General features: G+C 40.9%; 1 protein-coding gene across 1 annotated transcript; it reads right to left on the bottom strand.

Annotated features, from left to right (window-relative positions):
- Positions 1–58,342: 58,342 nt before the first annotated feature.
- LOC138082281 (uncharacterized) lies at positions 58,343–69,241 on the bottom strand. Its single transcript, XM_068975573.1, is given in 6 exon segments — positions 58,343–58,655; positions 59,603–59,748; positions 60,805–61,001; positions 66,909–67,040; positions 68,231–69,088; positions 69,091–69,241. Coding segments are annotated over 6 exon segments (1,797 nt in total).
- Positions 69,242–72,089: the final 2,848 nt, after the last annotated feature.

The raw sequence follows: 72,089 nt of genomic DNA, 5'->3' as shown, positions 1-72,089 counted from the left end.
TAATGTTTCTTTTTTAAGCACTTCCATATTAGAGAATGTATCATTTCTATATTCCTCACAAATTGTTAACTATTTGGCTTGCTATTCAATTCTTAGATCTATCTTTTTTTTTTTTTTTCCTTGCCCTATGAAAACTTGATTTAGCTTAGATTATATTCTGGAATTTGGTTCTGTGAAGCAGAACTATTCAGCCACCATGTTTTTATTTTTTTCTGGTGATTTTTCTCTTCTGTCTGATCGTTTATTTATCCCCAAACTTAACAATTTTTGCTACGCTATGTCTAGGGTTATTGTTCAAAAGTAACTTAATTAAACTTATATTTTTAAGAGTAGCTTCATCAAGGCCCAGCAATGAAGAATAATCGGACAGTGGCATCTTTTTCTTAAATCATAAAACAAGAATTTTCAACATGCCCACAGTGCAGAACTGGCTCAAATAATAGCATTAAATGTGTGATGCTGGTAAACCTGCAGACTTATGTAGTGATATAAACTTATGAGACTTTGACAAGAATTAAAATACATAGTTTATTCAACTCTGCCCTAAGAGTTATTTGATCTTTTTAAACATTTCCTAGTTATACTTGTGTATAACTTAATCATTATAAGAATGTTCAGGCATATCATTCAGTTTGATTCCCAACATAACTATGAGAAGGAAGTTTGTTTATTGTTTCCCTACTTTATATATCAGCGAAAAGATGTTCACAGCACTTCAGTAACTTTCCTCAGTGTATTCAACTAACTAAATCTTGGAGTAAGACTTGTAGCCAAGTCATCTGTTTCCAAATAGATAGGTTTTTAAATCTACCATTTTTTTTACATAATTTATATAATCATAAGCCCAAGAAACAGAGGAACAATCTTTGTGGACTGGAATAGAGTAAGGACAATAAGGACTGGTGTTAGTCATGATATATGCTGGAAAGTTTCATTCTCACTACCTGGAATTTTACTACCCTGGCTTGATTAAAAGGTCCCCTAAAGGTTTTGTTTTTGTTTTTGAATCTTTTCAGAAAGCCCATTTAAAATATAAAGTTTCCAGGAAAAAATCAGCTATATTAGTCTTAAGGGGAAAAACTTGAGCATATATTATTACGTTTGGAAGAAAAGAATAACAACTACTGTGAGAAAGGTGATGATCAGGGGAGAAAGGAAAAAGGTACTCATCAAAAGAAATCAGGCTACCATACTTATCTATTTCATTGTATAACCAGGATCACATCTGCTTGAAAGTACTGTAATATTCTAAACTGTACAATGCACATCTTTTCAATGATCAACTAATGTGGAGTAGACCCTTCATCACTTAAATAAAACATTTCAAATTTGATATGCATTATAAAATAAATCCCTAAAATACACATTTTAGCAGATTTTTGCTTTAAATCTTCTGTAGCATTCCTAAGAATTAGAAACATACATATACATATACATGCATATATATAGTATACATACTTTCTGGAACTGTAAAGTTACTTAAAAAATTAGGACACATTATATTGTAACAAGTATGTACGTTTTATACCATATGAAACTATTACACCTGCTAGTGGATTACTGTAATGCACACACTATGATTAAGCAGTCTTGCAGTAAAGAGTTTCTGTACTTTCAAGGTACTTGCAATTTTCCCCTACTAACAGTCATTGCAAGGAACTCAAAAGGATTTCTCTTTGTAGGTAACAAACTAGCTTGCCATAATGTCATGAATGCTGTCCCAGACTCATGAGACTCTTGAGACAGAAATAAAGAATTTTGTTATTTACAGGGATAGCAATAGCCAGAGTATCAGGATTTTCTTGTGCTGGTTCCTCAAGCTTCATTTCCCACAGAGCAATGCATCCAATAGTTCGCATTACAGATCTCTGAACTTGGAGATCCTGAATCCCTTATGTGTAAATGCACAGGCATCATGTCTGCCCTCTGCTCTGGAGGAAGACGCTATCTCTACCTCCCAAGGATGTTTGCTATACAAAAATCTTTGAAAGGTAGTCTAGAACAAAGAGCAGTTAGTACCTTGCTCTCAAGATGCACAGAGATGCAAGACATCTTTGGAGAAATTGTTCCCCAACAATTATTTGCAATGTATTTAATACTTTGTGATAATTTCTGACCATATGAAATAAATATTGAATTACATATTCACATTAACCTTATTGGGATATATGACCTCCTGTCTCTCACAGCTTCAATATTTTATGTCTAGTGACTTTACCTGTGTATGTTTCAAGATTGTGAACCTCTTCTTCAGCTTCTCAAATACACAAAGTCTATAGGTATATAAAGTCTTTACCAGTTTTTGGCATTTTTAGAACAAACTTGTTTTTCATCTTGTCATAAAAAATAGTTCAATTTTTTAAAGAATATATTTCCAAATAAGCTTGTCAATCATATATCAAAACCAAAATACAAAAAAAAAGTTAGGATAAGATAATAACACTTGGTAGAATTAGTACTATATTTACAAAATGTACATATATTAAACTTTTTTGAAGTTTATATATTCCTATAATTATATAAAACATACACAAAATTATTTTATGTTACTTATGAAAATGATGGAGAATATTATTTGTTCAGTTCAGTTCAGTTCAGTTCAGTCGTTCAGTCGTGTTTGTTAGGCAGAATTAAAATTTATATGCAATAGAATATTTGCTACAGATACATATGCATACACAAACACGTTAGATATTATTTCAAATGTTTCATCTGCAGAAAAGAAAAATCCCACCACTATTCCACTGTAAAACAAATGTGGCCTATCAATATATTATATATATATGTACATACAATATACATAGTATTATATAGTATATATAATATATAGGTTATATGTAAATATTTCAATATGGACAACTTATTTTTAGTATCTTATATTCTCATATTTTGATAATACATATGATTAGATAGCATATGTTTAAAAATTTCTGCTTTTCATTCTGGTTTTAAAAGTCCTTAAATATATTCATGCTCATTCAAAATGAAAGCAACCGAGAGCAGGTTAGAGAAAGCTGAAGACAAAAGAGGCTAGACAATACTTCTTCAAAAGTAAATAGATCTATGCACTATTCAGGAATGATTCAAACATTCATTATCACTCAAATAACTGCCAAGCAATTGAAATCCCTCTAATTGCAAGGACCCTAACTGTAGCTTACTGCCTTCCTCTCCCACCTCCTGCCTTCTCTGGGTCATCTCATTCGCACCTCTCTTTCAAGCCATCTGGGATCCCTGGTGCAGCCGAGTTTTAATGCTGAACACCTGGCCTGACAGTGTTTGCTGCTCTCTTTCACCTGCCAGCCCTTTGTTCCTCCCCAAGATTGCACGAACACTGCAAGCCCTGTCAGGCATGCACGCACAGAGGCTTTCCTGCGTTCAATCTCTTCCTCTAGACCTTAAGTCTGGTAAATCCTTTCATTATTTTGCCTTACCCGTTTAGCTGTTCCATCTACTCTGTGATCTCTAGAAGCTAAAAATCCACATGAGAATTAAATCTAGATACATGTGATACCTCTAGAACAGTACGGTGGAAGAGAAGAGAAGGGTTAAGTGAAGAAAATCACATAAAGATGCCCCGATCTTATATGGAATGGTTATAAGTTATCTGGCTTTGCATTCAAATTTAAAAATTCAGCAGCTATGAGATTTGAAAATGTGTGTAATCAGTACTTAGAGAAATATCAGATTGCTCCTCCACAACGCAGATAAGCCCTACTAACCGCCTAAGACTTGGTTTTTCACTCTTTGTCTAGTACCTGCCAGGATTTGCCTCCCACCTCTTGAGCTCCACCCACACACAAAGCTCCTTTTACACTTCCAAAAATAATTTCTGATCTGACATTCCCAGTGATATTGAGTCTATACCTCAACTTCCATCTGTTTCCCACTCTCAATTTCTATAGACTATACAACTAAGAATATGGTACTTGGCTTAGCAGTCATTCTCCTTAATTATTCGGAAGTCTTTCCAAACTTTAGCCTTTTCCAAGTTTCTCCTTTCAGTCAATACAGACAACTTTCCCAGTTTAACTCAGACACAATTATACTTCTCAGAGGCTTCTGCGAAATGATATCATTCACTTCAGTGCTTGATAAAATAAATCTGACTTAAAATTTTAAAACTGTACAAGTGAGAGCGAGAAGGGCCAGGGGACTCATTTGGTACAGGACAAACTCCAAGATGTATAAAAATTCACGGCATCCTTCAAATGCGTAATGAGTAAAGACGTTAAAAAAAAAAATCCATAAAAATATTTGCCATTCTAAGCGTGGAAGAAGAAAAAAAAAGAAAAAATATAATAACAATAAAAAATTCCATGAACTTTACTGATTAAAACACAAAGAAGCAAGTAAACCAGAATGTCACAGAATCTTACCACAATCCTTTAGTCGAATTAGAATGTTTCCATGGAAAACTGTGAAGAGGCCAACTTTGGGAATGAGGTAAGCCGAGTAATTTTAAATTGTGTTACAGTCATGAAGTTAAGGCTCCTATTATACAGGGGCTCAAACCTGATTAGGCAAGGCTTAGTTTTTGATGACTTATACTTGATAAACCAGTTTCAGAGAGGCTTTTTTCAACAGTTTGTACAGAGGTCAGGAGAGCACCCAACTCAGGTGACTATGGAGAAATGTTAAACACGAGCTCCTCACTATAGACCTGCTGTCAAGCTCCTGCCTGTTGTCTCTCCTGCTCCATGTTCCACTGCCTGCAATAAATATAACTAATTATTTTAATAAGGCAAAAAATCAGATTAATCTACTAGTGGTAGAACTCTGAGAACTCAGATAATGTTTTTAAAAATTAAGAGACAGACACACAGAAGAGGGATAGTCAATCTAAGAAATCAGGAAGAGAGAGGAACATTTCCAAATAGAATCTCTGTATGTATAGTGGCCTTTGTTGGCTAAGACAGGATGACCACTAGATGTAAAAGTGATTTATAATTCACTGTAAAATATACTAGGGATGGAGTGAGAAGCAAAATTTGCAGTCTCATGTTTCTCTATTATATAAAGTCAACTTCGTTAACTTAAGATTTTAAACTAAGGAAATAAATGAGCTCTCTGAAGAGAACTGAACTTTTATAAGACAAGACCATATGTGGAAAGTGGAAGTAGAATGATTCTTGGTTTAAAAGAAAAAGATGGGTGGAGAGGGGAAGCAAAGTAACACAGAAAATACCTAGGATCTTTCTAACCGTGGAGAAATCTAAAGGAAGGAGTTGGGGAATTTAAGTGAAAAACAAAGGAAACATAAATATGAGTATACTACAGGTCACCCAGATGGACCCAGAAAATTTCTCAGAGCAAAAACGTTGTTGAAACAAGATACCTAAAGATATTTCAGTAATGTGAAACCTCTGGGCAGAGGACTTCAATGGTGTGTTTTGGAAGCCCTTTCTCCTCTGTTCTGATGGACATTTCTGTCAAGTCTCTAGATGAGGCCACGGATGATAAGTCGATATATCGGCAGCAAGAACGAAGTGGACAAATATCCCAATAACTGGCTTATCAACTTTCAGCTTCTTCAACTATTCCCACATTTTTTCTCTCACTACTAATTTTTGTCTCCCTATATTTATGCTTCCTTTTCCTTCCTATATAAACATTCCTAACATTTTATAGCCATGGCTGTGTTTCCCGAACAATATTCATGTCTCTGACCTTTGAAAATTACTATCCCAGCCATCCACCAGAACTATCCCTGCTAATTTACGGTGGTTTCCTAGTCATCAAATCCTGTGGACCTGTCTCAGATCTCATCAGTCTCTCTGGCATTTACCTCCTTTGATAAATTCATCCTTGTTACCGTCTCACTAGGGCTTCTCTCATAGCTCAGTTGGTAAAGAATCTGCCTGCAATGCAGGAGACGTGGCTTTGATTTCTGGGTCAGGAAGATCCTCTAGAGAAGGAAATGGCAACCCACTCCAGTATTCTTGCCTGGAGAATCCCATGGACAGAGGAACCTTGTGGGCTACAGTCCATGGGGTCACAAGAGTTGGACACGATTTAATGACTAAACCACCACTGTCTCACTTCCTTTTAGGTCTTCCTCCTCCAATCCCTTTAAAACACTGGAGCTCCTTGCAGTTCCACTGGTTTCTCACTTTCTGCTGCCTCATACAGCAATCTCACATAGCTCCTAACTTAAATATCTGCAGCAGTCATCCAACACTGAGTCCCAGACCAAGTGTCTCCCCCTGAATGTTCTAAAGGAAACCAGATTTAACAAAACTAATTATATCCTTCTACTCCTAACCTAACCTGCCCCAGAAGGCATGGGCCTAGAAAATAGAACCAGGAAACAGTCACTCACACAAGGTTATAAATTCCTTCTGAATCTCAGAAGAAATGATAGTATTACCATTCCTTGCTCAGCAACAGCACTATTAACCAGCCACAGTGTGTGCAGCATCAAGGAAAGCAATTTGATCTCAGGTTACTTGTATTCTTATAAAGTTATCACTAAAATATCGCTTCAAAGAAAAATACAAGTTTCAAGGTTCAGGTTCTTGGTGTTCATTTCCTTATTAAATTATTTCCCTTATATTGCATTATTCTTTCTTCCATTAGATCATAAAATTCACAAATTTAACTTTCCTCATTGCATCATTCTTATACCAAGGATAGAAAGTTGTGTTCTGTAAGAGACATGTTTCTACATTGGGAAACTGGTTATTTCTATATAAAAAATTACATGCTTAGTCTTTCAAGGAAAGCAATATAATTTAAAAATAGATCCTTTAAAAATTATCCATTTAATTTTTCTTTTTGACATATGGATGATATAAATATTCATGTATTATTATTTGGGTGTGGACCATAACGTCTTCATCTACAGCTAAACAGAACTTCTCTCTCCCTCTTCTACCCAACCTTTATAAAGTAGGGCAGAGAAGAAGCTGGTTTGCCAGAATCTAAACACATGAAAACCATTGCACCTAAATTTAGAATTTTTAAAATCTTTTTCCATATTCCAATTTGGCTTTGAGAAAATTTGAATTCTTTAGCTGCACTTTAAAAGTTACTCCTTTTTTCTCTTTCTAGGTTTGGGAGCATGGTAACACTGTTTGTTTATATAGCACTTTATGTCATTATATGTGTTAAGTCTGATCTTACAGAGGAAGTGGGCTGGTATAAAGTCAGCCAAGGTATGCTCATTGGATTTCATACAAGGAGTAGAATGGCGGAAAGAGAAGAATTACTTTTTCCCATTAATGAATAATATAGAGGAAATAGTCCCTCCTGCATGTTCTCTTGGTCTCTGGGCTTGGAAGCACAGGTATAAGAAGAGTGGGAATAACTTGTTGACCACAAATAGTGATCCTCAGTTCCAACATTCCAACCATAGTTTTTCCCACTCGAAGGACTATGCCTTTTAGTCCTTGGAAAGATTTTCATCTGTTTGAGAAGTTCTATGAAGTATTAATATGTCTGTTAATTTTCTGAGGTCTTAATGAAGCGTTAGATTGTCAGACCCTTTGTTGTTGTTCAGTCCCTCACTTTCGTCCAGCTCTTTGCGACCCCACAGACTGCAGCATGCCAGGCTTCCCCATCCTTCACTATCTCCCGGAATTTGCTCAAACTCATGTCATTGAGTCGGTGAGGCCATCCAACCATCTCATCTTCTGTTGCCCCCTTCTCCTCCTGCCCTCAATCTTTCCCAGCATCAGAGTCTTTTTCAAGAAGCTCCAACCCTAGTAGCTGAAACAGTGATGAGCCCATCTCTACTTCTTGATGAGACAGTGGCAAGACCACATTAAAGGACACATGATAGAGGAGATAATGTTGGAAAACACAACTTGCCACAAAAATGATACCAGGAGGCCATGAACTGAATGAGATATTGAAGAAATTAACTACCACAGCCCTCCTATACAGTTATTCATCCATTTTGGGACAAATATTCACAGAGTATCTTCTGTTTTAGGTACAGTTATGGGCACTAGGAATAAAACAATAAAATACAAACATTCTTTCCTCATAGTCCTTTGGAGTCTCATCAGGGGCTCATGCAATAAATAGTAAGCATAATACATAGCACATTAGATAGTGATAACACTATCTAATGATATTAGATGAAATATACACACAAATACATAAAGATAAAAAAAAAAAAGCACAGGAAGGAAGATAGAAAGTACACGTGGTAGATTACCAATTTAGATACGATTCATAGAGAAGGTCTCACTGAGATGATAATTTTGAGTAAAGACCCAAAGAAGATGAGAGGATGAGCCAGGGAGGAGTTGGGGGAAGAGGACTCCAGGTAGAAGGTACAGTAGGTGTGAAATTCCTAAAGCAGTAGTGGGCTTGGCATGTGTAGAAGAGAAAGAGGAAGCGGTGGAAAATGAGGTCACAGTGGGAATGAGAGTCATATTACGTAGAGACCCACTGGTCACTGTCAGTTTTAAGCACTGATTGTGAGAGAGATGGGAAGCAATCAATGAATATTTAGCTCATGAATGAAATGAACTAACTCCCCTTGAAACAGAATCACTCTAGCTCCTCTGTTGACCATAGACTGAAGGAGGCATAGGCAATGTAGGGAAACTGGTTCAGAAGCTGTCAAACCAATAGATAAACAGGCTAAAGTGGCAGCAGTGGGGGTGATGAGAAGTAGTCTGATTCCATACATATTTGAGGGTAGGAGCAGCAGGACCTGGTGACATAATGGATGTAGACTGTAAGACAAACGTGAAGGGTGATGCCAAAACCGTTGGCTTGAAGCACTGGGTAGATATACTGGGAAAATGAGGCTGGGGGTGGACAAAGAGAGAAGCAGAGCTAGATGGGTGAGTATTCTGCTGAAGCTTAAGAGGGGCCTCTGACTCATAAAGTTATTCTTTGTGAGACGAAGAAAATCTGTGGGTCGTTTGTTTAGCAAACAAGAGCATAGATAAATGAGTTGATCTTATGAGCAAAGGAGAAAGCTTTCACCCACCATTACTACATCAAACAAGACTGCTCAGGAATCATTCCAGCAGTTCCCATCTTTCCCACACTGCAAGGATCACCTTATGAATGGCTTCCACATAGTTAAAATTTCCCCCTAGGTTCCCATCTGTTTTTACCTTGAATACTTTCAGCTTCCAAATAACTATAGTTCTTAAGATGTCAAAAAGCTTTCTGGGTGAGCATAGAATTGTCATAAATGGGACACTTTGAGGCATAAATGCTGAAGGGACAACTCCTCTTTAATTGCATTGATTACTATCAGCTGCCAGTCAGGCAGTACTTACCCCACCTGCTGACTAGTCCCAAAGCACACTCATCCTAGACAAAAGCAAAAGTGAAAAGAAAAAGGTTGACAGTTTCAGCTGTTAACAGTAGTCATTAATTAACCATTTTGCAGAAGAGCTTCTATTCATTGAACCTTCATTGCTATTATGCATACATTTCTTGGGCACCTCAAAAGTGTTAAGGGTCCAAAAATGATATAAAATACAGTCCCTGCTGTTTTGAAGTTTACAATCCATTAAAACTCACATATTTTTCAGTTTTCTACATTTGTTCAGGGTCCTGGTCTGTAGTACTGTATTGTGTTAAGGAAAGAGATTACACCAAAGACAAGAGAAGACAAGAAGAAAAAGCGAGTTCACTATGTTTATGTGGCACATATACTTATCTAAAGGCTTCTAAGTGACTTTTTGTTGAAAGTGATTTATTATGACACCCAGTTCTATCAATGAGAACTTTTCTCCAGATTTGCTGCTGCTAATGTCTTTCTAAAAGGGCTACTCTTGACACACAGAAAATACATCGATGCATTTTCTAATGACAGAAACAAAAGCTTAGAGTGATGGGGAAGCAGTCTGAGGAAGAAGAATGAAAGCACTAGGAAGGTAAGGACTATGATTGCAAATTTCCAGGTCTCAGGAAGAAGATTGGCACATAGCAGGTACTGTATAGTAAATATTTCCTAAAGAATGGATGGAGTGATGGATGGATAATGGGTGGATAAGTGGAAGAATGAATGGAGACATGAATAAATTGAATAAAGATATTAAAATTGCAATTTTGAAATGTAGGCCAAAAATCTTCATTTGGAACTTGCAAGTGATAGAAATATGACTCCTGCTCTCCAGTTCACAATTTTCACATCTTGTAAAGAATATGATTGGATATTTAAGGTGATTTCTATATCTAAAATAACTATTTCGATAATAATAATGATTTTTAATTTTTTGAGCCTTATATTCATTCATGGTTCATCTCTGAACTGATACTTTGGGAATCTATTTTTAAGCATAACAATATTAATTCTAACTTACATATTAATTAGATACCTAACTTTGTAATCCTACAAGGTGAGATTCACTGTGTGTCTCATACAGAGGAGGAAACTGAGGTTTAGACAGTTTAATATTTTGCCCATGGTCATGGAGGAAGCATGGTAGAGCTGAGATTCTAAGTAAGATCTAATTCTGATTCCCACGATTTTATCCACTATTCTATACAGCTTATTTTGTAAGAGTGTTTTGTGTATGTGTGTGTGTGTACAAAGGGTCTGTTACTTGAGAATACGTGCAAATTTGCTTCCTTACAGCGAGGCTGGTCATCAGTGTTGCTAGGCTGGACACAGGATTAGGCCTGGGAAGTTCCACCGGGCATGAAAGGAAGCAGGGATAAATATCCTACATCAGTGTGTTCAGGAGTCAGCTATAAGGCAAGAGGACAGAAGATGGGGCACAAAGAACCAAGAACACTGGACATTTGGGAGGGACTGACGAGGAGGACAGTTTGAAATCCCGGACAAGTGGGCAGAAATTAGGGAATTTACCAGAATATAAAGGGTCAGAACAACAGCAAGCAGCGGAGCAGAGCACGAAGGTATGTCGGTAGCCCTTAATCACGGAAGCACATCCCTCCCGCGTGGGAGTTTTTACCATTGCAAACAGAGAGAACAAATTCTGGATTGCAGGGCTAGGCACAGCATGAAGAAGCAGAATTGGCAGATGTGGGCTAAGGGGATGGCTAAGTAGCAGCTGCTGGTGAGCAGCTCCTGACACCTTAGCATGCCGTCTTGGCTCTTGAGGGTTTTCGCTATCTGTTCAGTACCTTTTGCAAGGGGAAATTGGCTCGGCAGCCTATATCGTAGCCTCCCAGCTGGAAGAGTGCAATTATGGATTGCTGGAGTCCACCACGGCTGACAGGTTCTTTCTTTTTTTTTCCCCCGTCAGGAAAAAGTGACTCATAGCAATCGTATATTGGTGTCAAATATGACTCTCTCCGCCCTGTTCCTCTGACCCCTCCCCCACACACTTACTCACCACTGATGTAAATCTCCTTTTGTATTTCTACATTGCAAGTTGTTGGTATTTGCAAGACACTGTGGTAGGTGGAGGATATGAAAAGATGAATGAGATATTATTCCTGCCTTTCAGGCATTTGCAATCTATATAAAAGAGAACTGTATAAACCAATAATCACAGCTCACAGGTATGGAGTACTATAATGAGGTATGATTACTTATAACAGGCAGATGCTATTATATTTATTATATGTATTAACTTGTTTAATCCTCAAAGCCACCCCATGAAGTAGGAGTTGTCTTCTCACTTTGTAGCTAATGTACCTGAGGCATGGAGGCGCTAAATCAATCACTCAAGGTAACTCAACTATTAAGAGTCAGAAGCAGGATTTAAAACCACACAGTAAGGCTACAAAGCATGCTTTTTAAAGATAATGTTATTCTGTGTTCTCACACACACATACAGAAAAAACTGGATACAATTATGTTGTTGTTAAGTCCCTAAATTGTGTCCAACTCTTTCATGACCTCATGGACTGTAGTCTGCCAGGGTCCTCTGTCCATGGTATTTCCCAGGAAAGAATACTGGAGTGGGTTGCCATTTCCTTCTCCAGGGGATCTTCCTGACCGAGGGACTGGACTCACATCTTTTGCATTGTTAGGTGGATTCTATACCACTGAGCCACCAGGGAAGCCACTTACAGGGCAAGCATTGAGACATGCCAAAGAGGCAAGAGTATCACAGAAAATGTGCAGATTTTCAAGTGAGTAGGGCTCTATCAACTATCCTATGATTTTGGACAAATTCCTCAACATTTCTGGGCCTCCATTTATGCATGGAGAGAATAACACCTACCCTCAGATGTTTTTGTAGAGATAAGAAACCTACCATAGTGTTGGCACATATTAAGTACCTAATAAATGACGCTTACAATTGTGTTGTGACTGTGGTTGCTTTTTGTTATCAGTGTGATAACATATGTAAGTATTGTGGGTGCAAAAAAGAAATGACCAATTTTGTCTTAGTGAGCAGGAAGATGTTAAATGGAAGGTACTGTGAGGCTTCCCAAAGCAGGGTGGCATTTGAGCTGCATTTAGAAAGACTGGCAGAAGTTTTTTAGGCAGATAAAGGGAAGAAAAACATTCTAATCAGAGGGAACAACTTGTGCATACATGTCTGGGGAATATCCAGTTTTGGTGTGGGTGATTTTGAGGGAGGGGGTGGTGCTAGAAGAATGGCAGTAGTGGAAACAAATCATGAAAGGCTTTGCAAATCTTTGAATTCAGCCCTGAACACATAAAATACTGAAGGTTATATGGTAACTCAGTAATTTTCTGGATCCTTCTAAACTCGTTTTTTAATAGAGCATTGTCCTTCCTTCTTTGTAAATATTTTAGAACACATTTATACCACTCCAGAACACAGACACACACTGTTCTAGAGCTGATCCAACTGAACTCCATTTTACCCTAGAGTTAACAAGTCTTCCCAGTTCTGTCTATAGTGTCCAGGCAAATCAGCTAGAGTGAATGGGGGGATGATGAAGAATAAATGAGGCAGAAATATTCCCTTTAATTACTTGTTGGAACTGTTGCCTTTATTGACCACCTACTTTCGACCCACATATAAACTGTCAAAATTGCTCCCAAATTGGGTAAGAACCCATTTTTTGGTTGTTGTTAAAAATTATTTTCTAAGAAAAGTGAGTAACCTGTATGTAGAGGACTAGACACTTGTTCATATAACTATTGCACAGAATTGTTTGACATCATGTGATATCTGTATTTCTGAGATTAAACAAGACAAAACAAAAGCATATAACAAATAAATGCCAATAACATATTAGTTTTGAAACAGTTCCTGAGTAAAATAAGCATATGAGTTTTTATCAAATGAAGAAGTGGAAAAACAAGCTGGTATTGTTTGCTTTGGGCTCTAACAAAGGATCTTCTCAGTCACATAGACCTTGCAACCATGCCTAAAACCCAAGTGGGGAAACTCCATCTGCTCTCCTTGAGAAGATATTAATAGTATTGTCAAGACTGCCACTGGATAACTATTCGACTTTCAGGAGTTATTGCTCCTGTTACTGGTTCTTATTTTGTCACCTTTCTTTACTCAGATGGCCCTGGAGTACATGAAATGATTACATAGTAAATAGTTGCTTAACTTGCTACAACTGCTTATTTACCATTCTGTCAGAGATCACATCATAGTTGTTTTAATGAAATACCAGATAATCTGGGTTACACAAAGGAAGGCCAAGCCCTTTGAGTGAATGGGGTTTACCATATAATTCCTTAGTGAAGAAAGTTATTACATACTGTCCCATGTGTTTCCTTTTATTGGGTGTGCAGACTACAAGATTAATCTTTTCTTATAAGTTTAATAGCCTGAATTCTTAGTCATTTTTATTGCCCATTTCATTTCAGATGTGTTTAATCCCATTTTCCTAAATTTGGATGTGTTGACAAACACCCAATTCATTTCAATATTTAAATGTTAGTCTCATCAGAACTGTATAGAACAGTGTTTTCCTCTCATTGTAAAGTGAAAATTAAACATAGCTAGTCCTCAAATATTATATTAGTTTTCAAGTGTCTTACTTCATTACCAAAATCAAATCAGTAACATGTTACATTCTTTCTGAACATCATATATGACTTGCTTTTCCTTCATAGAATGACTCTTTAAAAAAATTATACCTATTATATTCACCCGATTTTTCAGTAAAAGGTCATTTTTGCTCCATTCTTTCAAAATTATTTATCTTGTCATTATGCATGCTAACAGCACTCTTCAATTTAGTATCATCTGCAAATTTCATTAACATATTGTTTACTCCCAGTTCCAGGTGATTAATGTAGACATTAAACATGACTATACCTTCGTGACTTGGTTGGATATTCCTTTGACATAAAATAGCATTATTCATCATTACTCCTCATTTGTAGTTCTTCTATCCATTTTCCTTCTGGTGGCATGAGAATGTTCAGTGCAACTTAATTTTAACTTTTAAAAGAATATCTAAGATTACTAAAATTAAATATGTTCTTTCTGCTGCATTTCTCACATTCACTAAAAATAATTCTGTAAAAATTACAGACAACCTCATTGACCTGTAAAATTAATCTATAAATGCAAGTGATCCTTGAAACATGATGCATTCATCTTGAAGGAGTTTAAAGGTCTACACAGTTTTTCTAGGACTTAATAAATATTGCCAGTCTTCTTATATATTTCAATTTTAAACTTTAATTCCTAGGCAACTTAAGGCATACTTGTGTTTTTTGGTGATATGATTATGAACATATCTCAACAGAATTCAGTTGGCTTTCCACTCCATTCTAATTTTACTTGCCTTCTAATTTGAATAATTGTGAGAAATATCTCTTCTAGTTGAGGCACATGGAAAGATGGATGTGTGTATTAGTTACTTTAAGAACATTTTTCCATAACAGAACAGATATTCACACAATAAATACTAGTATAATCTTTGCTGTTGTTTTTTATAAGTTGGCCTCCATTTTTAATGTTTGTACATGGAGTGGTAGTTGATTAGTGTTTTTTCTATATCCTCTGCAGTCCAGAAATTAAAATCATCTAGTCACAGGCCACATAAAAATAATTTGGGGCATAATTTAATTATATAAAATATATTATTTTAATGAAATAAATTATTTAATAGTAATTTAAATGGCAATGTCTCCAACATGGCAGCCACATAGTTCCTAACACATAATTCAAATCACATGATTTTGAAGTAATTTCCATAACAATAAAATTTATTTTATTAATCAAATATTCTCATTTCATCAGTTTTTAATCATTACATCAAAAAAAGTTTGGCATTGTAGCAGTTATTTTCCTATGTCTTATTCCCCCTCTCCTAGCAAATTAGGCTAACTAGTCATACTAATTTCACCCTTTTTAGGGACGGGGAAGACTTAGACATTGTGTGTCAATGACAGAGTAGAATTCAGCAGCTTTTCTTTTCACTCCCTGACCTCTCCCCATCACCCCCTACTATCCCCCATCTGAAGCCATGTGAATAGGCACAAAGTCCAGATTACCACTGGCAGTAAACCTGCCACATTGGGGGAACCTGAGAATGGAATCTGAAAGTGGGCAGCCAAGTAGACAGAAAGAATCTGGTCCATGTGGCCACTAAACCACTGGAAAAGCTCAGGACATATCCTGAAGAACAGCAAAGTGTGTGTGTGTGTTTTAATTTATTTTAATTGGAGGCTAATTACTTTACAATATTGTGATGGTTTCTGCCATACATTCACATGAATCAGCCATGGGTGTACATGTGTTCCCCATCCTGACGCTTCCTCCCACCTTCCTCCCCATCCCATCCCTCTGGGTCGTCCCAGTGCACCAGCCCTGAGCACCCTGTCTCATGCATCGAACCTGGACTGGCGATCTGATTCACATATGATAATATACATGTTTCAATGCTATTGTCTCAAATCATCCCACCCTCACCTTCTCCCAGAGTCAAAAGTCTGTGAAGAACAGCAAAGTTAGCTCTGGGCTTGCTCATTTACAAACACACACATGTCCTTTCTCTATAAGTCTACCCCAAGAGGATTTCTGTTACACAGAGCCAAAAGCATCCCAAAGTAAGTATACCCTTTGTAATTCTGAATTTAGGAGGTGTGAACATTTTGTATAGAATCTGGTTAGCATCTAGATCCTTGTTCAGATTAGACATGAAAACTAAACTTTTCAATTTTATTTTTTGCTATTCCCATTTTTATTGTACTGCGTGATTTTATGAAGACATATTTAGGGCTCAGGATTTTTAGCATTTTTTCTGGATTCTCTGTTAAATACATTTATATTAAATGACCACCCTGACCAGAGAGCTACCTACCTAAGGTAGTGGGTCTCCCATACCATGCTGGAGAATTTGGATTACTGAAAATTCCTAATTGTGTCCTTACCAGTAGATACATTTATGTGTTTGGGAAATAAAAACCTTAAGAGGCAAAAATGTTAATGCCCATTATCAAATTTCTACTGAGTTTTCTTCTCCCTGTAGGCAGGCTTTAGTCTTCACTAGTTCTTTAGCTTCCTGAGTGGCTCAGCTGTAAAGAATCTGTCTGCAATGCAGGAGATGCAGATTCTGTCCCTAGGTGGGGAAGATCCCCTGGAGAAGGCGCTGGCAACCCACTCCGGTATTCAGTTCAGTTCAGTCGCTCAGTCGTGTCTGACTCTTTGCGACCCCATGAATCGCAGCACGCCAGGCCTCCCTGTCCATCACAATCTCCCGGAGTTCACTCAGACTCACGTCCATCGAGTCCGTGATGCCATCCAGCCATCTCATCGTCTGTCGTCCCCTTCTCCTCCTGTCCCCAATCCCTCCCAGCATCACAGTCTTTTCCCATTGGAAAAGACTCTCTGCATGAAGTGGCCAAAATACTGGAGTTTCAGCTTTAGCATCATTCCTTCCAAAGAACACCCAGGGCTGATCTCCTCTAGAATGGACTGGTTGGATCTCAGGCCTGAATAATTCCATGGACAGAGGAGCTAGACAGACTACAGTCCATAGGGTCTCAGAGCCAGAAACGACTGAGAGCACACACACGTTTTCAATAGATTGTACGGCGATGAGCGTGCATCGGAATCACCTGGAGCGCTTGCTGAAACAAGGGCTGCAAGGTGCCACCCCCGACAGTTTCTGACTGATAGGATAGGGGCGGGGCTGAGACCACATTTCCTAACAGCTCCTGAGGTGATGCTGATACTGCTGCTCTGGGAAGCTCCTTTCGAGACTTGGGGCTTTACCAGCGTGTCTTGTGCCTCCTACTGTTTGCGGATTTTCACAGCTAGAGCCACTTAATTCATACATGTTGTATTGATTCTGCCCCCACGCAGGTAAGAAGGAATACAAGCCTTTCATTGGTTCAGTAGGACGTAACTTTACGACATAATTTAAGACGTACCTTTTCAGCGTATTCGATGTGAGTAACAGAGTTGAGTTTGTCAGCTCCAGCACTTCATCCGGTCCTGGGTTCTTTGTTGGACGTGCTGTTTCGTCTGGGACTAGGACACTGACTTCCTTGCTCAGTTCCTTCTGCAAACTGAAGATAAGCAGGTAAGTTCACTTCCCACATCTGAGAATTGACCTGGTTGCCTTCTGGACGTTTGTGACCCTACACTCACCTTTGGCGGTGTTGGTTTGCCTGTGCTGATTCTTTCACTGCTCGTTGTTTAGACTTTGAGTTTGCCTTTTCTATGCCAGTAAGTCTCGTGTCCTCGGCCTGGCGTTCCCAGGGCCTGGTCTGAAATACCCCAGGCTACCTTCTCTCTTTTCAAATGCAGATATTCAGTGGAACACCGCTGTTGCTGTTTCTATGACTGCTGCCCATCCTTTCCCCCTCTCGATTTCGGTATGGGGTTTCAGACCCCTCAACCTGAGGTTCCATCTCCCTCATACTCTGAGACTGAGCGCTGGGTTGGTCTTTTTTTCTCTATAAATGATTGCTTTTAGGGTAAGATCATGCACCTTGGCTGGAAGATTCTAGTGCCACCTACATGTGACTTCAATCTAAGTAAGTCAACTATGTTTGTTTGTTTTTTCCTTCTTATTAATAAACTTGTGTCAAGGAGGTCTATGGGCTTGCTATGCAAAGTGTGGTCTGAGAATCAGTGGCTATCAGCGTGTTAGGGAAGCTTTCAGAAATGCAGAGCCTCAGGCCCTACCTCAGATGTACTGACTTAGAATCTACAGTGTAACAAGAGCCACAGGTGATTTTCATGCACACTGTGACAAACTAATGTGTGGTGTCGCTAGTGCCTGTAGGATGAAATGCTCCCAGCTGTGACTATTTGTTACTCAGCCGTACAAACTGCTACTTTTTCTGACTTTCTTATCACCACTGATAGTTTTACAAACCTAGGTTGGGTGAATTTCCCACTGATAGTGTGAACTAGGACTGACAACTCAAGGTTCTTCAGGAATCCAGAGTATCTCTTTGTACATCTCACATTTGCTATTTCTTGGTATATATTTTACACAAATTCTTTTCAACTATGTCAACATATTTGGCCATGATCTGATGTGGACTTGGATGTCAGTCCCACATCCTGACAGTGTCAGGGTCCAGGGTGGATGTGTACCATTCAAGTTCAACAATAAATTTTCAGTTAAGTTCAGTTGTTCAGTCGTGTTCGACTCTTTGCAACCCCATGAGTCGCAGCACGCCAGGCCTCCCTGTCCATCACCAACTCCCGGAGTTCACTCAGACTCACATCCATCGAGTCAGTGATGCCATCCAGCCATCTCATCCTCTGTCATCCCCTTCTCCTCCTGCCCCCAATCCCTCCATGCATCCGAGTCTTTTCCAATGAGTCAACTCTTCACATGAGGTGGCCAAAGTACTGGAATTTCAGCTTTAGCATCATTCCTTCCAAAGAACACCCAGGGCTGATCTCCTTCAGAATGGATTGGTTGAATCTCCTTGCAGTCCAAGGGACTCTCAAGAGTCTTCTTCGACACCACAGTTCAAAAGCATCAATTCTTCAGTACTCAGCCTTCTTCACAGTCCAATTCTCACATCCATACATGACCACAGGAAAAACCATAGCCTTGACTAGATGGACCTTAGTCAGCAAAGTAAAGAGCTTAATGTAATGTTGGCCCATGGTAGATGACCATTCAAACATCTCTCATCAGCACTTATTCTGGAGAAGGCATTGAACATAGATCTACCTGGGTGAACTAGCTCCATCCCAGAACTTCTGTGGTGGTGATGGGGATAGTAATACTGGTCTGGACAGTGACCAGTGACCAATTAGCTTGTTGCCAGAAACTCATTCCTGAAGAAGCAGAACTTCGGCTAGTAACTGAGTCCACAAGTCAGGCCCAACCATTGCAGAGAGGGGGCTAATAAGACATACAGGGATGTCAGAGACTCAATCAAGACTGTCTATATTCCAAATAGGGTTACAGCATGAAAAGGAGGAAACAGACACTTTAACCTAGAGACCCAGGTTGAGAGGTCCCTGTTCATAAGCATTGACATAGAAAGAACATGGGTTCTAGCATCCAAGCTGGGTTTTTGTGATCTTGAGTAACTTTATCCTCAGGTGGTCCTCCTAGGCAAATGAAAATAAATGCATGTCCAGGGTCTAATAGAGGACTCAAAATGCTTAATTAAGTGGCAGTTACTGTAATGTTTAATATTGAAGGAACCATGTGAGTCTATGGACCTCAGAGCTGCTCCATGTTCTTTGAATTCTGACCCGATTGGTTGGAGGGTTGAGTAGCTATTATTGTACCTTGTTCAGGAACTGAGCAGAAGGAAGCATGCATCCTCAAAGTACAAGTGTTAAAGTAGGTACATTGGAGAACTATTTTGTTTTCCTTTTCTCTTTTGTTCTCATGATTTGATGACTGTATTTAGTGTTGTGTTTGGATTTGTTTTCCATTTTTGTGTGTATTATAGATTCTTGGTTTGCAGTTACCATGAGGTTTTGGTATAGCAATCTATATTTTATGTATAGTACATGATATAAAGTACATGGTGTATAGATATGACTGTTTAAAGTTGCTGATCTCTTAATTTCAAAGGTACTTTAAATATCCTGCATTCGTAATACCATGTTTGTGTGTAGATGATTTCCTACCTTTACTGTATGTTGCCCTTTACCATGACCTTTCCCATTTTGTAATTTGTCTTGTAGTTTTCCTGTGTCTTTGGACATGGACTACCTTTTTTAGTAGGTTGCAGTCTTTTTTATTGATGGTTATTCAGTGGTTATTTGTGATTTTGGTGTGCTCATGAGAATAGGTAAGTTCAAGGTCCTTCTACTCTGCCATGTTGCCCCTCCCCTCAAACTTTTCAATCTTAATGTATTGAGATTGAATAGATAATATATTAAGATCTTAATATTCTTAATATTCTGTACCACAAATGCCTAGTGAGGGGAGTTTTTGTAAGCAGTCCAAAGTCAGAGAGCTAGTAATGGCAAAATCAAGGTTCGTGTCCAGGTGGTTTGGCTCCAGAGCTTGTGCTTGCAACCACTATACTGCCCTGCCTCCCAGGAGAATGAGAGAGGACACTTTAGGAACTGGGACAAATGTATTTCAGATGGAGGAGGGCCAAAGGCAGGTTGTGTCTGAAAAAATGGGGGTAAAGAATTTCAAAAGGAATAGAGTCATCATCAATGTGAAGTAGAGCAGAAAAAATATGTAAAAAGAAACTAAAATTAAACTTTTATATGAACTGAATATTACTTATATGCTTTGAAAAGCCAGGTACTCTAGTATTTGCAGAAATAGCAGTCTTAGACAGTGACTTAAATAAAAGAGGAGAGAGGAAAAGCAAAAGTATCACATACTTAATTTCTAAGGTAACTAAAACTGCTATTATTTTACCTGCATCACAGTCCCAATATGGAATCTTCTTCATTCCTAAAACCTTCTCTGTGTGTTCTCCAAAATATGTTCTCTTCAACCTTCCTACATTTCTCAGTATCTTTATATATGTCTGGGCAGTAACTGTACATTGATACATGTTGAAAGGAATCTATCATTTTTTTCCTGAACTGGAATCCCAATTTCCCTCAACGAAATGTTTCAGCAGAACTTTTTTTTTTTTTAATTCAAATGTGATTGGCCTTATCAAGAAAGGTTCTTAACTAACCATGTATTCGTTATTGTATAGACAAAGAGTTATGTTAGGCAATCACATCAAGTGATAAGCAGTTGGTGACGAGGCATTCAGGACAACTATATACCCAGAATTCCACAGAAAAAAAAATTAAGATTAGTCTGAGATAGAGACTGTCTAGCAACAATAACTGTGTCCAAAGAGGTCTAGCTGATCTCGATGGAAATTCTGTTCTGTCACTTGTCAGCCACGTGACCTTGGATATTTCCTTAACTGACCTGAGATTCAGGTTTCTCTTCAATAAAATGAGGGAAACAATAGTTTGCAAATATCGTTATTGTGATCGGTCACACATTACAGGACCTGACACATAGTCTGTGTTTAGTAAATGGTAGTATTGTACATACTGTTGATCTTACTCTGACATAACTCTGAAGGTTAGAGAAGGTTTTCTCATGATGTACAAAAACACAGGTTAAGAAACCAAATAACAGAAGTGAGGTTTGAGGGAGAATAGTTATGTGTATATGTATGGCTGAGTCCCTTTGCTGCCTACCTGAAACTACCACAACATTGTTAATTGGCTATACCTCAAATTAAAAACAAAAAAGTTTCATATCGTAAATGAACATGTCTATTTAAGAGCTTAAATTTGTAATACTTTGTATTTTTAGATTCAGTTATAGATAGACTTCGTGGTAGGATAAAACAGCTTTTGTTCCTTTTATAAGGAGAATAAGAGGAATTTTATTTTCTTCATTCTTGGAGGGTAGTTACTGTTCTGAGTCCATCTGAGCTTGGTAAGTGACTTAGTGGTTTTTTTTTGTTCTGTTTAAATTTTAGAGCCTCTAAGTAGAAATTATCACATACTCAGACGGAAGTTTCCACATTTTTTCGTTGATTTGTTTTGGGTGGGTGTTTACCAATGAAAATAAAGTTTCATTGTTTAAAGAAAAAAAGAAACCAAATAAAGTGATTTCCTCAATACTAATGCATTGAAATAAGAAAGACAAAAAAGTGGGAAAGTGACTTCTCTGAAGAGAAACTGCAAGGTATGTCTTCTCACGCTCTAAAGACGTGACACACTGAAACACTCTCAGGGGCCAGGCAGACATTATACGTGATTAAAGCAGGCATGGGTCCAGGATCTAGGCTGGTTTGCTTTCAGATAGCTGTGCCTTCCCTTCCTTGCCCTGCTCTGTGTCAGAAGGATTCACCCCAAAGGGCGAATGTTTTCCTCAGGCCCCGAGTCAGCTGACTTCCTGCTGGGTGAGGTCACACTAGGAACCCAGAGGGCAAGGTGGCAGATGGTAAAGAATCCGCCAGAAATGTGGGAGACTGGGGTTCAATCCCTGGGTCAGGAAGATCCCCTGGAGAAAGAAATGGCAACTCACTCCAGTATTCTTGCCTGGAGAATCCCTGTGGACAGAGGAGCCTGGTGGGCTACAGTCCATGGGTTACAAAGAGTCTGACATGACTCAGGGATTAACACAGCAACAATGGCCTCTCCAGCAACAGGGGCATCTCCTTCAGGTTCCAGTACCTGGAGTAGTGCAGCCCCTGGGCTTCTACAACACTGTCTCCTTTTTCTCTCCAGCCATGTGGTAGAAGCACGTGGTAGAAGTAGCTTCTTGCTGTGTCAACCTCTGGTTTATTTCACAATCACTATGATTCTCTCCTCTCTTCCATCAGCTGTGTTATTAATACTAGTTCCCTGTGTTTGTTTTGGTTTCTGTATTCCTGGTTAGACTCTGACTGATGAAATCTGTAGGTTTCAGTTCAGTCGCACAGTTGTGTCCAGCTCTTTATGATCCCATGAATCACAGCACGCCAGGCCTCCCTGTCTATCACCAACTCCCGGAGTTCACTCAGATTCACATCCATCAAGTCAGTGATGCCATCCAGCCATCTCATCCTCTGTTGTCCCCTTCTCCTCCTGCCCCCAATCCCTCCCAGCATCAGAGTCTTTTCCCAATGGAAAAGACTCTTTGCATGAGGTGGCCAAAGTACTGGAATTTCAGCTTTAGCATCATTCCTTCCAAAGAAAATTCCAGGGTTGATCTCCTTCAGAATGGACTGGTTGGATCTCCTTGCAGTCCAAGGGACTCTCAAGAGTCTTCTCCAACACCACAGTTCAAAAGCATCAATTCTTCAGTGCTCAGCCTTCTTCACAGTGCAACTCTCATATCCATACATGACCACTGGAAAAGCCATAGCCTTGACTAGCTGGACCTTAGTCGGCAAAGTAATGTCTCTGCTTTTGAATATGCTATCTAGGTTGGTCATAACTTTTCTTCCAAGGAGTAAGCGTCTTTTAATTTCATGGCTGCAATCACCATCTGCAGTGATTTAGGAGCCCCCAAAAATAAAGTCTGACACTGTTTCCACTGTTTCCCCATCTATTTCCCATGAAGTGATGGGACCCAATGCCATGATCTTCATTTTCTGAACATTTAGACACAAGAATAGCTGACAAGATTTGAAGGAATGGAATGGGGGGAACCTACTGGTCACCAGCTCCTCACCTGTGGTCAATTCGTGCAGCCTAGGAATTCGAACAGTGTGGTCAAATTCTCCAAGTTTTCAAAAGAAGCTGAACATTCCAAGTTTTATGTAAAATCTGTTTAGAAAACATTGGCAACTAATTCCATGTTTTTAACAACTGAAGGCCAAATTAAACATCTCTGCAGATCCCATATAGCTTGAAGGTTTGAAATGTATAACTTTCACTTATATAATAATTATTAGTTTTTTCTTAGTACAACATCTTCTGCCAAGTTTATATACAGAGGACCCATAGCCGTTCTAAGAAAAACTATTTCTCTACCACATTTTAAACGTAATGTTAGGTACTCTAACAAATCAAACCCCTAGTTGTAGTGGCTCAACACAATAGAAATTTCTTTCTCTTGCATGAAATAGTTTGGTGCAGTTTTTCTCTTTTGGCCAGAGGCCTTTCCTTCCACAGTGACCCCGGATTACGGCTCTACCATCTCCTGGGGGCCAGAGTCCTCTGTATCCAACTGGCAGATGGGGAAGAGAGTAGAGAAGGTGTGCCCGCTGTTTACCACCTTGGCACACAGCCACACCTGAACGAATATTGCCTTGGCTGGGCAGCTGTTTCCCAGACCCGGGACTACACTGCAGGAACTGAGTGACTTTGTATTTGCCATGTTCACACTGCCTATCAACAAGGCTGTATGTGAGACTGTCTGAAGGGCAGCCTCACGTAAGAGGAAATCCACACTCATAAATATTTTGACCTTCTAAACAGAAAGAACTGGGATCATCAAGGCATCTTCAGCAGTGAACTCTAGGGATAAAAATAAAGAGCCAGGAAAAGGACTAGACAGACATATAAATCTCATTACAGGACAGTTTAGTGAGTATTATAGTTCCTATTAGACCCATGTGAAATCTGAGGCCTGGAAATGTTTTCAATAACTTGTCTAAAGAATCACAACCAATAATTATGCTCATTCCAGAACATGCTATTTTAGAATTCCCCCAGACATTGCTTTAAGATGGGGTTTATCCTATTGCAATAAAGTAACTTTTATTGCCTTACATGGAGATGAGCAAAACAGAATAGGAAAATATCTTGGAGAGGCAAGAGTGTAGTAGTTAGAGTTTCTTATCACATATGATTGAGCCCTGGGGTTAAACTAACCCACAGAGCAATTAGTCTGTTTGTTTAATGGACAGTCATAATTTTCTAGAGATGATGTGGGGAGATCTATGACTTGGTGACTTCGTGCTATTGAACACGCTGATTTGTTATCTGGAATTAATCAACATTGAAAATGAAGTACCACCACACTTCTGAATTTATACATTGATTTTTTTCAAAAACATTCTCAAGTGCTAAGTTTACATTACTCATGGTGGAAGATGCCAGGGATTCAAAAAAGAATACTATGTACTATTAACTGAATACCTACTTTATGCCAAGTGCTTTTACATACATTATCAAATATCATCTTTACTATGATACTTCATGGTAAGTGATACTATCAAGTTTTGTTTTATTGCCACTCTTGGAACTTTCCCACTTTGACATAACTGGTTTGAAGAAGATTGAACTTAAAGAAGTCTGACTACAAATTGTGCTCTTTCTGTTGTGATATCCACACCCTTCCTGGCTTATTGAAAAAGTAAAATGCTTATGATCAAATAGGTGACATTTTAGCAGGGAGGAGAAACAAGTAAACAGTGGTAAGACAATGAAGGAAATGACATTGCTCTGGGTATATTTTAATGATTCATTCATTATGTTTATACAGTAGCTGGTTCGATAGTTCCTAGTTTTCCACATAAGTTTTCTTTCTTGAGCATACCCCAAGGCTATACTTTATCATGTGCAAAAAGAATGTGTTCAGAAAATGTGTTTACCAAAGTAACTGTGTGCCATGGATAAAGGGAGGCCAATGCGATCAGCCCTGAGACTTTCAGCTGACACAAAAAGGTGCTTTTCAAGTGCTTTACATATACTGCCTCATTTAATACAACACGCTTTTGAGGAAACTCATGATTGTTCCCTATTTACAGAGGAAGACACTGAGGAAGAAAGAGGCTAAATAACTCATTGAAGGTCGCATAGATTCTACGTTTCAGGGCTGCAATTCTGTCCCAGGCCCTCTCATGCCTTGTGTCTGCTTTTAACCCTGTCACCCCACTCCCTCTCCATTGGGCTGAAAGTGCGTCCAGTATAGAGAGCACTGTGGGGGCTACACAACCTCTCTGGAGTGACCGGGAATCTAACTGAAGAGCCACGATATACCACCATCTAAACTTATATCAGTGTTGAATTAGTTTTAAGGAAGTATCAAATCACAGACTGAATTTTCATTGTTAATTGCATATGTAAGAAGGATCACAGAAAGGCAAAGCAGATCAGTTAATTTTTATTGCTACTATAAACCAAACATGGAATCTATTTTGATTCATATAAATTGCATGGCAGCCCAGTGAAAATACTATTAGCATCCCCATTTTACAAATAGAATCTAAATAATCAGTTCAGAACCCTGTAGCTGCAAGGTGAGTGAAGTATGGCAGGTGTCTTCAAAGTGTGCTCCATGGACAAGCACAATCAGCATCTCCTGGGAGTTAGTTTAAAAACGCAGATTTCAAGGCCTAACCCAGAGCTGTTGAGTCAGATCTCTGGGACTAGGGTTCAGAAATTTGCTTTCTAGGGGATTATTATACACACTTAAGTTGGAAAGCACCTGGCCTAAGGTATGAATTCTGTAATGATTGTGAGACCTGTGTGATGTCAGACCTCATATCTTTGCCACTGAAGTCAGTATGCTGCAACCTGAAATAGTTGAGAGAGTTACATGAAGAAAAGCAACAAGAGCTGTTCTTTGAAGAATTTGTGAAATATGGGTCAGTAGAAAGCACAGAGGAGGTAATTACAGGAAGGGTCAGTTATTGGACAATTCACTCAAGATAGGTGCCATGTTCACCTTCCCCTGAATTTAGCTGTTCTACCCAAAATTCTTGCTTCAGATCACTTACTGATATTTGATACAAAGGTGGAATCTGCAATATTGTCAGTAATGTGTGGAGAAGCTTTGCAGAAGGGCTCTGTTAGTAATTAATATCAACATGAGTTAATGAACTAAGTCAATTATTTGGATTTGGACTATGGACTGTGGAGGGAGTCCATCAGTGGGTAGCAAAAATAATTGAACAGACATATAGGGAAAGGCAGATACAACATAAGAAAAAAAAAAGTTTACTTTAGATCTTTTAAACAATACTTTTTTGCCAGTACTTTCTTTCTTTTAATTTTTTATTGAAGTATAGTTGATTTACAATGTTGTATTAGTTTCAGGTGTACAGCAAAGTGATTCAGTTGTACATACACATGTATCCACTGTTTTTTAGGTTATTTTCCCATATGGGTTATTACACAGAATTGAGTAGAGTTCTGTGTGCTATACAGTAGGTCCTTATTAGTTATATATATATAGTAGTGTGTATATGTCAATTCCTATCTCCCTGTATATCCCTCCCCACCCTCCCTGCCCATAACCATAAGTTTGTTTTCTACATCTGTGAGTCTATTTCTATTTTGTGAATAAGTTCATTTGTAACATTATTTTTAGATTCTACATATAAGTGATATCATATGATTTTTGTATTTCTCTGACTGACTTTACTCAGTATTGCAATCTCTAGGGCCAACAGGTGCTGCAAATGGCATTTTTTTGTTCTTATGGCTGAGTAATATTCCAGTGTACATATCTTACACATCTTACTTATCCTTACCTCTTTCAACAGCCACTTAGGTTGCTTACATGTCTTGTCTATTGTAAATAGTGTTGCAATGAACATTTGAGTGCATCTGTCTTTTCAAATTATGATTTTATTTAGATATATGCCCTGGAGTGGGATTGCTGGGTCAGATGGTAGTTCGATATTTCTTAAGAAACCTCCATACTGTTCTCCATAATGGTTATACCAATTTAAATTCCCACCAAGTGTAGAAGTGTTCCCTTTTCTCCATACCAACTCCAGTATTTATCGTTTGTAGATTTTTTTTTTTTTTTTGCTGGCCAATTTGATCCATGTGAGGAGATATCTCATTGTAGTTTTTGATTTGCATTTATCTAATAATAGTGATGCTGAGCATCTTTTCACATATTTTTCGGCCATCTGTATGTCTTTGGAGAGAGGTCTGATCTTCCACTCATGTTTTGATTGGATTGCTTATTTAATATTGAGCTGCATGAGTTGTTTGTATATTTTGGAGATTAACCCCTTGTCGGTTGCTTTGTTTGCAAATAACTTCTCCCATTCTGAGGACTGACTTTTTGTTTTGTTTACATTTCCTTTGCTGTGCAAAAGCTCTTAGGTTTAATTAGGTTCAATTTGTCTAGGAGGTGGATCTAAAAAGATGTTGTTTCAATTTGGGTCAGAGTGTTCCATTTGTGTTTTTCTAAGAGTTTTATAGTATCTGGCCTTAGTTTTACATCTTTAATCCATTTTGAGTTTATTTGTATGTGGTGTTAAGGAGTGTTCTAATTTCATTCATTTACATATAGCTGTCCAGTTTTCCCAGCATCACTTATTGAAGAGAATTTTCTTTATTGTATATTCTTGCCTTTTTTGTAATAGATGAGTGAATTTTATCTATGGATTTTCTGTCCTGTCCATTGACCTATGTTTCTGTTTTTGTGCCAGTATCATACTGTTTTGATTACTCTAGCTTTGTGGTGTAGTCTGAAGTCAGGGGGGTTGAATGCTCCAACTCCATTTTTCTTTCTCAAGATTGCTTTGGCTATTCAAGGTCTTTTTTATTTCTATACAAATGGTAAAAATGTTTTGTTCTACTTCTATGAACAGAAAATACCATTGATAATTTGATAGGGATTGCATTAAATATATAAATAGCTTTGGGTAGTATAGTCATTTTCACAAATTTGATTCTTCCAATGCAAGAACATGGTATATCTCTCTATCTGTGTGTCATCTTTGATTTCTTTCATCAGCATCTTATAGTTCTCTGACTACAAGTTTTTTGCCTCCTTAGGTAGGTTTATTCCTAAGTATGTTATTATTTTGGATGTAATGATAAATAGGATTGTTTCCTTAATTTCTCTTTCTGATCTTTCATTGTTAGTGTATAGGAATGCAAGAAATTTCTGTGTATTAATTTTGTATTCTGCAAACATCACCAAATTCATTGATGAGCTCTAGTAGTTTTCTGGTAATGGCTTTAGGATTTTCTATATATAGTATGTCATTTGCAAACAGTGATAGCTTTACTTCTTTTCCAATTTGGATTTCTTTTATTTCTTCTTCTCTGATTGCCATGGCTAGAACTTCCAAAACTATGTTGAATAAAAGTGGTGAGAGCGGACATTCTTGTCTTGTTCCTAATCTTAGAGGAAACAGTTTTTCATCTTTGAATGAAGTGGCTGTGGGTTTGTTGTATATGGCTTTTATTATGTTGAGGTAGGTTCCCTTTATCCCTACTTTCTGGAGATTTTTTAAAAATCATAAATGGGTATTGAATTTTATCAAGAGCTTTATCCTGCTCCTATTGAGATGATGGGCTTCCCTGGTAGCTCACATGGTAAAGAATCTGCCTGCCGTGTTTGATCCCTGGGTCAGGAAGATTCCCTGGGGAAGGAATGGCTACCTACTCCAGCATTCTTGCCTGGAGAATCCCGTGGGCAGAGGAACCTGGTAGGCTGTAGTCCATGCGGTTGCAAAGAGTTAGGCACGACTGAGTGACTTTCACTTTCATTGAGATGATCATATAGTTTTTATTCTTCAGTTATCATGGTGTGTCATATTGATATCACATGTATCAAAGAATCCTTTAATCCCTGGGATAAATCCCACTTTATTAATAGCATAGAATCCTTGTAATGTATTGTTGGATTTGGCTTGCTAGTATTTTGTTCAGGATTTTTGTGTTTCTGTTATTCAGTGATACTGGCCTGTAATTTTCTTTTTTGTGTGTTATCATTGTGGCCTTGTAGAATGAACTTGGGAGTGTCCCTTCCTCTGCAATTTTTGGGAAAGATTTTTAGAAGAAAATGTTTGATAGAATTCGAATTTTTTAAATTTGATAGAATTCACCTGTAAAGCCATGACTGTTGAGTGTTTTTTAATCACAGTTTCAATTTCAGTAGTTGTGTTTGGTTGGTTCAGATTTTCTGTTTCTTTTTGGTTCAGTCTTGGAAGGTTGTATCTTTCTAAGAATTTGTCAGTTTCTTCTAGATTGTCCATTTTATGGGAATATAGTTGCTTGCAGTAGTCTTAGGATCCTTGTGTTTCTGTGGTGTCCATAGTAATTTTTTATTTCTAATTTTATTGATTTGAACCCTCTCTCTTTTTTTTTCTGATAAGCCTAGTTAAAAGTTTACCATTTTTATCATTTCAAAGAACCAGCTTTTAGTTTCACTGATCTTTTCTAATTTCTTTGTCTCTATTTATTTCTATTCTGACCTTTATGATGTCCTTCTACTAACTTTGGGTTTTGTTTGCTCTTCTTTCTCTAGTCATTTTATATGTAAGGTTAGGTTGTTTATCTGAGATTTTTCTTGTTTCTAGAGGTAGGATTGTATTGCTATGAACTCCTCTCTTAAAACCGCTTTTGCTGTGTCTCATAGATTTTAGATTGTCCTGTAATTGTTATCTATAGATTTTTTTTCATATCCTCTTTGATTTCTTTAGTGATACATTGATTGCTTAGTAACATACTGTTTAGCCTCCATGTGTTTTGTTTTGTTTTATAGTTTTTTTTTCTTTAATTGATTTCTAATCTCAGCATTGTGGTCAGAAAAGATGATTGAAATGATTTTGATTTTCATAAATTTACCAAGACTTCATTTGTGGTACAAGATATGATCTATCCTAGAGAATATTTCATATGCAGTTGAGAAGAAATTATATTCTGCTTCTTTCAGATAGGATGCCCTTATCAATTAAGTTCATTCGGCCTAATGTGCCATTTAAGGCTCTTGTTTCCTTACTGAATTTCTGTTTGGATGATCTGTCCATTGGTGTAAGTGGGGTCAAATCTCCCACTATTGTTATTATTTCTCTTTCTATGGCTATTAATATTTGCATTATAGAGGTACTCCTATGTTGGATGCATATGTATTTACAATTGTTATATCTTCTTAGATTGAACCCTTGATCATTATGTAGTGTCCTTCCTTGTTTCTTGTACCAGTCTATATTTTAAGGTCTATTTTGTCTGATATGAGTATTGCTATTCCAGCTTTCTTGATTTGCATTTGCACAGAATATCTTTTTGCATGCCCTCACTTTCAGGCTATTATGTGTCCCTAGGTCTGAAAAGGGCCTCTTTTCAGCCTATATATCAGTCTTGTTTTTGTATCCATTCAGCCAGTCTGTATCTTTTGGTTGGAACATTCAATCCATTTACATTTAAAGTAATTATCGATATGTATGTTCCCATTGACAGTTTCTAATCGTGTATGATTTTTGTCAGTCTTCTTCCCTTCTTTTGTTCTCTTGTGGTTGATGATTATCTTTAATATTGTTAGGTTGTCTGTATGTGTGTTGTATTTATTGTAGTGTTTTCGTTTGAAGTTCTCATAATGTTTTGATATAGCAGTCTGTGTATGTACAAAGCTGTTTTAAATTGCTGGTCTCTTAATTTCAAATTCAATTCCTGTTTCCTGCATTTGTACTCTCCTCACGGTTGCTAGTTTTGATATCATATTTGTGTGTGAATGATTTCCTACTTTTACCATATGTTTGCCTTTATTGGTAAGCTTTCCCATTTGGGATTTTCTTGTTTCTAGTTGTAACCTCCTTTTTTCTTGCCTGAAAAAGTTCCTTTAGCATTTATTATAGGGCTCTTTAGCACTTATTATTGGGCTGGTTTTGTCTTTCTGAATTCTGAGCTTTTGTGTGTCTGTAAAGCTTTTGATTTTGTGTTGAATCTGAATGAAAGCCTTGCTGGGTATTCTTGGTTGTAGGTTTCCTTTCATGCCACTCCTGGCCTGCAGAGTTTCTGCTGAAAAATCGGCTGATAAGGTTATGGGGATTCCCTTGTATATTATTTGCTGCTTTTCCCTCATTGCTTTTGATATTTTTTCTTTGCATTTTCATTTTTGTTAGTTTGATTTCTACGTGCCTTGGCATGTTCCTCCTTGAGTTTATCCTGTATGTGAGTCTCTGCACTTCTTGGACATAGATGACTATTTTCCATGTTAGGGAAGTTTTCATCTGTGATTGCTTCAAATATTTTCCCCAACCCTTTCTGTTTCTCCTTTTCTTCTGGGAGCCCTATACTACAAATATTGATGCATTTAATGTTGTCTCAGAGGTGTCTGAGACTGTCTTCATTCTTTTCATTCCTTCTTCTTTATTTTGTTCTGTGGCAGTAATTTTAACCACACTGTCTTCCACCTCACTTACTTATACTTCTGCCTCAGTTATTCTTCTATTGATTTTGTCTAATGTATTTTTTTTTTCAGGGCTCCCCTGGTGGCTTGGTGGGAGGGGCTCAAACTACTGCACAATTGCACTCATCTCACACACTAGTAAAGTAATGCTCAAAATTCTCTAAGCTAGGCTTTAACAGTACATAAACCGTGAACTTCCAAATGTTCAAGCTGGATTTAGAAAAGGCAGAGGAATCAGAGATCAAATTGCCAACATCTGTTGGATCATCAAAAAGACAAGAGAGTTCCAGAAAAACATCTGCTTTATTGACTATGCCAAAGCCTTTGACTGTGTGGACCACAACAAACTGTGGAAAATTAAAGAGATGGGAATAGCAGACCACCTCACCTGCCTCCTGAGAAATCTGTATGCAGGTCAGGAAACAACAGTTAGAACTGTACATAGAACAGACTGGTTCCAAATCAGAAAAGGAGTATGTAAAGGTTGTATACTGTCACCGTGCTTATTTAACTTATATACAGAGTACATCATGAGAAATACTGGGCTGGATGTAGCACAATCTGGAATCAAGATTGCCGGGAGAGAAATATCAATACCCTCAGATGTGCAGATGACACCACCCTTATGGCAGAAAGCAAAGAACTAAAGAGCCTCTTGATGAAAGTGAAAGAGGGAGTAAAAAAGTTGGCCTAAAACTCAACATTCAGAAAACTAAGGTCATGGCATCTGGTCCCATCACTTCATGGCAAATTGATGGGGAAACAGTGGAAACAGTGACAGACTGTATTTTTTTTGGCTCAAACATCACTGCAGATGGTGACTGCAGCCATGAAATTAAAATATGCTTGTTCCTTGGAAGAAAAGTTATGACCAACCTAGATAGCGTATTAAAAAGCAGAGACATTACTTTGTCAACAAAGGTCCATCAAATCAAAGCTAGGTTTTTCCAGTGGTTATGTAGGATGTGAGAGTTGGACTATAAAGAAAGCTGAGCACCAAAGAATTGATGCTTTTGAACTGTGGTGTTGGAGAAGACTCTTGAGAGTCCCTTGGACTGAAAGGAGATCCAACCAGTCCATTCTAAAAGAAATTAGTCCTGAATATTCATTGGAAAGACTGATGCTAAAGCTGAAATTCCAATACTTTGGCCACCTGATGCGAAGAACTGACTCATTGAAAAAGACCCTGATGCTGGGAAAGATTGAAGGCAGGAGGGTTGCAAGGAGTTGGACACGACTGAGGGACTGAACTGAACTAGTGGCTCAGATGGTAAAGAATGCTCCTACAGTGCGGGAGACCTGGGTTTGATCCCTGGGTTGGGAAGATCCCCTGAAAGAGGGGATGTCAACCCACTCCAATATTCTTGCCTGGAGAATCCTCATGGACAGAGGAGCCTGTTGGGCTACAGTCCTTGGGTTGCAAAGAGGGGGACATGACTAAGGGACTATACACAGTGTATTTTTTAATTCAGTTATTGTGTTCTTCATCTGTTTGTTCTTTAAAATTTTCATATCTTTGTTAAACATTTCTTATATTTTCTCAGTCTGTGCCTCCATTATATTTTTTCTGAGATTTTGGATTACCTTTAATATCATTAGTCTGAATTCTTTTCCAGGTAAATTGCCTAGCTCCTCTTTATTTTGTAGTTGTTGTGGGTTTTTATCTTGTTCCTTCATCTGTACCATATTTCTCTGATTTATTGTTTCATCTAATTTTCACTGTTATGGTCTCTTTTCCCCAGGCTGTGGGATCATAGTACCTCTTGCCTGTGATGCCTGCCTCTTGGTGGATGAGGTTGGTCTGGGGTCTTGTGCAGACTTCCAGGTGAGAGGGACTCAGTGCCTGCACTCTGCTGAGTAAAGTTGTGTTTTATCCCTTTCCAGGGTTGTGTCAGTGTTAGTTGCTCAGTCTTGCCAGATTCTTTGCAATCCCGTTGACTGTAGTCCACCAGGCTCCTTTGTCCATGCTTCTCCAGGCAAGATTACTGGAGCGGATAGCCATTCTCTTCTCCGCGGTATCTTCCTGACCCAGGGATCGAACCTGGGTCTCCTGCATTGCAGGCAGATTCTTTATCATCTGAGTCACCAGGGAAGACCTTGGCTGTGAGCTCATTATGATTTTAGGCAGCCTGTCTTCTGATGGAGCTCAATTCCTATCTTATTGGTTGTTTAGGCTGAGGCCTTCCATCCCTAGATCCTGCAGGCTGCTGGGTATGGCCAGGTCTTAGTGCAAAAATGGGGACTTCCAGGAGAACTCACACTGAGCAATATTCTCTGGGTCCTCTACTACCGGTGTCTCTGCCCACACAGTGAGCTACGGCCAGCCTTTGTTTCCCCAGTAAACACGCCAACATCCCTTGGTAGAGCTAGCCCATGATCCTATGAAAGTACAGCTTTCTGCTAGGTCCTGGTGCACATGAGACCTTGTGTGCGCCCTCCTAGGACAGAGTTTGTGTTTCTCTCAGCCCTGTGGAGTTTCTGCACTCAAGCTCAGATGGCCTTCAAGGCTAAATGCTCTGAGGGCTCTTCATCCTAATGCCAGACCCTCAGATTGTCTTAGAGAACTATTTTGTGCAGAAACATCTCTGTGTGTCTTGCGTGGGTTTAATATTTTTTGGTGTGAGGACTACTTTTAGCATAGATGTGTGTCACTTCTTTGCTCAGTGTGTGCTGGCCACTGGCGTTGTGACTCATGTGCTGACCAAGCCTTCACTGGATATTGATCAGGGCCCACACTTTGCTCTGTGCTTGTTTCTGCCCTGTCATGGGGCAGTTGTTGGAGCAGAGGCTCTAGTTGTTGGAGTAGAGGCTCTTTGATCTGTAACTTAGTATATTTCTAATCTGTGCTTTGAGGTAGGCAGGGTTGGAGCGCTCCCACTGGGAGGGAAGCCACTGAATGTTTCTCCTGTGGAGCTGTTCATTGGTGAATGTACTCTGTTGTGTCATCTTTCACCCATCGTGTGAGCTCTCAGGGTACATTGTTGTTGGCACTGCTCTCAGCCCCACCTTAACCATGAGTATGCCAGCAAATGGTCCTGGTGTTTTTCAGGAGTTTTCACCAGGCCACCAAGACTGCAGGTCCCAGGATTGCAATAAATCATGTATCTGGGCCCAATTTGGGCACTCTGGAGATAGCTCAGACTCTGCCCTGGCCCAGTCACCATGCCAGTGTGTCCACAAAGTCTGTAACTGCTGAAGCTAGAGCTGACTCAGCTGCGGGAGCACTCAGATGTTCTGAAGGCACTGAGCTTACAAAGCCAGTCATGGGGGTTTAAATCTGTGGTTCAGACATCCACCAGGAGAGATTTCAGCTCTTCTTCTGTAGTTATATGACCTCCTAATGTGGTTTTGGAGAAGACTCTTGAAAGTCCCATGGACTGCAAGGAGATCCAACCAGTCCATTCTAAAGGAGATCAGCCCTGGGTGTTCTTTGGAAGGAATGATGCTAAAGCTGAAACTCCAGTACTTTGGCCACCTCATGAGAAGAGTTGACTCATTGGAAAAGACTCTGATGCCGGGAGGGATTGGGGGCAGGAGGAAAAGGGGACGACAGAGGATGAGATGGCTGGATGGCATCACCAACTCGATGGAGGTGGGTTTGGGTAAACTCCGGGAGTTGGTGATGGACAGGGAGGCCTGGCGTGCTGCAGTTTATGGGGTTGCAAAGAGTTGGACACGACTGAGTGACTGAACTGAACTGAATGTGGTTTGGGGAGAAGGCAATGGCACCCCACTGCAGTACTCTTGCCTGGAAAATCCCATGGACAGAGGAGCCTGGTGGGCTACAGTCCATGGGGTCGCTAAGAGCTGGACACGACTGAGGGACTTCACTCTCACTTTTCACTTTCATGCATTGGAGAAGGAAATGGCAACCCACTGCAGTATTCTTGCCTGGAGCATCCCAGAGATGGAGGAGCCTGGTGGGCTGCCATCTATGGGGTTGCACAGAGTCAGACACGACTGAGGCGACTTAGCAGCAGCAGCAATGTGGTTTTAGCCCCACCTCTGTGTCTGGGCCACCCACAGGTGTGTGAAACTGCCTCAGAGCACAGGAACCCACCTGGGAAGGAAAGGGCATAGGAGGTGGTGGCTAGGGGTGCACGAGCCTGCTTCGATGGGAGCCCTTCCTAGTGTCTGTGGAGGCAGGGGCTATCATGTGGGGAGAGAGCGTGCAATAGCAGGCTCCTTTGTACATCACTCAACAACAGCACTTTGCTTCTGAGGTCATCCGGCTTCCTCCACGAGCCCTCCTGATTGCAGGGCTCTCCTCATGGCAACAGCACTCCTCTCCCTGGATCTGGTCTCCAAACCCTATGGTCCAACATCTAGCCTTGGTCCACACTGGCAGACACATGTCTCAGACTGAGGTGTGCAGGGCTGTGGCATAGACCTCTGTGTAGGTCTCACTCTGTCCTGCCTGCCATAGACGTGGCCCCCAAACTTCCCCTTCTGTCCTAGAGTATTTTCTCACCAGTAAGGAGGCTTCCCCAGGTGCAGGAATGTCTCTCCTTCAGCTTTCCCCACCCGATGGATGCAGGTCCCAGCCTACTTCCTCTCCTCTTCCTTTTCCCTTCTTTGTTTCATCCTATGCTGTCATGCAGGGATCTTTCTTGTCCTTTCAGGTGTCTGAGGTCCTCTGCTAGTGTTCAGTAGGTGTTCTGTGAGAATTATTCTGTATGTAAATGTATTCTTGCTGCATTTGAGGGGAGAGGTGAACTGCATGTCTTCCTACTCCACTCCCATCTTGACTCATCCTTGCCAGTTCTTATTTCTGAGTATTATTGAACTCCTTTTTTAGGCACCCTAAGTACAAACTAAGACTAACCATAATTCTTTACATAACATAAGAAAAAAGGTAAGGAAACTTGATGGAGTAAGGCTTTTGGATGTCAGCTGTGGGGCCCAAGTTAAATGGGCAGAAGTCTTTTTTGGCAGGAATAACAGGAGACAGGGCTGCTAAGAAGGAAATTCAGTGAAAAAAGGTTCTTAGGCTGGTAAGTCACTTCTTTACTTCTTCTTCCTAAATTTTTCTTCTCTTCTTGTAATTCTCATCTCCTACTGTGCTTGGTTCTAGAAGGTTTCGTAGGTCATCACAGAATTGTTCAACTTCAGCTTCTTCAGCATTAGATCAATGGGGGAATAGACTTGGATTACTGTGATATTGAATGGTTTGCCTTGGAAATGAACAGAGATCATTCTGCCATTTTTGAGATTGCACCCAAATACTGCATTTCAGACTCTCTTGTTGACTATGAGGGTTACTCCATTTTGTCTAAGTGATTCTTGCCCACGGTAGTAGATATAATGATCATCTGAATTAAATTTGCCCACTCCCATCCATTTTAGTTGACTGATTCCTAAAATGTTGATGTTCACTCTTGCCATCTCCTGTTTGACCATTCAATTTGGCTTGATTCATAGACGTAACATTCCAGGTTCCTATGCAATATTGCTCTTTACAGCATCTGACTTTACTTCCATCATCAGTCACATCCACAGCTGGGTATTGTTTTCACTTTGGCTCCATCTCTTCATTCTTTCTGGAGTTATTTCTAAACTCTTCTCCAGTAGCATATTGGGCACCTACCAACCCGGGGAGTTCATCTTTCAGTGTCATATGTTTTTGCTTTTTCATGCTGTTAATAGGGTTCTTAAGGTAAGAATACTAAAGTGGTTTGCCCTTCCCTTCTCCAGTGGACCATGTTTTGTCAGAACTCTCCACCATGACTCGTCTGCCTTGGGTGGCCCTACACAGCATGGCTCATAGTTTCATTGAGCTAGACAAGGCTGTGGTCCATGTGATCAGTTTGGTTAGTTTTCTGTGATTGTGGTTTTCATTCTGTCTGCCCTCTGATGGATAAGGATAAGAGACTTATGGAAGCTTCCTGTTGGGAGAGACTGACTGGGGGAAACTGGATCTTGTTCTGATGGGCAGGGTCTGGCTCAGTAAAACTTTGTCCAATTTTCTGTTGATAAGCAAGACTGTGTTCCCACCCTGCTGTTTGATCTGAGGCCAAACTATGATAGGGGTAATTATGGTAATGGCGACCTCCTTCAAAAGGACTTGTGCTCTCACTGTTGTATTCAGTTCCCCTGACCCCACAGCAGGCCACTGTTGACCCACGCCTCCACCGGAGACTCCTGGAATTTCTCCTGTCTCCTGGTGCACACAAGATTTTGTTTGTGCCCTCCAAGAGTCTCTTTCCCCAATCCTGTGAAAGTTCTACAATCAAATCCCACTGGCCTCCAGTCTTGCTCCTTGGAAAAAAAGCTATGATCAAACTAGACATCATATTGAAAGGCAGAGACGTTACTTTGCCAACAAAGGTCCATCTAATCAGAGCTATGGTTTTTTCAGTAGTCGTGTATGGATGTTACAGTTGGACCATAAAGAAAGCTGAGCACCGAAGAATTGATGCTTTTGAACTGTAGTATTAGAGAAGACTCTTGGGAGTCCCTTGAATAGCAAGGAGATCCAACCAGTCAATCCTAAAGGAAATCAGCCCTGAATATTCATTGGAAGGACAGAAGCTGAAGCTCCAATACTTTGGCCACCTGTTGTGAAGAACTGACTCACTGGAAAAGACTGTTTTTAACTTTTTTGTTTTTAACTCCCTTATTTCTGTACCCTTTGAAGATTTATGTTAATTCCTGCCAATAGTGAGGGTTTGGAGCAAATACCTGGAGCATCTCTGGCAATAGATGGAGGATGAGATGAACTGGTTTTATTCACTTTCCCAGTTCCTTCATGGAGAGTCTGACTAAAGAGGTCACTTGCAACCAATCCTCAGCATCCCACCTGATGCTGGGAAAGATTGAAGGCAGGATGAGAAAGAGATGACAGAGGATAAGATGGTTGAATGGTGTCACCGACTCAATGGACATGAGTTCGAGCAAGCTCTGGGAGTTGGTGAAGGACAGGGAATCCTGGCATGCTGCAGTCCATGGGGTTGCAGATAGTCGGACACAACTGAGTGACTGAAATGAACTGAACTGTGATTGGTGCACCAACAGCAATGAGCAGTGAACATTAGAACTTTATGGTGCCAGCTTCTTACTAGCAAATGACTTATTCCTAATAGCAAAGGCACTTCCTCCTCTGCAGAGTTCAACTTGTCCAAAGACATTCAAACACTTGCTTCTCTTAACTCTTCAGGTGCCAGGAAGTTGGATTCTTTGACCACACAACCCTGCCCTAGACCTCAGGCTGCTTTGTAAAGCTTATCTCAGCTCTTTTTTTTTTTTTTTTTTGCCATATTCCTGTTGTACCTGCTCCCCTCATGCCAGTTTGAGATACAGAGATAGAAACCAAACCCTCCAACCCTCACTGTTGGCAGGAATTAACATAATTTTTTAAAGGGTGCAGAGATAAAGTTAAAAACAAAAAAGCCCAGATGGGACCAAGATGGTAATGCATCTGATCTTCAATAGGCCCTGAGTCTCATTATATGCTGATTTTACTAATTAGCATATTAAAAGGCACATCTACCAGTGGCCGCGACTGGACTGGACATTAAGGATAGAAAGGAGGTGGCAGCCCCCACACTTGAAAAAGCCCTGCTCTTCCCAGGGTAGATTACTACATCTGCTTCCTTGTCATTAGCCTCATTCATCTTTATTCTTTGAATCACTCTTGCCAAGTGGGCGAGAAGCTGATCTGTGAACTTTGTTCTCACTTCTTTATTCTTTGGCCACTGGATAAAGTTTTTACTGTGTTTGTTTCAGCTTCAGTTTCATTATTCACCTACTTAAATCCAAAGGAAGAAAGAGCTGTCCCCCAGCTGAGGCAGAGGGCCTCAGTCGGGCTGGGGCCTGAGCAGGGTCTCTATGACTTAATTAGGGAACAACACATCCTCTGCTTTCAGTTTTTCAGGTCTACTATTCCCTTCTGTCTCAGCCTGTTAAAATTAGTGGTTGATTTGCCTCCAAGCATATCGTATTAGGGCAGCTACAGAGCTTGAACTGTAGTCCCGGCCTCTGAAGTAAACCTAACCAAAGACTTCAATGTGAAGAACAGAATTATTCATATCTTGTAACCACTGTGTGTGAGTGTATGAGAGAGGGACCACAGTTTATTCAGCATAAATATTTGGGCTCCCTTTTTTTTTTTTTTCCTCAAATGGAAGCATGCAGAATTTCTATAATTTGAATGGCAGCAGTCATTAGTTGATCTTAAAAAACACTATCTTTTCTATAAATATTTTCTCCCAAGTTATGGGTTTAGTTTCATCCTGCTTTATTTCTTTCTTTAGGAAAGGATGGTGTTAAAATGCCATCAAGTAAAATAAGGGGTTTTATGCTGAGGTCTCCACATCAGTGAATTTGCATTTTGTAAGAACACCCTATGAGGATATTGGTTTCTTCCCTTGAAATGTTAGATGTGCACGTCCTACTTCATGCTCTAATGTGGCCAGATTGCCATAGCTTTAATTTAAGGCACAGGTTTCTGGTGATACTATACATCGACACTTTTCCAGTGTTGGCTGAGAATGGGTCTGTAAAGAATTCGAGTTGGATCATTACTAATGAAAACTTAAATGTGTGACCCCCCAAACAGATGGACAAATTCTGCTAGTGTTTTAATATATTCAACACTTTCTAAACTTATACACATTCCCAGATAATATGACTCTTTTTTTAATGACTTTCTATATAAGAAATACTTTAGTTGTATGATAAAAGGAAAAATTGCCTCAGAGGTTAAAAAGAAAAAATCAGAGCATGCTATCAGCAATAGCAATATTAGTTCTTTAAAATATATAATCTGATTTTTGTTGTTCATTCTCTAGCTTGTGTCCGACTCTTTGTGAGCCCTTGGACTGCAGCATGCCAGGCGGTCCCCTGTCCTCCACTATTTCCCAGAGTTTGCTCAAATTCATGTCCATTGAATCTGTGATGCCATCCAACCATCTCATCCTCTGCCGCCCTCTTCTCCCATTGTCTTCGATCTTTCCCAGCATCAGGGTCTTTTCCAATGAGCTGGCTCTTCACATCAAGTGGCCAAACTATTGATTGTTTTCATATAATTTAAATGTGTCCAAATTAAATGTGCCTGATTGTTATGAAGTGAAAGTGTTAATTGCTCAGTGTGTTTAACTGTTTGTGATCCCATGGACAGTATCCCACCAGGCTGCTCTGTCCATGGAATTCTCCAGGAAGGAATACTGGAGTGAGTAGCTATTCCCTTTGGAGAAGGCAATGGCAACCCACTTCAGTACTCTTGCCTGGAAAACCTCATGGACGGAGGAGCCTGGCAGGCTGCAATCCATGGGGTCGCAAAGAGTCAGACATGACTGAGCGACTTCACTTTGACTTCTCACTTTCATGCATTGGAGAATGAAATGGCAACCTACTCCAGTGTTTTTGCCTGGAGAATCCCGGGGACAACGGAGCTTGGTGGGCTGCCGTCTATGGGGTCGCACGGAGTCAGACATGACTGAAGTGACTTAGCAGCAGCAGCAGCATAGTAAATACCTTGAGTCAGACCTCAGACTTAACAGGGCCACATAAGAATACTGCTATCTCTAAGATACTAATTTCATTTCATGTACCACAAGTATATATCCAAGTAGTAGGATTGCTGGATCATATGGTGGTTCTATTTTTAATTTTTTTGAGGAAACTCCACAGTGTTTTCTGTTTTGGCTATGCCAATTTACCTTCCCACCAATGATGCACAAGGGCTCCCTTACATCTGTGCCTCTCTTTTTGATGATGTCAATTCTAACCAGTGTAAAGTGATATCTTGTGGATTTGATTTGCATTTCCCTGATGATTAATGATGGTAAACATTTTTTATGTAGCTATTGATAATTTCTATGGTCATCTTTGGGAAAATGTCAGTTCAGTTCCTCTATTTTTAAGGTTTTTATTCTCTTGTGAGTTGTATGAGTTCGTCCACTCCAGTACTCTTGCCTGGAAAATCCCATGGACGGAGGAGCCTGGTGGGCTGCAGTCCATGCGGTCGCTAAGAGTCGGACATGACTGAGCGACTTCACTTTCACTTTTCACTTTCATGCATTGGAGAAGGAAATGGCAACCCACTCCAGTGTTCTTGCCTGGAGAATCCCAGGGATGGGGGAGCCGGGTGGGCTGCCGTCTATGGGGTTGCACAGAGTCGAACACGACTGAAGTGACTTAGCAGCAGCAGCAGCAGCATATCTGATTTACAAAAAATTTCTCTCATTGTGTAGGTTGCCTTTTCATTATGATGATTGTTTCTTTTGCTGTGCAGGAGTTTTTAAGTTTGATGTAGTTATACTTAGTTATTTTTGCTGCTTGTGCTTTTGATGTTATGTCCAACATATTGTTGCCAGGATCAGTGTCAATGAACTTTCCCTTAGGCTTTCTTCTAATTTCATGGTTTCAGATCCTATGTTTAAGTCTTTAATCTATTTTGAATTAATTTTCAAAATTTTGTGAGTGGTATAAGATAGAGATCCAATTTCATTCCTCTATATATAATTGTCCAGTTTTCCCAAAACCATTTATTAAAGAGACTAGGAAATCACAACCCACTCCTGGCTTGCTTGGAGAATCTCATTGACAGAGGAGCCTGGCAAGGTACAGTCCATGGAGTCACAAAGTTTCAGACATGACTGAAGCAACTTAGCACATCCTTTCCCCACTGAGTATTCTTGGCTCCCTTGTCAAATATTAGTTGACTTTATATGTGAGCATTTATTTCTGGTCTCTCATTTCTATGCCATTGGTCTGTGTGTCTATTTTTATGCTAGACATACTGTTTTGATTACTACAGATTTCTAATAGTTTGAAATCAAGAAATGTGAAGCCTCCAGCATTGTTCTTCTTTCTCATGATTGCTTTGATTATACAGAGTCTTTTGTGATTCCACACAAATTTTGGGGTTATTTTTATCTGTTTAAAATGGATTGGAATTTTGCTAGATTGCTTTGAATTTGTAGATGGCATTGGATCGAAGGGACATTTTAACCACATTGTTTCTTTCAGTCTATGAATGAGGTATATATTTGTGTTTTCATTAATATCTGTAATCAAAGTTTTTAGTTTTTAGTATACAGGTCTTTCGCCTTCTTGGTTAAATTTATCCCTAAGTACTTTATTGTTTTTTATACTATTATGAATGAGATTGTTTCTTTTTCAGATAGTTCATTGTTAGTTTATAGAAATGCAGCTGATTTCTTAAGTTGATGTTTGTATCCTGCAACTTTACTGAATTTGCTGATTAGTTACAACAGGTTTTTTAATGGACTCTTTAAGGATTTTCTTTATATAAAATCGTATCTACAAACATACTATTTTACTTTTCTTTTCTGATTTGGATGCCTTTCATTTCTATTTCTTGCCTGCTCACTCTGGCTAGGATTTCCATTGCTTTGTTGAATAGCAGTGGTGAGAGTAGGTATCCTTGTCTTATGCCTGATTTTAGACTAAAAGCTTTCAATTTTTCACTGTTAATATTAGCTGTGGGTTTTTTGTATATGACATTTATCATGATGAGATACTTTCCTTCTATACCCAACTTATTGAGGTTTTATCCTAAAAGGATTTGTATTTTTCAAATGCTTTTCTGCGTCTATTGAGATGATCATAGATTTTATCTTTCATTCTGTTAAAATGGTGTCTCACATTTATTAATTTGCATGTATTAATCAATCCAAGGATAAATCCTGTTGACCATGGTATCAGTTCAGTTAAGTTCAGTCGCTCAGTTGTTTCCGACTCTTTGCGACCCCATGAATCGCAGCATGCCAGGACTCCCTGTCCATCACCATCTCCTGGAGTTCACTCAGACTCACGTCCATCGAGTCCATGATGCCATCCAGCCATCTCATCCTCGGTCGTCCCCTTCTCCTTCTGTCCCCAATCCCTCCCAGCATCAGAGTCTTTTCCAAATAGTCAACTGTTCGCATGAGGTGGCCAAGGTACTGGAGATTCAGCTTTAGCATCATTCCTTCCAAAGAAATCCCAGGGCTGATCTCCTTCAGAATGGACTGGTTGGGTCTCCTTGCAGTCCAAGGGACTCTCAAGAGTCTTCTCCAACATCACAGTTCAAAAGCATCAATTCTTCGGCGCTCAGCCTTCTTCACAGTCCAACTCTCACATCCATACATGACCACTGGAAAAACCATAGACTCGACTAGCCAGACCTTAGTCGGCAAAGTAATGTCTCTGCTTTTGAATATACTATCTAGGATGGTCACAACTTTTCTTCCAAGGAGTAAGCGTCTTTTAATATCATGGCTGAAATCACCATCTGCAGTGATTTTTGGAGCCCCAAAAAATAAAGTCTGACACTGTTTCCACTGTTTCCCCATCTATTCCCCATGAAGTGATGGGACCGGTTGCCATGATCCTCGTTTTCTGAATGTTGAGCTTTAAGCCAACATTTTTGCTCTCCTCTTTCACTTTCATGAAGAGGCTTTTTAGCTCCTCTTCACTTTCTGCCATAAGGGTGGTGTCATCTATATATCTGAGGTTATTGATATTTCTCCCGGCAATCTTGATTCCAGCTTGTGTTTCTTCCAGTCCAGCATTTCTAATGATGTCCTCTGCATAGAAGTTAAATAAGCAGGGTGACAATATACAGCCTTGATGTACTCTTTTTCCTATTTGGAACCAGTCTGTTGTTCCATGTCCAGTTCTAACTGTTGCTTCCTGACCTGCATACAGATTTCTCAAGAGGCAGGTTAGGTGGTCTGGTATTCCCATCTCTTTCGGAATTTTCCACAGTTTATTGTGGTCCACACAGTCAAGGCTTTGGCATAGTCAATAAAGCAGAAATAGATGTTTTTCTGGAACTCTCGCTTTTTCCATGATCCAGCGGATGTTGGCAATTTGATCTCTGGTTCCTCTGCCTTTTCTAAAACCAGCTTGAACATCATGGAGTTCACGGTTTACATATTGCTAAAGCCTGGCTTGGAGAATTTTGAGCATTACTTTACTAGCATGTGAGATGAGTGCAATTGTGCGGTAGTTTGAGCATTCTATGGCATTGCCTTTCTTTGGGATTGGAATGAAAACTGACCTTTTCCAGTCCTGTGGCCACTGCTGAGTTTTCCAAACTTGCTGGCATATTGAGTGCAGCACTTTCACAGCATCATCTTTCAGGATTTGAAACAGCTCAACTGGAATTCCATCACCTCCCCTAGCTTTGTTCGTAGTGATGCTTTCTAAGGCCCACTTGACTTCACATTTCAAGATGTCTGGCTCTAGATGAGTGATCACATCATCATGATTATCTGGTTCATGAAGATCTTTTTTGTACAGTTCTTCCATATATTCTTGCCACCTCTTCTTAATATCTTCTGCTTCTGTTAGGTCCATACCATTTCTGTCCTTTATCGAGCCCATCTTTGCATGAAATATTCCCTTGGTATCTCTAATTTTCTTAAAGAGATCTCTAGTCTTTCTCATTCTGTTGTTTTCCTCTATTTCTTTGCATTGATCATTGGAGAAGGCTTTCTTATCTCTTCTTGCTATTCTTTGGAACTCTGCATTCAGATGCTTATATCTTTCCTTTTCTCCTTTGCTTTTCGCTTCTCTTCTTTTCACAGCTATTTGTAAGATGTCAGGGTAATTCTGGCCTTGTAAAAATGAGTTTGGAAATGTTCCCTCCTTTTAAGTTTTCTGGAAAAGTTTGAGAAGAATTAGCATTAATTCTTCAGGTGTTTGGCAGAATTTATCAGTGAAGCCATTTAGTTCTTGACTTTTGTTGAGAGTTTTTGATTACTGATTCAATCTCCATATTAGTAATTGTCTGTTTAGATTTTCTATTTTTCCATAATTTAGTCTTAGTAGCTTGCATGCTTCTATGAACTTATGCACTTCTTCTAGGTTAGTTATCCAATTTGTTGGCTTATGATTGTTTTTTACCAACTCTAAAATCCTTTGTATCTCATACCAGTTATAATGTTTCCTTTTCTATTTCTGTTTTTTTTAACTTGGGTTTTTCTTTTCCTAGTTTATCAAGCTAAAAGTTTGTCAATTTTGTTTCATTTCAAACAGTTCTTAACTTGGTTGTTTTTTTTTTCCCCCCCTCTATTGTTTTTCTGGTCTCTAGTTCATTTGTCTCTGCTCTAATTTTTTGTTATTTTCTTCCTTCTGCTAACTTTGGGCTTAGTGTTTTTTGTTTGTTTGTTTGTTTGTTTGTTTTTCCTAGTTTCTTGAGTTGTAAAGTGAGATTGTTTTCAGATCTTTCTTTTTTCTTTATGTAAGCATTGACTACTATAAAATTTACTCTTTAGAACTGCTTTTGCTGAACCCCATAAGTTTTAGTATGTTGTATTTACATTTTCATTTGTTTCAAAATAGTTTTTGATTTCCTTTTTGACTTTGTCTTTGACTCATTGGTTATTCAGAAGTGTATTGTTTGAATTCCACCTATTTTAAAAATTTCCAGTTTTCCTTTTTTTTTTTTTTTTTTAACTGCTTTCTCATTTTCTACTATTTGGGTCAGTAAAGATGCTTGGTATGATGTCAATCTTATTAAATTTGCTGAAACTTGCTTTGTATTCTATTATGTGATCTATTCTGGGGAACATTATGTGTGTACCTAGAAGAATGTTTCTTTTGCTGCTGTTGGATGTCATATATTCTATATATGTACAACATTCTATATATGTCTGTCAGATCTATTTACTCTATAGTTCAAGTTAATGTTTCCTTATTAATTTTCTATCTCTATGATCCATGTTGTTGAAAATGGGTTACTGAAGTTCCCTACTATTATAGTATTATTTATTTTTCTTTTCAGATATGCTAGCATTTGTTTAATATATTTAGGTGCCCTGATGTTTGGTGTATATATATTTATGATTGTTATATCCTATTTATGAACTGACCTCTTTATCATTATAAAATGATCTTTTTTGTCTCTATTATAGTTTTTGACTTAAAGTCTATTTTTTCTAATGTAAGTATAGCTACTTCTGGTTTCTTTGTTTGTTTTCACTTACATGGACTATCTTTTCCATCCCTTTGAGTCTACATGTCCTTAAAGCTGAAGTGAATCTCTTGTAGATAGCATATAGTTGTACCTTTTTAAAAATTCACTCAGCCGCTCTACACCTTTTAATTGGAGAATGTAGTCAACTTACATTTGGAGAAATAATTAGAGGTAAGGACTTACTAATGGTATCATATTGTGTCTGGCTCTTTTATAGTTCCCTTGTTTTCTTTTTTTCTCTCTCTTGTTGCCCTTTTTTTCTAAACTGGTGACTTTCCATAGTGGCATTCTTTGATTTTCTTCTTTTTATCTTTTGTGTATCTACTGCAGGTTTATAGTTTGTAGTTAACATGTTACTTACATTTAAAAATGTTATAAAATCTATTTTATTCTGATGACAACCTAACTTTAATTGAATATAAAAATAGTACCTGTTTATTTCCTCATTTTATGTTTTTGAGCTTATAATTTACCTCTTAAATTGTGTATTCAGTAACAAATTATGGTAGCTATATTATAGTATTCTGATTTTGACTGTATATTTACCTTTACCATATGATACATATTCTATGATGTTTTCATGTTGTTTATTAGCATTCTTTCATTTCTGCTTGAAGAAATTCTTTCATTACTTCTTATAAAGTAGTAGTGATGAACTACCTCTGCTTTGGTCAAGGAAGTTCTTTCATCTGTCCTTCATTTCTGAAGGACAGTTTTACTGGATAGAGTACTCTTGGTTGGTAATCTTTTTATTCTTTAAGCACTTTAAATATATCATGCCACTGTTTCCTGGCCCTTAAGGTTTCTGCTGAGAAAACCATTTACAGTCTTACAGAGGTTTTTCTTGTAAATTACAGGCTTCTCCTCTCTTGTCCTCCTGGATTCTTTCTTTGCCTTTGATAGTTTTACTGTAATGTGTCCTGGAGGAGATCTCTCTATGTTCAGTTTGTTTGGTGACCTGTGAGCTTCATTAACTTGGATATCCAAATCTCTCTCCAGATTTATGAAGTTCTCAGTCATTCTTTAAGTAAATTTTCTACCATCTTCTCTCTCCTGAGATTCTCAGTTATTCACAGATAATTTCTTCTGATGGTATCCTATAGGTCATGTAAGCTTTCTTCACTTTTTCTCATTCTTTTCCCTTTGTTTTCCTCTGACTGGATAATTTCAAAAGTTCTGTCTTCTAATTCAGATTTTTTTCTTCTGGTCCATTCTTTTGCTTGATGCTCTCTGTTGTACTTTCCAGTTTATTCACTCTGTTCTTTCGTGTTCTGGTCTTTTTTTTTTTTTAATGATTTTTACTTTTGTTACATTTCTCATTTAATTCATATATTGTTTTTCTGATTTTGTTCCATTGTCTTTCTTTCTTGTAGCTCATTGGACTTTCTTAAAACAACTATTTCTTTATGAGATAAATTGCAGGTCTTCATACTTTTGTGGTTGGTTACTGGAAGAGTATCATGATTCTTTGGTATTGTCATGTTTCTTTGATTTTTTTCATGTTCCCTAAATTTTCGTGTTGCTATTTTCACATTTGAAATGGCTATCACTTCCTCTAGTTTTCATTAACAGACTTAGGGAGGAAAAAAAACCTTCCATCGGCCCTTTTAGGGATTCTGAGGCTTTCCTCAGGTCTTCTATGGATACACCTACTTCACACGTCTTGCTCCCTCTTGTGACAGAATTCTTAAACTTGGATGCCTTCTCTGGATTCTCCAAGGCACCAGGCTTCATAATGACAGAATTCCCTTGTTTTCCCTAGGATGGAGATAAATTTTGTGATTTCTCTAGCCCACAGTTTTGGCTGGTTTTCTGCTCATGCTGCTAGTTGTCTGCATAAGCCCATTCTCACCATTGTTGATGTGTATGCAGAGAACATAGTGTGTGTGTGTGGCAGAATGCTAAGACTGCACATTGGTTTGCTAGGGTGATCCATGAGTAAGTCTTCCTACCCTCTCATGGGTGATTTTCTTGATAGAGTCCATGATGCAGTCAGTAGAGTCTATCTTCTTTTAAAGCTCTTCCTCTTCCTCTATCCAATACATCCAAACTTGTATTTCTTGTTCCAATAGTGTGCTGAAACTTTCACCCTGAAAACTTGGACTTCCATAAAGCCTCTCTCCTTTGTCAGTGGCTGTCTAAGACAGTGTTCTCCAGTGGCTTCCAGGCCATGGACAAGAAATACTGGAGCCAGTTAATGGGCCAGTTTGGTGTCCAAAGTCAAGACCAAGTTTTGCATGCCTATTACTCAATGCATAAGTGAGTTAGACTTTTCCTAGATCCTTTTTCTATGGTACTGGATCCCACAGCTTCCATAAAGGCACCTTGGACCACAGATGGATGCCAAATTGTTGCTGTTGGGCATACAATGAGGGACATCTTATTCAGCCATCCAGCTGACATTATACCTTTCATGCCTCATTTTTAAGTACTTTCAAATAATAGAATGTTTTTGCCTGCTTGGGCTGTTATAACAAAATACTATAGACTGGGTGGCTTAAACAATAAGAATTTGTTGCTCAAAGTTCTCAAGGTTGGGAGGCCCAAGATCAAGGTGCCAGCATATTTAGTAACTAGCAAGAACCCTGTTTGTGGTTTGCAGAAGGCTTCCTTTTTGCTGTGTTTTTACGCATTGGAGACTCAGAGGGCTCTGGTCTCTCCCCCTTCTTATAAAGGTACAAATCTCATCATCAGGGTTTCATCCTTATGACCTCATCTAAACCTTGCTACTTGCCAAAAGTCCCAACTCCAAATACCATAACTTTGCAAATTAGGGCTTAGTATATGAATGATGTAGGAATGCAAACATTCAGCTCATTGCATAGGAAAAAACATCAGCCATCACCATTCATTTAGAATGCTTTCTAGAAGATAAGCAGTTTCCTCTTACCCAGGGAACGTTGTTGGTCTACTTCATTTTAGACCTCTGTAGTAGCATACAACACTGCTAACCAAGGCCATCTGAATATGGGGGAAAAAAAAAAAAGGTATTAGCAGGGTTAGGATGAACAAGGCAGGAATCAGAAACTAAAATGGGCAGTCTCATTGGCAAGTGGGTGGCTGCGCTAGCAGATGTACTCTTTCCTGCTGGGGTTCTTTGTTCCTCCTCCTTTGTGAGTAGTGTACATTATGTATCAGTTACATATTGACACCCTACGGCTGCTTACCAAACCATTCTAAAAGTTAAAAGTGGTTAAAACAACAATAATCTGTTTTTCTCATAGACCTGCAGGTCAGATCAACTAATCTAGACTGGACCCAACTACATGGTTCTGCTTTAAGCTGTAGGTCTGGTTGGCTTGATTCACTCAGTTCATTCTGACTGAAGAGGAAGCAGAGATACTCTTCATGGAGATGGCAGATGTACAAAAAAGGATAGGACAAAAATAATAATTCCACTTCAGGTCAAGGTTCAGAATAGGCGTACTGTCACTACCCTCTGCAAGCAATTGGACAACACAAGTCATATGCCTAAGGTTAAAATCAAGGCATAGGAAAGAACACTATGCTCCAGATTAGGTCATGACAAGAAAGTGGATGTGGAAAGGGATGAAAAATGGGATACAAAATTCCAATCTACTGTAATCTACACTCTGGCCAAATTTAATTCATTTACAAACTACCCTCCCCTTCCTCCACCACCAATGCCAAAATAAAACAACAAAAACAAAATCTCACCCTCTTCCCAGAGTCATTAAAAGCCTTGTGCCACACGACATTAGGCTCAAAGTTCAGGATTTTATAATCAACATCAATCCACATGAAGTCCTTTTTGATCTGGAAACCTGTGAACTAAAATGGCAAGTTGTTTCCCCTAAACACAACACACACTGCTGGAATAGTGAAAGAAGAATTGCAACGAGCACTCCTATTTGAAAAGAGGAAAGGAAGAATGAGACACAGGTACATAGTACGCACTGGCTATAAAAAATCATGAAATCCACTGGACAATCCCACTAGACTTCCCTGGTGGTGCAGGTGGTAAAGCGTCTGCCTACAATGAGGGAGACCCAGGTTCAATCCCTGGGTTGGGAAGATATCCTGGAGAAGGAAATGGCAACCCACTCCAGTTTTCTTGCCTGGAAAATCCCACAGATGGAGGAGCCTGGTAGGCTACAGTCCATGGGGTCGCAAAGAGTCGGACATGACAGAATGACTTCGCTTTCACCGGACAATTGTTGCCAGGTACACCCTTTGGAGAGGTAGGATGTGGTCTTAGATAGCTCCCAGTTCTACTTCCAGGAGGTAGTTACCCAGTCTATCACTTTCCTGGTGTGTTAGTCAGTCCTCTTCAATGTTCTTTTCCCTCGAGTATCTGGCCATTTCTGAAAATAACTTTGTCTCAAATGCCCTTCATGGAAGCCAAACAACTTTCTCATACTCTCCTCTGCTGAAGACAGTTGGGGGCTTAGAGGTTTACATTTCCAGGAAGCCTAGTTCTCTCAGTCCTGGATTTCAGTATTTTGTTAATCAAATATCTCAAAAAAATTCTGGATCTTCTATTTTTTTTTTTTCAGTGTATGTCACGGGTCCCAAAACAGTCATAATTTTCTTGAATGTGCATTTTTTCCTACTCTTAATCTTGGACACAGGTTTCTGTGGGACTACATCAGTAAACTTTTTCAATGTGACTGTCTTCCTATGTAGAAAATGTTTCATTCTATGATTAAAAATAATTGCTTCTAAGGATCAAAACCCAAAGTATCTACCAATAATAAAATAATCTTCTGAAAAGAAATAACCTGATTCTTTTGTATGATTCAAAATGAATTTGTTAAAAATTAAGCTTGCCAGATTTGTATAAAATTCCTATCAGTGTTTTTATATGCTGTTTATAAAACAATTAAAAAACAACAGGCTCTTTTTATCTAGAAAATCTTTCTTTAGAGGCCCCTTTTTAGGCCTGGAAGGGATCTACTAGGCACCACCTAATGCTTTCAGAGAGCTTAACAAATGGTCTGAGGGCCAAAGGAAATTGTTCTATGCCCCCAGGCTTTACGCTAATATTGATTTAATCTTTGCTCCTATTCTGTGTCTTAATCTGAGAATCTTTAACTGGTTGGAAATCTGAGGAGGAAGAACAGTTTAATTTTCAAAGCCAGAAATATCTGGATTTATAACATGCTGCTTACAAATTGATAAATTGTCTGATCTAATTTCTTTTTTTGTAGAAACATAATATATGCAGGTTAAAGAGATTAGCTCACACTTTTTATATTTTTCTTATAAATCATCTTGGCCACATCTACAGTTTGGTGAGGTGCATTTTTATCTTCCAAGTTATAGGAGGTAAAGTTTAAATATTCTTCCTCTTCCTAGTATGTCATTATTTTTCCAGATGTATATTTTTTATTCTACTGAAGTATAGTTGATTTACAGTGTTAATCCCTGCTGTACAGAAAAGTGACTCAGATATAGTTATATATATATATATATATTCACTTTTTCATGTTCCTTTCCATTATGGTGGATCCTAGGACATAGAATATAGTTCCCTATGATACACAGCAGGACCTTATTGTTTATCCGTCATATTCATAATAGTTTGCATCTACTAATCTCAAACTCCAGTCCTTTCTCCCCGCTACCCACACCCCTTTCACAACCACCAGCCTGCTATATCTGTGAGTTCTGTTTCTGTTTCATAGGTATGTTCATTTGTTGTATTTTAGGTTTCACATATAAGTGATATATGGTTATTTCTCTTTATTTCTGATTTTGTTGTAGGAAGGGGGAGGCCCACCTACAGGGCCCCAAGAGTGGACTCTTGTCTAACACTTGGAAAAGAATTGTCTGAGGAGACACATGCTGACAAAGCAAGAGATTTTATTGGGAAAGGGCACCCGGGTGGAGAGCAGTAGGGTAAGGGAACCCAGGAGAACAGCTCTGCCACGTGGCTCATAATGTCAGGTTTTATGGTGATGGGATTAGTTTCCGGGTGGTCTTTGGCCAATCATTCTAATTCAGAGTCTTTCCTGGTGGCGCAAACATCGCTCAGCCAAGATGGATGCTAGCAAGAGGGATTCTGGGAAGTGGACGGACACACAGTGTCTCCTATCGACCTTTCTTGGACTCTTCCTGTTGGTGGTAGCTTATTAGTTCCGTATTCCTATCAGGATCTCCTATCATAAAACAACTCATGCAAATGGTTGCTATGGTGCCTGGCCAGGGTGGGCGGTTTCAATCAGTGTGCTTCCCCTAACAATTCCCCCAAGAGACTTCATATTCAAGATATTTCTTGGGAATTGGGGCGGAGGTCTCTTTCTTCTGTAACTTCTTCCTCTTGTGCATGGGCATAGGCCTGCCTAGCAGAGCAGAAGTCTCTCTCGCTACCTGATCTAAGTTGGGGTGTTCCACATCTGAAACCAGCTTCCTCCCTTGTAGTAACATCAGTTTGGCCTGGAACTGCTGGAGTCTGCTGGAAATAAACTTTGTAAGGAGTTGGAGTATAAGGGGCCAAATAGGAGGCCTAATAAGATAGTTATCACTGGACCCACGAATGGTAGGAACCAAGAAGGGAAAGAAAGAGAACTCCATACACTTGTTGAACTCAAATCCCAGATCTTTGTGGCCTGTTCCAAATGCCCTTTGACATCTTCTTGGACCTGCCCCGATTGGTTGTAATAAAACCAGCATTCTTCCTTTAGACAGAGATAAGTGCCCCACTGTCCTGCAGTTAGTAAATCTAGGGCCCGACGATTTTGTAGGACCGTTGCGGCTAGGGAGTCTAGCTGGGATTGTAGGCATTGGAGGGTCCTCGCTGTTTTTTCTATGGATACAGCAGTGTTGGTAGAAAGCTGCTGAAATTTATGTAAAGAAGTTCCCCCCAGGGCAGCTCCTGTCAAACCAGCGGTCAGTCCTAATGCCAGGAAAAGAGGGCTAAGTATTATTGCACGATGTATCCTCTGGTTGGTATATACTGGTAAAGGCAAGGAGGTATTACTCCAGGCCAGATCTATGTGGGGTGTAACATACCCTAGGGAGCAAGCTTCTGACCAAAAAGGTGGTAGGGATAAATAAGCTTTATCCTCACATATGAAATAGACACCATGACTGGGTTTAAGCTGAGCAGCAAAAGCAGATTTCCATCTGCCTTACAACTGGAACATGGCATAATGGAACAGGGGCAGTCTCTTAGTAGCTGGGAGGAGACTATCACTCCACTTGCTGCAAAACCAGCAGCAGTGAGGGCATTTAGGAAGGGATTAAGTGTTGTGAGGCATCCTGGGTTTTGTCTTCAAGGTAAAGAGTGTTTTGTTTAGGCTCCCACCATAAGGTTAGGTTTTCAGGGGTGGGTACCCCTACAAGGGAATAACAGGGGTCAGAGTTACCTGCCCGATTTAGAAACCAGGATGAATGGGTGTGGTTCTTTGGTCGTCCAGAGCAGAACATGGATTTTTGAGACTGGTTAATAGCATCTGAGGAGAGCCTCATGTTCGGGGATAGGTATAGTGTGTCAGTTCTGCCAGAACCTCTAGTTCCCAGACTTTGGGCTAAATCATAATACCCTAGTGAAATTTCTAGGTCCCAGTTTTTCCCATCAGTTTCAACAGTGAAGGTCTCCAGACATTGTGAGTTGCCTAGATTTCCCACTGACACCCCTGTCAGGGAGTCGCTTTTTAGACAGATAGGGAAGGTCACTTGGGGAATGTTGGTCAAGAGAGAAAATAAGGGCTCAGGTGGGTCTGTAATTATCGAGGGGGTAAATATAGACAGTTGTTCCTGATACCAGGGCATGAAGGTTTTTTCCTCTTTTTCCCAAAAGGTCATACTGTGACCAGACGGGGTGTGCTGGGTAACAGCATGTAGCTCGGCTGGAAGGGTAGGCCACTGATACCCTGGGACAGGTTGGACATACCCCCAACTCCTGCCTTTAATGCAGATCCAGCAGGGGCTGGTTAGGTTGAGTCGAGAAGCAGTGTGGTTTGCAAGCGTATATGCCTCTTTTAGGGAGAGATTAATAGCCATACAAGGAGACATGATTAGAAAGGGGAAGAACATCATATGATGCATTTTTACTTATCTGAGGGAGAGATGATTGGGTTCCACCTGAACAAGAGTCTGAGATCTTCAACAGGTTCACAGGAATAGCTGTCCTCTGGTTTTGGAGTCTCAGTCCCCGTCTCCCCCTCCTGTAGGCCATAGGGTTTTATTCTAGAATTGTGGACCCAGGCAGATAGACCCTTCACTTTTACAGCAGTTGAAGTTACTAGGACAACCTGATATGGTCCTGTCCATTTCTCAGACAGCTGGCTTTGACTCCCTTTTTCTTGCCAGGTCTTTACTAATACTCGGTCCCCCGGCTCTACCTGGGGATTTTTCAAGTTTTCCTGTGGTCTAGGGAGGATCTGTTCTCCATACTGTTGGAGTTCTTGTTGAAACCTTCCCAGGTCAATTATATGTTTTAAGAGAGTATTGCCGTCCTCATCAAAAAACAAATCAGAAGTTAAGAATGGACATCCATACATCATTTCATAAGGGCTTAGTAATAGTGGCCGTTTGGGGGCTGTCCGTACCCTCATGAGGGCTGTGGGTAACATATGGATCCACTTATTATGTATCTCTTGACATAGCTTGGCCAGAGCCCTTTTAAGAGTCTGGTTGGGTCTCTCTAGCTTTCCCAAAGCTTGAGGCCTCCAGGATGAGTGGAGGCAGTATTTGATGCCTGAGCATGTGGCCAGGTTCTGGGATATCGTGGCTGTAAATAAGGGCCCATTGTCACTCTGGAGTGATCAAGGCAATCCAAACATAGGTACTATCTCCTTCAGCAGAGCTTTACAGACTTCTGTGGCTCTCTCTGTCTGAGTAGGGAACGCTTCAATCCATCCTGTGAACATGTCAATAAAGGCTAGCAAATAAGAAAACCCTTGGGTCTTTGGCCTGGCTGTAAGTCCTGCCAGTCCTCTTCTGGGTATGATCCCCAATGTTGGACAGGTTTAATTAGAGGAGGTGCCCAGGGTCTGGTCTTTGGATTATTTCATAGACAGGTATCACAATTCTGTGTGACCTAACAACCTTAGCCAACTGGGGATGGTAGAGAACAGGTTTGAGCAAGATTTCCAGATTATCTCTTCCAAAATGGGTACTTTTATGTAAGGAGTTAATAGTTTTCCAAACCTGAGAGTCAGGGAGTATTACTTGGGCCTGATCAGTCTGAAACCACCCATGTGACCCAATCTCCCAGCCCCTCTCAGCTTATCGGGAATGTTCCTCTGGGGTATAATCTGGAGTCAGGTTTTCCTTGGGGAAAAGGGGGCAGATAGCAGTGACAGGGGTAGCTTCCCTAGCAGCTCGTTTTGCCTCCTGGTCAGCTTTTCTATTTCCCTGGGCCTCTTCTTCTTCCCCCTTTTGGTGACCCTTACAGTGGACCACAGCTAATTTAGCAGGAAGTCTGACTGCCTCCAGGAGCCTGAGAATGTGCTGTTTGTGTTTAATAGGAGAGCTTCAAGCACTGAGCATCCCTTTTTCTTTCCAAATTGCTGCATGGGCATTCAGGATGAGGAAAAGCATACTTAGAGTCCGTATTAACCCTCTTTCCTTCCCCTAATTCCAAAGCTCTTGTCAGGGCAAAAAGTTCAGCTTTCTGGGCTGAGGTTCTGGGAGAAGATTCCCACTTTCCCTAGTTTCTTCTAGGCTCACTGCAGCATATCCTGCTTTCCTCTCTTCCTTTTCTACAAAACTACTGCCATCTGTGTACTATTTTTCCCCTGGGTCAGATAAAGGTGCCTCTGATAGGTCTGGGTGAGAAAAGTATAATTCGCCTATGATTTGCATGCATTGATGATCCAAAGGGGAAGTAGATGGATCTGGCAGTAAGGTGGCTGGATTTAAAGTCTGACAGACCCTCAACTTTATTTCTGGAGTGTCAAGGAGGAGGGCTTGGTATTGGGTGATCCTTCTCCCTGTCATCCACCTATCCCCTTTAGCTTCCAAGACTGCTTGCACCTGATGAGCCATATACACTGTGGTGGGCTGACCCAGGGTCAGCTAGATGCCTCCTTAACCATAAGAGTGGTGGCCGCTACTGCCCAGAGGCAAGTGGGCCACCCTCTGGCCACCTCATCTAGTTGTTTTGAGAGATAAGCCACGGGTTGTAATACAGGCACCATCATTTCTCCTAACATCCCAAGAACAGTTCCTATCCTTTCAGAAACATAAAGCCTCAAAGGCTTTTCCAGGTTTGGGAGGCCTAAAGCTGGGGCTGTAGTGACAGACTCTTTTAGGGCATTAAAGGCCACCTTGCAGGTCTCATCCCGGTCGAGTGGCTCTTCCTCTTTCCCTCTTAACTTTTCATATAGGGGTCGGGCCAGATTGCCATAATTAGGAATCCAGATCCTGCAACACCCAGTCATTCCTAAAAATCCCCTAAGCTGTTTTTCTGTTTGGGGGTACAGGGTATTTAAGATGAGGGATTTCCTCTGGGGGTCGAGCATTCTTTTTCCTTCCATAATTATAAATCCAAGGTATTTTACTTGGGTTAAGCTAATCTGAGCTTTCTTGGAGGATACTCAATAACCCTTTTCTTCTGGGTCAGATAAAGGACCCAGAGGAAATTTAGTTTTAATAGTGTCCATTTGAGAGCTGATAAAATTTGGACTAGCTATGAGCAAGTCATCCACATATTGTATTAGATTACTGTTTGTTAAAGTTAATTCCCTTAGTTCTCTCCCCAAGGAAGTCCCAAAAATATGAGGCCTGTCCCTAAACCCTTGTGGTAGTCGAGTCCAGCAGAGTTGTATGGCCTCCCTTGTTTCCAAGTCCCGCCACTCAAAAGCAAAGAATTTTGGGGATTCAGGATGGAGAGCAATGCAAAAGAAGGCATCTTTAAGATCCAAGACTGAGAAGTACTTAGCATTTCCTGGGACTTGAGATAGGAGGGTATACGGATTTGGGACTATAGGGTGGATGGGAACCACAGCTTCATTAACAGCTCTTAGATTCTGGATGAATCGATAAGATCCATCTGGTTTTTTAACAGGCAAGATTGGAGTATTGCAGGGAGACTCAGAGATGATTAGAATTCCAGTATCTCAGTATTTGTTAACTAATGGTCTAAGACCTTCAAGAACTTCTGGTTTTAAGGGATATTGTCTTTTCCAGGGGTAGGGAGCATTTGGCCTCAGAAGAATCTTTACCAGTGGAACATTTATGGCTAGACCAGGGCTGGAGATATCCCACTCCTGGGAATTGACCTCATCTAAGAAAGGGACAGACTCCTCCTTTTCTACATCTAACTGTAAACATTCAGACACTAGGCAAAGGAAATTATTGACTTCTATCTTTCTCCAAGTCACTCTGGTCTGGAGGCAGCAAAGAAGGTCTCTCCCCAGTAGGGGAGCAGGGCAACCAGTGATGTACAAGAAGGGGTGGGTTCCTTGCCAATTGCCCACCTTACAGTGGAGGGGCTTAGTAAAATTTCAGCTCTGGGGTTTTCCATCTACCCCTATAACCATTTTAATCTGGGAGTCTAAAAGTCCTAATCAGAAAGGAAGAATAGAGAAGGCAGCCCCCGTGTCTAAAAGAAAGTTCACACCCTTAACCTTTTATTTGTAGAGTCACCCAAGGGTCGAGAGGAGTGATCTGGACCTCACCATTCACGGGGGTTTCTCGAGCCACTGGGTACTGTCAGTCCTGGTCGCCCAGGACTAATACAGAGGGAGCAGGTTTAGGGGTCTCCATACGCCTTCCCTTAGGGTAATATGGGCACCTTTTCCAATGCCCATCCTCTTTGCAGTAGGCACACTGGATGTGTCTCAGACACGGTGGATTGTTAAGATCCTTTTTCCTTCCTTGCTCTACCCCGGACTCTCGCGTAGTGGCAGGATGAATAAAAGTCAGGATTTTAGCCTGTTGTTGGCCCAAGGCCTGGGTCTCCCTCTCTATTCTCCTATCTTTTCGGGCTTCCTTTTGCTCCCTTTTTGCTTCCTCCTCCTGGTCCCTGTTCAAAAACACCCTATTTGTCTCTTCCACCAAATCGGAAATTGGGGTCTCTGGTCCCTTTCTTAGTTTTTGTAATTTTCTCCTTATGTCTGCGGCTGCCTGGGTTATGAAGGAATGGCCCAACAGGACTCTTCCTTCCATGCTTTTTAGATCTGTCTTGGTAAAGTTTTTAAAGGCTTCTGTGAGTCTGCCCCAAAAAAGAGCTGGATTTTCATTCTCTTCCCATGTAACTTCTTTTATCTTATTATAATTAACACCCTTTCAGACACCTTGAGTCATTCCCTGTAGTAGGCAAGTAATGAGGTGTGTTAAGGATCCCTTTCCTGCCCTTGTATTAGGATCCCAGTCTGGCTCTGTAGAGGGGATTGCCTCTTCGGCAGGGGCCAGACTGACATCTACCCGCTGTCTTTCATCAGCCACTTTTCTAGCCTGATCTAGGATTCGAGCTTTTTCCTCATCATTACAACACCGGGTGAGGATGACCACTATATCCCTCCAGGTAAGGGAGAAGTTAAGGCTAAGACGCTCAAATTCATCCTTAAATTTGCGGGGGGGCGGGGGGGGGAGTTCTTGGAATATGAGCCCAGTTGTTCCTTGCATTGGGTAATGTCTTGCATAGAGAATGGAACATGAATGTGCATTGTTCCCCCCTCCCTGTCTGGTGCCTCTCTTAGGGGGCAGATTTTGTCTGAGGATGACCTTTCCTTCTGTGGAGGACAAAGTTTACTTCCTGATCATAAACCCATGGGGGAGGGGGCATATGGAGGAGGAACCGAGGTGATGGTGAGTGACTTCCCTTCAGATCCCATGATTTCTGGGCCCAGCCTCCTGACTTCCAGGTCTGAGCTCGTAATTTCCGGGTGTGTCTTACCCTCCTTTCCCTGTGACCTCTCTGCTGAAGCAGAGGAGGTCAAGAGAAGGTCAAGGGGATCTTCTGTTTCAGACCTTGCTAAAAGGATTTTGGAAGAGCATTTCTCAAAGTCCTCAAGCTTATATTTTCCCTTTTTCCCAGAATCCTGGTAGAGGGCCACAAAGGCCTGGACATAGGGGCCCTCCTTGTATTTACCCTCGCGTTTGCAGTATAGACTGAGCTGTAAAATGGTGTTGTATCCAAGTGATCCCAACTGGGGCCATTTTCCCCTCCTCCCAGGGAGTAAGTAGGCCAGTACTGAGTACAGTATTTGATAAGTTTTTTCTTTTTTAGCCCTTCCAGTTGGTATCCCTCCTAGTGGGCCAAAAGACAACCCAGCAGGGTGTCTAAAGGGAAGCTAGGTTTATTTCCCATTTTAGTGACGGTATAGTTTATATCTCGTTCCCAAGGGACCAGTATTGGGGTGGATGCCCCTATATCTGACTCTAGAGAGATTGTAAGCTCTCTCCTGGTCACAAATTGCCTGATTGTATATGCACCAAAGGAAATGTTTAGTAGTAAGCACAATCAACGAGGCTGAAGGACTGGTCCTGAAAGGTGAATTAACCCCTAAGGATGTCTCTAGGATGTTAATTTTCACCCAAGACCAGGTGCAACTATACTGAACCCCGTCAATCACTTCCACGTGGAAGCACTCAGCCAAATGCTCAATTAAATGGCTGAATTTATAGAAACAGGGCACCCGATGGAGGGCTTCTAATGCCCAATTTTCTCCCCAAGAACAGAAAGCACAATTGATGGGGAGCAGAGAGCATAGCCTCTCAGAAAATCTCTTGGAAAGACCCAGAACTTCAGGTCCAAGTATCGACAGAGTGAATGGAAATAACTTGGGTCTTCAAAGAGAGGAAGAGAGGCCAGGTTGAGAGAGAAGGAGTGGGAAGAGACAAAAGGTCTAAGAGTCGGGGAGAGAAAGAGGAAAAAGAGAAAAAAAGGGTGGCCTTACAGACGTCTCCTGCCACCTACAGATACCCAGGCGTTAAGGGACTTTTCCCTGGGCCTCCAGAGAAGGGAGGACTGGAACTCGGCCCTACCAGAAATCAGAACCAGAATTCGAGTTCTCTGCCAAGAGGAGGTGATCAGTCTTCAATCTTCAGTTCAGGCTGAGGCCCTTCGACCAGATTCCTGTATCCAGGACCGGGGGACTAGAAAAATAGGATAGGACAGGTTGAAAGGAGGGGTGAGATAAAAGAGGTCAACAAAATCTCTTGTTCCTTACCCAGTCGGGGCACCCTGGCCAGTTGTCTGCATCAGGAGGAGACCAGGGACAAATGAGTCCCAGTTGCGGCCGCTGGGTCAGATCTGTCGGCAGGCGAGCTGGTCCTGGAGTACACCGAGCAGTCTGGATGCCAGCCCCACTAAAAATGGGGGTGTCCCTTCGTGGTCGCCAGTTGTTGTAGGAAGGGGGAGGCCCTCCTATAGGGCCCCAAGAGCAGGCACTTGTCTAACACTCAGAAAAGAATTGTCTGAGGAGACACGTGCTGACAAAGCAAGAGATTTTATTAGGAAAGGCACCCAGGTGGAGAGCAGTTGGGTAAGGGAACCCAGGAGAACTGCTCTGCTGCGTGGCTCTCAATGTCGGGTTTTATGGTGATGGGATTAGTTTCCGGGTGGTCTTTGGCCAATCATTCTAATTCAGAGTCTTTCCTGGTGGTGCAAACATCGCTCAGCCAAGATGGATGCTAGCGAGAGGGATTCTGGGAAGTGGATGGACACACAGTGTCTCCTTTCGACCTTTCTTGGACTCTTCCTGTTGGTGATGGCTTATTAGTTCCGTATTCCTTACCAGGATCTCCTGTCATAAAACAACTCATGCAAATGGTTACTATGGTGCCTGGCCAGGGTGGGCGGTTTCAATCAGTGTGCTTCCCCTAACAGTTTACTTCACTTAGTATAATAATCTCTAGTTGCATGCATGTTACTGCAGATGGCATTGTTTTGTTCTTTTTATGGCTCACTAGTACTCCATAGTATAATATACATGTACTACGTCTTCTATATCCATTCATCTGTTGATGGACATTTAATTTGTTTCCATGCTTTGGCTATTGTAAATAGTGCTGCTTAGAACATAGGGGTGCCTGTATCTTTTCAAATTACAGTTTTTTATGAGTATATGCCCAGGAGTGGGATTGCTGAATCATATGGTAACTCTATTTTTAGTTTTTTGAGGAACCTACATATATTCTCTGTAGTGGCTGCACCAATTTACATTCCCACCTACAGTGTGAGAGGGTTCCCTTTTTTTTCACACCCTTTTCAGTGTTTATCACTTGTAGGCTTTTTAATGATGGCCATTCTGACTGTTGTAAGCTAATAACTCATTGTAGTTTTGATTTTCATTTCTCTAACAATTAATGGCAATGAGCATCTTTTCATGTGTCTCTTGGCCATCTGCATGTCTTCATTAGAAAATTGTCTATTTTTGTCTTCTGCCCATTTTTCAATTGGAGTTTTTCATTATTGAATTGTATGAGCTGTTTGTATATTTTGGAAATTAAGCCCTTGTTGATCACATCATTTACAAATATTTTCTTTCAGTCTATAGGCTGTCTTTTCATTTTGTTTATAGTTTCCTTTTCTGTGCCAAAGCTTATAAGTTTAACTGGGTTCCATTTGTTTATTTTTGCTTTTGTTTCTATTACCTTGGAGACTGACCTAATAAAAAAGTATTAGTGGGATTTATGTCAGAGAATGTTTTGCCTAGGAGTTTTATGGTGTCTTATCTAACATTTAAAGTTTTTAAACCATTCTGAGTTTGTGTATGCTGTGAGGTCCTGTTCTCACTTCATTGATTTACATGTAGCTATCTAACTTTCCCAACCCCACTTGCTCAAGAGACTCTTTTCTCCATTGTATATTCTTTCCTCCTTTGTTGAATATTAATTGTCCATAGGTGTGTGGTTTTACTTCTGGGCTATCTATTCTGTTCCATTGATCCATATGTCTGTTTTTGTGCCAGTAGCTTATTGTTTTGATTACTGTAGCTTTATAGTATTGTTTGAAGTCTGAGAAGTTTAAGTCTCGTGCTTTGTTCTTTTCCCTCATGATTGCTTTGACAGTTCTCTGTCTTTTATAGTTCCATACAAATGTTAGGGTTATTTGCTCTAGTTCTGTGAGAAATGTCTTATATAATTTGATAAGGATCACATTGATTCTGTAGATTGCTTTGGGCAGTATGGCCATTTCAACAATTCTTCCAGAATACATTTGAATACATTTTCAAACCCATTTTCCCTTTCTTCTCCTTCTAGGATCCCTATTATGCACAGATTGGCATGCTTTAATTATTCCATAGGTCTCATATTTATTTTCAGTTCAGTTCAGTTCAGTCACTCAGTCGTGTCCAACTCTTTGCAACCCCATGAATTGCAGCACGCCAGGCCTCCTTGTCCATCACCAACTCCCGGAGTTCACTCAAATTCACGCCCATCGAGTCAGTGATGCCATCCAGCCATCTCATCCTCTGTCGTCCCCTTTTCCTCCTGCCCCCAATCCCTCCCAGCATCAGAGTCTTTTCCCACTGGAAAAGACTCTTTGCATGAGGTGGCCAAAGTACTGGAGCTTCAGCTTTAGCATCATTCCTTCCAAAGAAGTCCCAGGGCTGATCTTCTTCAGAATGGACTGACTGGATCTCCTTGCAGCTGAAGGGACTCTCAAGAGTCTTCTCCAACACCACAGTTCAAAAGCATCAATTCTTCAGCACTCAGCCTTCTTCACAGTCCAACTGTCACATCCACACATGCCTACAGGAAAAACCATAGCCTTGACTAGACGGACGTTAGTCGGCAAAGTAATGTCTCTGCTTTTGAATATGCTATCTAGGTTGATCATAGCTTTCCTTCCAAGGAGTAAGCATCTTTTAATTCATGGCTGCAGTCACCATCTGCAGTGATTTTGGAGCCCAAAAAAATAAAGTCTGACACTGTTTCCACTGTTTCTCAATCTATTTTACTATTGTTTAAATTTGTTTTTTTGTTTGCTGTTCTAATTGGTTGATTTACAGTATTCTATCTTTCAGATCATTTATTCTTTCTCTGCATTATTTATTCTACTATGATTTGCCTTTTGTCCAGCTTTCCTCTCTGTAAATGAATTTTATAATTTTTCTTGGCTTTTCCTTATAGTTTCTAGTTCCTTTTTATGGTACTCTACATTCATTCAATTCCTAATTGCTTCAGTATTTTCATTCTCTCTTCAGTCTATCTGGAGAGGTCTATTTCATTGTTTATTCTTTCAGGGCAATTCTCTTGATCTTTTAATTGGGAATGGTTCCTCTACTCCAGGGCTTCCCTGGTGGCTCAGAGGCTTAAAGTATTTGCCTGCAATGTGGGTTATATCCCTGGATCGGGAAGATCCCCTGGAGAAGGAAATAGCAACCCACTCCAGTACTCTTGTCTGGAGAATCCTATGGATGGAGCAGCCTGGTGGGCTACAGTCCATGGGGTTGCACAGAGTCAAACACGACTGAGTGATTTCATTTACTTACTTTCTTACCTCTGCTGCTGCTGCTAAGTCGTTTCAGTCATGTCCGTCACTGTGTGACCCCGTAGATGGCAGCCCACCAGGCTCCCCCATCCCTGGGATTCTCCAGGCAAGGACAGTGGAGTGGGTTGCCATTTCCTTCTCCAATGCATGAAAGTGAAAAGTGAAAGTGAAGTCGCTCAGTCCTTTCCGTCTCTTAGCGACCCCATGCACTGTAGCCCACCAGGCTCCTCATCCATGGGATTTTCCAGGCAAGAGTACTGGAGTGGGGTGCCATTGCCTTCTCCGTACTTACCTCTACTTTTATATTTTTCTTGCTCTGTGAGTTTAGGAGAGAACTCTACTGTTGTCTTGGAGGGCTGTTTTTACGCAGCAACATTCCTCTGTAACCTGTGTGGGTTTAATAGTTTATGGTGCAAGGGCTGTTTTTGGTATGGATGCCTGTCACCTCTTTCCTCACTGTACACTGCCCATCATCCCCTTGATAGGAGGTGTAACTGGTGTTGTGGTGACCAGAGCCAGGGGCATCTCTTCTTTGCTCTGTGATTGTCACTGCCCTGTCAAGGGCAGGGTCTGCTCCCTAGTTGTTGGAGTATAAGCCCCTGGTCTGATTCTGAGCTGTATTGTGAAGTAGCTAGGACTGGAGTGCTCCCACCGGAAGAGGGGCTAGTGAGTATTCCTCTGCTGGAGCTGTTCACTGGTGAGTATACTGAGTCATCTGTCACCTGTTGTGTTGTTATGTACCGAGCCCGTATCTCCGAACCGACCAAGAGAGCAAGTCCACCACAGTAATGCAAAGGCAGGAAGGGAGTTTATTTCTAGCACGCTAGGGCCCAAGTCTCATCCAGCATAGTGGAATCTGACAAGAGCCCCGAACAAAGGAGTATGGCAGCTTATATACAGGCAGTTCTTTGTCTCAGTTACAGGAGTAGCTGGCGTTACATGATTGGCCAGGCAGGATGAGCGCATGTCCTGTCTTTTTTTGGTAAACATGACTCAGGTCCTAGAGCCCGTCATTTGGTCCCTAACATTCCCCCCTGTCCTTAGATCATATAGAGGAATCTTTCTCTTGGTCCTGAGACACAGTTTGATATTGTTGCCGAAGCACAAACAGCTGTACTATATTTATGCATTCCTTTATAAAGGCTCCAAGTCTATTGATAATATATGGGCCAAAGGTAAGCATCAGTAGAAGTACTAGCAGGGGTCCCAGCAAGGTGGAGATTAGGGTGGTCAACCAAGGGGATTGTTGAAACCAAGACTCAAACCATCCTTGTTGAGCCTCACGTTCTCGTTTACGTTGGGCTAGTCTCTCTCTTACTTTGGCCATAGATTTTTAAACTATTTTTGTGTGATCAGCATAAAAACAACACTCTTTTTTTAGGACAGCACAGAGTCCCCCCTGTATCTCTCTACAGATCTTTCAGTTGTGCCTGGGCGCACCTGGACATCCCCAGAATGCATGATTCCGGAGCTTGCCCCTCTTCCAGGGTACATTTACCACCAGCTTAAGGTAAAGTATAAGTCTGGCCACCAAGTATTTGGTGGATGTATTGCGGTGGTGGAGTTAAGCATCTCACGTGTTAGTCTATTTTGCAGTTTCTAGGTGATTTTGACGGGTTGGTGCAGGTTCACGCTGGCAGCTTCGGAGCAGAGTAACATGGTCATCCATAAGATGGTCCAGATGAGTTGTCTTGGTCCTGTCGACGACGCCGGAGCTTCAGCCTCAGGGGGTTGGACAGGTGCAGAGACGCTTTTTATTTTTTTTTTAGCGTCTTCTTGCTCTGCTGAAGTAGCTGGGCGTACGTGGTTGCAATGCACCCAAGGCCCAATACCGTCGACCTTTAGGGCAGTTGGGGTGGTAAGAAGAACAACATAAGGACCCTTTTATTTGGATTTTAGTGCCTTGGTTTGGTGCCTTTTGACCCATACCCAATCTCCTGGGCCAATGTCATGTGAGGGAATAGTTTTTTTATTTTGACTCACATGTATTTTTCGGAGCAGTTTTTAGACACGAGAATGCACCTTGCTCAAGGCCATCAAGGCCTCTTGGAATTGTCCCAACGTGGGAGGCGGTAGTTTTTTTTTTTTTTTTTTTTTTAATATTGGACATACAGGGGGAGGTCTCTCATACAGAATTTTAAATGGGGTCAGATTAAGTTGATAAGGAGTATTACATGCACGGAAGAGGGCAAAGGGAAGGAGGGTCACCCAGTCTCTGCCAGTCTTTATAGCCAATTTAGTTAAAGTTTTTTAGGGTCCAATTTATTTATTTTACTTGCCCTGAGCTCTGTGGACTGTATTTACAATGTAACTTTTATTTAGTCCCCAGGGCTAGGGCAAGGCTCTGAACTATTTGACTCGTAAAAGCAGGTCTATTATCAGAGCCGATGGTCACCGGCAGGCCAAACCTGGGAACTATTTTTTTTTTAATCTTTTTTGCCACTATCATCGCGGTCTCTCCCTTTGTAGGAAAAGCCTCCACCCACCCTGAGAAGGTATCCACCAACACTAACAAGTACTGGTAACCATATTTGCCTGGCCTTACCTCGGTGAAATCTATTTCCCAGTGTTGCCCTGGTCCTTTTTTCCGATACCTCAGTCCTGCATGTTGTCTTTTTCCTGGCCTCATCTGTTGACACGCCTTACAAGCATGCACTATGTTCTTTATAGTTGTCTGGTGCTGGGGAAATCACAGGCATGCAGTTTGAAAGAGCATCAGAGTCTTTTTTTTTTTTTTCAGATGAGTAGACAAGTGTAAATGCTCACATAGTTGCCGTCTCAACTGAGCAGGGAGTATCAAGTAGCCGTCTGAGTCTCGGTACCATCTATCTTTACCTGGAGGTGAAAGTCTGATCACCAACACAGGGGTGATGAAATCTTTATCAGCTACTTTTTGAGCTGCCAGGTCTGCGGCATGATTTCCTCGTGCCGTGGGGCTGTCACCCTTTTGATGTCTAGGTACGTGTACTATTGACACAGCCCGAGGCATCTGTACAGCCTCTAAAAGTCTATGGATTTCAGGCAAATTTTTAATTTTTTTTTTTTAGCTGTCAAAAACCCCCGTTTCCAATATATCGGGCCCTGGATGTGTACCGTGTCAAAAGCATAGCGACTGTCAGTGAAAATAGTTATTTTTTTTTTCCTTTGGCTCTCTCTAATGCTTGAATCAGGGCAATTAACTCTGCCTTTTGTGCTGAGGTATCCCTTCCGGGGGAAGGGCCTCTGCCCATATCGTCTGTCCAGAGTCATCTACCACTGTGGCTCCCGCCCGTCTCTGTCCATCTTTTACATAACTGCTGCCGTCTGTGAACCATTTTAGCTCACTGTTATCTAGTGGAGTATCGGTTAAGTCCTTTCGTATTGCTGTTACCCCGGCCAGTATCTCATCACAATCATGGAGGGGGCTATTTTCCTCCAGATTGGGCAAAAGAGTGGCCGGATTTAGAGTGCAGGGTGTTTGGAAATGAATCCATGGGGTGTCAAGTAGCAAGGCCTGGTAGTGCATCAAGCGGGCATTAGAAATCTATTTACCTGGGGGTTGCTTTAAAACTCTCTCTATGGCATGAGGAGTGTAGACCAAGAGTCTCTGTCCATAAGTCAGTTTATCAGCATCATGGACTAAGAGCGCAGTGGCCACGATGATACGGAGGCAAGGTGGCCATCCGGCTGCCACTGGGTCCAGTCTCTTGGAAAGGTAAGCTACAGGTCGCTTCCATGGTCCCCATCTCTGTGTTAGTACCCCTTTTTTTATCCCCCGCTTTTTATCTACAAATAATTGGAAAGGCTTAGATGGATCAGGGAGGGCAAGGGCAGGAGCTTCCAGCAAGGCTCGCCTGAGCTCTTGGAAGGCCTCTTTCATTGGCTCAGTCCATTTTTAGTCCTTGTTTTTTTTGGTCCCTTCATATAGGGGCCTGGCCTTTTTTGCAAACCCCAAGATCTACAACCGGCAATATCTCACAGTTCTCAGAAATTCTCTCACTTGTCTAGGGTTAGCCGGCTCAGGGATCTGGAGGATGGTTTTTTTTTCATAGCCTGTGTTAGCCACCTCTGGCCCTGTTTTATCTTATAACTGAGGTATGTAACCTCTTGCTTGGCAATCTGGGCCTTTTTGGCACTGGCCCTGTAACCTAAAGTCCCCAAGGTTTGGAGAAGGTCACCTGTTGCCTCTTGGCACTCTTTTTTTGTAGCCGCTGCCAGCATAAGGTCATCAACATATTGTAATAAAACAATGGTAGGATGTTTAACCCGATACTCACGGAGGTCTTCGTCCAGGGCCTCATTAAATAACGTGGGCGAGTTTTTGAAACCCTGTGGTAAGCGAGTCCATGTCAGCTGCACAGGGGTCTGACCACCGTCTTTCTGCCACTTGAAGGCAAAGATCTCTTGGCTTGCGGGGGCAAGAGGCAAACTGAAAAAGGCATCTTTTAAATCTACAACAGTGTACCAAATGTAGTTTGGAGGCAAGTTGCTTAACAATGTATAAGGGTTAGGAACCGTAGGATGAATATCACTCACCCGTTTGTTGACTTCTCGTAGATCTTGAACTGGTCTAAAATCAGTTCCCCCAGGCTTTTTTACAGGCAACAGGGAAGTGTTCTATGGGGACCGGCACCTTTTTAGGACCCCAGCATCTATGAGGCATTGTATATGAGGAGTAATTTCTTGTCGAGCCTCTTGACTCATGGGATACTGCCGTACCCTCACCGGGGAAGCACTGGCTTTTAGTTCTACAATGATAGGGGGCCTCTGTTTGGCTAGTCCCATTTCTGCTGTTTTAGCCCAGGCCTGAGGGTATCTTTGAACCCATGGTTGTACTTCGGGGCTTATTGTTGCTGGGGCCTCTGGCAAGTAGAGTCTGTATTTATCTTTTAATGCCAGAGACAGGACCTGAAGAGGATGCCCGGTCCCATCTAAAACCGACACTTGTCCGTGGTCGAAATGAATTTGGGCATTCACTTTAGACAGTAAATCTCTTTTTAACAAGGGCGCTGGACACTCAGGTATCACCAGAAAGAATGGGTCACCTGGTGGGCCCCCACGTTCACGTGCCGTTTTGTAGTCCATCCATATCGCTTAGTCCCGGTTGCTCCCTGCACCCAGCTACTTTTCTTAGACATGGGTCCATCTTTTTGGTTTAAGACTGAGTATTGGGCTCCCATGTCCACCATGAAGCCAATCGGTTTTCCCTCTACATTTATAGTCACCCAGGACTCGGGGAGGGGCTTCGAGCCCTGACCTCCCTAGTCGCTATCCTCACCCACGTAGAGGATATGACTGTCTGCAGAGGGAGTCTCGTTTTTGGGGTTCTTGGGCCCCTCTTTTAGATTTTTTTGAGGGCATTTATCTTTCTAATGTCCAAACTCTTTACAAAACGCACATTCGTTTTTCTCAAGCTTACGCCTTGTCGTTTTTTTCTTCAGTTTTTGAGTCTAATTTTTTTTCCTTTTTGGAACCTGTTTTTGCTTTCAACCCCAGCAAAAAATATCTGGGCCAGCTCTTTTTTATTTTTACGGTTTTTTTCAGCTCTAAATTTTTTTTTTTTTTTAATGTGGTCCTCTCTCTCTTCTGGGGTCTCTCTATGATTAAAAACTCTCTCGGCTGCCCTCACTAGATCTTGCAAGGATTGTTTACTTAACCTCTCTATCTTTTGTAACTTTTTTCTAATATCGGGGGCTGCTTGATTTACAAATGCTAACATAACTGCTGCTCATGACTCATCTGCCTGTGGGTCCATAGGGATATACTGTCTAAAAGCTTTTATTATCTTTTTAAGGAAGGCTGCTGGGCTCTCATTTGGCTCTTGCCTCACTGAATTTATTTTGGCCAAATTAGTTGGCTTCCTGGCAGCTGCTCTAAGGCCGGCCATAAGAGTCTGGCGGTACACTTGGAGACGCTCCCTACCCTCAGTGCGTTCGAAGTCCCAGTTGGGTCGCACCAAGGGGAACCCCTCTTCAATGAGGTTAGGCTGTATTGTGGACCTCTCATCTACCCCTGGCACATTCTTCTGAGCTTCTGACAGGATCCGCTCGCCCTCCTCTGTAGTGAAAAGCACCTGTAACATTTGCTGACAATCATCCCAAGTGGGATTGTGAGTAAAAAGGACAGACTCTAAAAGATCAATAAGACCCTGAGGTTTTTCAGAGAAGGAGGGAGTCTGGGTTTTCCAATCATACAAATCACTAGTGGAGAAGGGCCAATACTGATATGTCTGCTTTCCACCCTCTCTGGCTGGCCCCACCCAGACTGGAAACGCGTGAACGGTGGAGGAGGGGACTTCTGGGTCTTTTCTTTTCTATTACGCTGGCCATTTTTCTTGTTTTTTCCCGAGTTCCCTGGGTGGGGCCCCCTTCTCTGGGAGGAGCTAAAGGCTTGGTTCTCCTCCTGGCTTCTCCTGATAAAACCTGTGGAACCTGTGGAAGCAAGGGAGGATGTGGATCCACATAGGGGGGCGGGGAGAGTTTGGTCTCCAGGTCAAGTAAATTGGGGTATAGTGAGGATTTCTGGAATACCGGTTTTACCCAGTTGCTGTGCTTTTTGTCTTCTTTTTTATTTGATGCTTCCACAACTAGTACCTGTGGACGTAATGAAGCTGAGGACGGGAAAGAGGGAAGGGAAGTGAGGGGCTGAAAAACAAAAGGTTTTAGCCAGGCAGGGGGGTTTTCCACCAGGTCCTGCCAGACCACAATGTATGGAGTTTGGTCTGGGTGCCCTGAAGGGTAGGGGGCGAGCACCTTCTCTCTGACCGCTCGAATAGGAGGCAGGCTGAAGGTGCCTTTTTGTGGCCAGCTGACATCAAAAGCAGGCCACTCAGCAGAACAAAAAGTTACTAACTTGCTTTTCTTCACCAGCAATGATAGATTCTGTGCTCTAGACTTAAAATCAGAGAAGTGGTTAATCATAAGAGATAAAGGAGTAGAAGTTGTTTGTCCCATGATCACAGAAAAGTACACTGGGAACCAACAGAGCACACAAAAAGCAACACAGACACCACAAATAGACAAACAGATAACAAACGCAAGGTGGCCACCGACAATGCACTCAATCTTACCTGTAGGATGTTCACAGAGCCAGCCGCCTCCCCAGCATGATACTGGGCTTCGGCCTTATGCTGGACCTAATCCAGTAACCAGAGCCAGCCGCCTCCTCAGCATGATACCGGGCCTCGGCCTTACGCCGGACTTAATCTAGCAACCAGAGCCAGCCGCCTCCCCAGCATGAAACCGGGCCCCGGCCTTACATTGGACTTAATCCAGTAACCAGAGCCAGCCGCCTCCCCAGCACGATACCGGGCCCCGGCCTTATGCTGGACTTAATCCAGTAACCAGAGCCAGCCGCCTCCCCAGCACGATACCGGGCCTCGGCCTTACGCCGGACTTGCCTCTGCACTTTACACCCAGATGCCTCCCCAGTACGATACTGGGCCCCGGGCTTAATCTGGGCTTCTGCAACGTTAGCACTGGTGCTTAGAGCTCTTATCTCCTATCGAGGTTACTCCCTTCTACCAGGAAATTTGTCCTCCCCGGTGGGACGGAGATCCCAGACGAGCCCCCAAATGTTATGCACTGAGCCCGTATCTCCAAACCGACCGAAAGAGCAAGTCCACCACAGTAAAGGCAAGAAGGGAGTTTATTTCTAGCGTGCTAGGGCCCAAGTCTCATCTAGCACAATGGAATCCAACAAGAGCCCTGAACAAAGGAGTATGGCAGCTTATATACAGGCAGTTCTTTGTCTCAGTTACAGGAGTAGCTGGCGTTACATGATTGGCCAGGCAGGATGAGCGCATGTCCTGTCTTTTTTTGGTAAACATGACTCAGGTCCTAGAGCCCGTCATTTAGTCCCTAACAGTGTGAGCTCACAGAGTACACTGTTGCTGGCACTGCCCTCAGCTCTGCCTCAACTGTGGGAATGCCAGTAATCGGCTCTGATGCTCCTCGGGTACTGTTTTCATAAGGCCACCAAAGCAGATTCACTGAAATCAGGTTCTAGGAGTACAGTAATCATGCACCTGGACCTGCT

This window comes from Capricornis sumatraensis, chromosome 7, assembly GCF_032405125.1.
Source record: "Capricornis sumatraensis isolate serow.1 chromosome 7, serow.2, whole genome shotgun sequence".
Lineage (NCBI taxonomy): Eukaryota > Metazoa > Chordata > Mammalia > Artiodactyla > Bovidae > Capricornis > Capricornis sumatraensis.
This window is presented reverse-complemented; position numbering and strand designations above follow the sequence as displayed.